Source organism: Telmatherina bonti, assembly GCF_933228915.1.
Source record: "Telmatherina bonti genome assembly, chromosome: 8".
NCBI lineage: Eukaryota > Metazoa > Chordata > Actinopteri > Atheriniformes > Telmatherinidae > Telmatherina > Telmatherina bonti.
In genome coordinates this window covers 8,202,120-8,274,208 of record NC_136626.1, presented here as the reverse complement: position 1 = coordinate 8,274,208, position 72,089 = coordinate 8,202,120, and the positions used below count along the sequence as shown (strand labels likewise).

At 39.1% G+C, this 72,089-nt stretch overlaps 1 protein-coding gene across 1 annotated transcript; it reads left to right on the top strand.

Annotated features, from left to right (window-relative positions):
• The first annotated feature begins 14,060 nt into the window (after positions 1 to 14,060).
• exoc2 (exocyst complex component 2) lies at positions 14,061 to 71,751 on the top strand. The gene is made up of 28 exons (XM_079244894.1): positions 14,061 to 14,098; positions 24,789 to 24,946; positions 27,263 to 27,439; positions 28,107 to 28,233; positions 30,866 to 30,979; positions 32,922 to 33,046; positions 39,140 to 39,220; positions 40,123 to 40,268; positions 41,922 to 42,003; positions 42,109 to 42,211; positions 44,358 to 44,476; positions 50,542 to 50,652; positions 50,937 to 51,061; positions 53,383 to 53,451; positions 53,552 to 53,709; positions 53,834 to 53,955; positions 55,421 to 55,482; positions 59,437 to 59,517; positions 60,128 to 60,187; positions 60,802 to 60,863; positions 60,954 to 61,023; positions 64,884 to 65,000; positions 66,813 to 66,954; positions 70,306 to 70,361; positions 70,458 to 70,580; positions 70,777 to 70,838; positions 71,170 to 71,229; positions 71,323 to 71,751. The coding sequence occupies exons 2-28, from the start codon at positions 24,829 to 24,831 to the stop codon at positions 71,414 to 71,416; spliced, it is 2,766 nt and encodes a 921-aa protein (XP_079101020.1). The 5' UTR covers positions 14,061 to 14,098; positions 24,789 to 24,828; the 3' UTR covers positions 71,417 to 71,751.
• Positions 71,752 to 72,089: the final 338 nt, after the last annotated feature.

The window sequence follows — 72,089 nt, the reverse complement described above, 5'->3', positions numbered from 1 at the left end:
CCACTTAAAGTCCTAGCAGACCTCCCAGATAGAGGAGACCATTCCAGAGTTTAGGAGCTGCTATAGAAAAGGTTCTGCCTCCACGAGTCACGAGTCGGTTCCTAGGGAGCATGAGAAGCATCTGGTCTTCAGATCTCAAAGCTCTAACAGGACGATGACGGTGCAGAAGCTCAGAAAGATGTGAAGGTGCCATCAAAACATTCAAAGGCTAAAAGTAAAAGTTGAAAAACTATTCTAAAAGAGACAAGCAGCCAGTGAAGAGAAGGCAGTACAGTGGTGATGTGCTCTCACCATCTTTTCCCCTCGTTAACAGGCGAGCAGCTGAGTTCTGGACAAGCTGTAGGCGGCGGAGGAGAGACTGGCCAATCCCAATATAAAGTTAGTTGCTGTGGTCCAATCTAGAAAAGATAAAGCATGAATTTGCAGCAGAATGTGAAGAAGTCAGAATCAGCATCTCCAAGTCAGATGCCAGAAGCAGAAGAATTCAGGTATCTTGGAGTTTTTCTCCGTCAGTGATAGCTTAAATAGCTCTTAGTTTAACTGGGATGTGTTTCAGAAAGGAATAACTAGAAGTTTGACAGGCAGATCGGAGCAGCACGGTTAAAGGAGAAAGTTAAGTGTAAATGAGATGATGACCATTTGTCAGGTTGCATCAATCCAGCTTCTTTCATGGTCACAAACTCCACCAGAAAAGTTTTTATCATAAGGGTGTCTATGCTGCCCTGCGATGGACTGGTGGCCTGTCCGGGGTGTACCCTGCCTTTCACCCAATGATTGCTGGGAGAAACTCCAGCTTCCCCACGATCCTTAATCATATTAAGTGGTTAAAAAAAGGATGGATGGATGGATGTCAGCTGCACACTGTGCTTTTATTCATCTTTATTGAAAACCTAATCGTTATATATTTTACATAAAAATACTTCTCAAAAAAAGTTAAAGCATTTGTACATTTTGGATCGAAATTAAATCAAATCAAACTGTGACCCGTGACCGGACCCCGGATAAGTGGTAGAAACTGGATGGATGGATGGATGGATGGATGGATGGATGGATGGATGGAGGGATGGAGGGATGGAGGGATGGATGGATGGATGGATGGATAGGTGGGTGGATGGATGGATGGATGGATGGATGGATGGATGGAGGGATGGAGGGATGGATGGATGGATGGATGGATAGGTGGGTGGATGGATGGATGGATGGATAGGTGGGTGGATGGATGGATGGATGGATGGATGGATGGATGGATGGATAGGTGGGTGGGTGGATGAATGGATGGATGGGTGGATGGATAGGTGGGTGGATGGATGAATGGATGGATGGAGGGATGGATGGATGGATGGAGGGATGGATGGATGGATGGATGGATGGATGGAGGGATGGATGGATGGAGGGATGGATGGATGGATGGATGGATTGACGGATGGACAGATGGACAGATGGATTGACGGATGGACAGATGGACAGATGGATGGACAGATAGAGGGATGGATGGACGGATAGAGAGATGGATGGATAGACAGATGGATGGACAGATGGACAGATAGACGGATGGATAGATAGATGGACAGATGGACAGATGGACGGATGGATGGATGGAGGGATGGATGGATGGATGGATGGACGGACGGATGGAAGGATGGAAGGATGGATGGAAGGATGGACAGATAGAGGGATGATGGAGGGATGGGTTTGTAGGCTCATTTTTTAGGAGGAGCTCGTTGTTGAGATGAGAAGCTGTTTCTCTGCACAGAAAGACGTCGTCCGAGGTGATTTTGCACCATAATCTAATGGAAACGTGATGGATGATGGATGGATGGATGGATGGATGGATTCAGTGAAAACTATGATATAATTTTAAACTGAACCAAAAAAGTGTCATCATTCAGAAATGTTATGCAATGATCGATCAGTGGATGTACGTGTATTTCTCTATCATGAATATTTTTAATCACTTGAATGAACAACTTTAATGCCTGACAGTTCTCTCATGCATCACCTACACCTGTTAGAACTAACTTACTCCTTTATTTCAGACACAGTGGAGTAATAATCCGTTATACAAAAGAACCTGTTGCTCGCTTCCATGAGTGTGTTGTTTATAAGTGGAGATGTTGTCAGCGAAGATTAGTTCACAAATCCACAGAGATCCTCAGCTGTTCTGACTTGTCTTATTATGCAATGCAACCAGTGATACCATTATAAAATGCAGGATGCCTGAAAGAAAAAAGGGGTCACTCGTCCACTGAGGTGGAGTTTGTATCTTTAGGGCGTTTGGGTGTGACGGTTCTACCTGCCTCTCAGTCAGGGTTAAGCTCCACATCTCAAACTTGCTCTAACCAATTCCACAATGTTTTAAAAGTATTTCAAAACTGAATTCCTTGCTTTCCCTCCTGTCTATGAGTCAGCATTACTTTGCAGTTTTGCTTTATTGTTTTCAGGTAATCAAACATCTGTTCAGGTATTTACTAAGTTCTCCCAGCAGTGCAGCGTCCGCTCGGATGCCCTGTTACTCACGCACTGTTTACAGACGTTCCCACACACTGTGTGAGAGGGTTCTGACTGAATGGCTGCCAGATCAGCTGAGCTATTCACTTATTCCCATAATGTCACATCAGGACAGATTATCTTTCAAGATTTGTTTGTAGCGCGGTTTTATTTCACAGACGTCATTTGCATCCTCCCACTCCTCGAACCGACCTCCAAGCTAGCACGCACATCTACCACAATGCCCTAAAACATTACCGCGCTTCTTATTCTTACTCCACCTGTGATGAATTGTCTTTGACTGTTTGATTTTTTTTCCCCAGATGACTGTTTTTCTTTTTTCCACATTTACTAACCATACTCTGTCCAGAAAAAATAAATGAAGAACATTCTGGGCACTTGTGTGACTGCCTGTCCTGTGTCAAACACAGGAAAATGGTCCTCTATTACCCCTCTTTGTTCCCGAGTTCTATTGTATTTGAACACTTAGTTCCATCCTGTCATATATGTTCTATATGGGTCTGGTTTTTCCATAGCTGAGAAACACTTTGAAGTATTTCAGCTCAGATCAGAAAGCTGGAGACAAAGAAAGAAGTCAAAATGAGGAATGACAACAATGACTAGACTGTAACTCAACTGGCCTCTTTGTTATGTTGGTTTGGCTGCTGCTTTTATTCACATTCATGATGACATTATGCTTTTCAGCTCATAGGATCCCTGTGGCATTTTCACAGCAAATATAGCAAAGGCTTCACTAGACACACTGCCTGGTTAAGAGTTAGTAAAAAAAAAAAATACAGCGGTTAACCTTTAAACCTGACAGACACGGCTAGGTTTGGGAAAACATGCAGGGCTTTATGTTTAAGTAGTGCTATGTAACTAAAACTCTGTTTCTAACTTATTTTGATAGTACACTGACACACACAGTGTACATTCCTGTGGCTGTCATTGCTCTGCAGGGTGGCCAGGCCTGAGAAACTATTCTTTTTTACCATCCTGATGAATCATTTTACATCAACATTTATACTTGTGGCAACTGGAAATCAACACACTGACTGCTTTAAAGGTGCACCTTGACTGATTCATCGAAGAAACATGGGGATTATAATTAGAAGGGGATGAGAGGTAAAAATAGGGAGAAGGGACAGAACAAAAGATCCAACAAGAATCAATATTGGACTGACTTTTACTCACTGGAGAGAGCTCAGAATACAGGTAGGAAACAAGAGGGATGCTGAGTTTGAAGTTGTTAGGGTTGGTTCATGGAAAAAAAATCTGCTCAACTTTAGTGGTGCTTCCTTACATAGCATCCTGGTCACATGAAAATAAGTAGAAACTTAGGTAGAAATGTAATGAATACTTACGGATCATTAAGTTTAGTGTGACGACTTGATATTTTCATCCAACAATAAAATTCTCCCAGTAGTTTTATGTTGTTCTGCTAGGTTGTGGTACAACTATAACAAGTTTTCAGCAGATTTTTCGAAACTTTAAAGATGAAGTGTGTAAGATTTACTGACATCTAGTGGTAAAGACGGGCTCAGAACATAGTTGTGAATGGACGGTGGTCATCAGTGGACAAAATTCCTCCATAAATAGAGATGTTTGGCCTCAGGTCACAACTTTTGGTGTTTTATTAAGCTGTTACTTATCCCAAACGGTGCTTTAGCATCCATCAAAGAAAGAAACATTACAGTTTTAGAGCTCAGACAGTTATTACTATACACACAGAGTTGTTTGTCTATTCAGAGACACTGGAGTAAAACTGGTGGCACAAATATAACCCACAGCAATATATGGATGTCTTTTATTCTAAAAGAATAAAAACAATTATTTTAGTAAAGTGATTAGACACCAATAGAAACACAGTTTCTAATAATATATAAAAGTATTCAATGAGCTTTGCTGCACTTTTAAGAATAATTTTAAGCACAATAGATTTTGGTCAATAAATATCAGTGTGAGTTTAGATTGTTTTTCCTTGCAAAGAACCCCAACAAGTACTTACTTTTACCAGACAGACACAAGCAGTCATGTGATCAGTCAGATTGTAAACACTGCTTGTTTATTTGGTGTGACCGAGGTTATGTAAGGCTCCACTTCTCTGTCTGAAAGCTTTTAGTTGATTGGTTTGACCTTTCTGTCATCTTGGGTCAAAGAATCAGGGCCTTTTCTAAGTTTTCTGGCTCAACTGCAGAATTAAAACAATTTCAAGTTCATCCAAAGCTCAAAACTTGCTAAATGTTTTTTGTCCCTTCACCTGACCGCCACCACTTTTTGTTCCTGGATTTTCTTCTAATGTTGAATCATCCAAAGTTGTGGAGCAGGAGTGTCCTCCATGTCCGGTCTACCATCCTGCAACTTTTAGATGCAACCATTGTCCAACACACCTGGATCATATAGCTGACTTCCTCTTCTGCATGTCATGCAGCTCTGCAGAGGCCTGGTAATGAGACATTCATTTGACTCCAGTCTGTTGGAGAAGGGTTGCACCTGAAAATGGCAGGATGATAGATCTGCCACTCGCCTTATCGAACATGTTTATCTAATACAACCATAATTTTAAAAAATGAAAGTTTTCCCACCAGTACTTCTCAGAGTGGCCATTTATTTTTGCTTTGGGGAGTTTTGGCTGCAGGGGCAAATTGACCCTTTTTTACATTTTCTAGAAGCTCAGTGGGGTCTTTAGGTGACCCTCGGGAATGTTGGTGCCACTCTGCAAACCTGCAGAAATTAATTTTATCAGAAAAGACTTGCCCTGAATCCTGCTGATCTGAAGAGGCTTCTTCTCCTGAGGAAAAACCATTAAAATGCTTTAATGGTTTTATTCCAGTATCACTCTGCTGGGCGACAAACACGACTTTCTGGATATAAGAAAAGCTTCATGGTCATGCAGCATAATTTTTCCTTTGATGTTTATAGAACAGCAAAACACCAGTGACTTAATTTAAGTAACATCCAGAGCTTTGTTTACCAATACATATAACCACACCCTCCCTCCTCCACCTCCTCATCCCCCTCACTGTCCGTCAGCATCAACATTACCTGACCTCCTCCTCTGGATGTAAACATATGATATTTGTAGGTAAAATTTGACTTAGGTAGACTAGTTTACCTTGTTTTCTGTTGGCTGATCTGAAATCATGCATCAGACTTCTGCTGTTCCTGTTGATATTTATTGTCTTATTAATTAATTCAATATTTGACCAATTAAAGCCTCCACTTTGTTCCAATCTTCTTTCTCCAGCTGGTTTATAATGACAAACCAAGTCTAAATACAATCTGAAAAGAGAATAATTTCCTTTAAATCTCTTCAGCAGGAATGTTGCTGCAGTTATCTCATGTTAAAACACACACACACATGCACACACACATGCAAACAGCAGATAGCTGCAGGCTTCGGGTCCAGTGTCTGACAGGTCGTGGGAGGATCAAAGTTCAAATTTTGAATGCAATGTAAAGGAAAGCAAAAGAATAAATGGAGTCAGGGAAGATAGAGAGACAAAGCACTGATAATGCCCATCAAGATTTATTCTAGCAGGAAAAAAAGGTGGTGGCGGCTTTTGGAGGGGGGGGTGATTTACAGAGCAGCGTGGGCGAGGACGTGGCAAGAGTTTAGCAGTTGGGAGACGAGGCAGATGAACATCAGAGATGATCCTTTTGTAATGGAGGAAGTAGCTTCTACTGCATCAAACTTTATTCATCAGGTACTGAAGTGTCCAACACACACACACACACACACACACACATGCACACACACCTCCCTGTTCAATTCTTCTTGGCGGGGGAAGCAGGATGTCTTTCATCCCGTTCAGATGAAGGATCAAAGCTAAAGGGCTCCTCTGCTGAAAGTGACCTCAGTTTGCACTGCTGCGTGTGCTGCACCTTGCCAGCGAGCACGATCCTGCAGCTCTCCTCACACACCTCCCGCCGAACTAAAAAACATGCTATTTCCCTTCCTGCACTACCTCATCCACTTAACACAGGAAATCTCTCACTGCCTCAATCCATTAATAGTACAATTTATAGCCTCCATATTAACCCCCAGACTTATGGTTTAAAATCTGTGCTATTTATCAGTGCGACCACAGATATACGTGCAGTAAACCTTTAGTATGTGTTCGTGTTGGTTTAATAACCTGTTCACAATAGCATCACCCTGCTCTTCACTTCAAAGAGCAGTCTGTGTTTGGCTTCCTCTCTGTGTCTTCTTTCTCCCTGTTTTCACTACAAACAGCCTCCCTGCTTCAGCTCGCCACCCACACACAAACTGTAATATATACACAAACTCTATTTGTGTACACACACTCAAAAGTATGAATTTGTGCTCCAGTGGAGTCTGCAAATTTGTTTCAGTTTTACATTTATTTTTTTTAATGATGCCTGATCGTTTGGGTCCTTGGTGTACACGTTTGCTTTCACTGCGCATTGATTCTGACAGGATCTGCTTCAATATTTTATATAAATTGTATGAAATATATTAATTAATCTTGTGTTAGAGCCGAAGATGGTAAAGTCTTTGTTTTCTTTCTTTAAAGTAACTTTTACCTGATACTTAGAGACGTGGGTTTTCATTTATTTGTTTGTTTTTAGTTTATTTCTTTTTCCTTCTGTATTGTTCACCATGCAAAATTATTAAAATCAGGAACTTTTTTACTTAAAAAGGTCACTTTAGATGTTTTTTGCTATTTAAAGTCTGAAATTTCTAATAACATTTTAGTTTTAGGGAATCATCTCATGGTTCATTGGAAAATCTTTGTGAAAAAGGTAATCAGTCTGATCTCCTGCTTGTCTTTGTCCCAGGTCACTGGTCTTAATGTGTTCTCTGCTGGAAGCTCTGAAACTTTAAAGGCTGCTTCCAAATCAGAGTATTTTCCCCATAAAAATGTGAATTTTTTCCAATTAGGCTTGATATATTTGTTTTCTGTGTGTCTTAATTTTCTCATCTCCTAAACTGAAATAGGTTTGTCTTAATAAGTTTGTTTTATTGTTGTGCAGAAAATGTTTTTACCAGATATAAACAATAACCTTTATTTATGACATTCATCATAGAGGATCAGAAGAATTTTACTGAAGTTAACTGCAAGAATCATTTACATATACTTTCAATGTTAATTATCATCCATTTGATTTTTTATCTTCGATCAAAAAGTTTAATATGAGGCTGGCTTCATTCAGTTTTCCACCATAGCAAAGATCTGTCATTTTTGTCTTCTTCCCTGACCAGAACACTTTTCATTTTCCATCCACCCATTTTCTAAACAGCTTAGTCCAACTAAAGGTCACAGGAAAGCTGGAGCCTATCCCAGTAATCACTGGACTGGTAACCAGTCACTTTTCATGTCCCTTTTGGCAAACAAGACCTCAGTAGAAAGGCGAAGTTGTGAATTTGCATTCTTGGGCGCCCCCTTCTGGACTTTTATGTTAGAAAAAGAAGAAAAATTTAAAAATTTAAAAAAACAAAACGTGTGTTGCCAAAAATCCTGAACACACAGCCAAGGAGGCCTGAACTCTTACTGTCACCAATTCAGCAACGGAAATGAAGACATATTATTAAATCATAGGTTTGGGAGACCATGTGCTTTACAGTAAGTCCACTTAATGTTCACTGACTTCAGTAAAGTGTGTTAAAACCTTTTCATGGGATGAAAAATCCATGTGTGGCAACAGAGGGTTCAAGAGAATTAAGACCATCTCTTCCTTTCACATGATTTTATTTTATTCTAAGTTTGCATTGAGAGGCACTTTTGTTCCATGACACATTTATTCATTTCCAAATCCCATAACTAGTTTATAGTACTTATTTTTTCCAGATACTGCATGGTATTACTTTAGGGTACTTTATTGTTTTAGGGGTTTTTTGTTTATTTGTTTTTTAGGGGAAATTATAGTATTTATGTTTTTATACTTTTTATTTCAACTGACACACACACGTGATAATAGGCTATATCAGATTAAGATAAATGAAGTTGCAGCAGAGCTGAAAACATTCAAACATTTACCCAGAAAACAGAGCGGCGGCACATGGCATCAAGTCAGCGACTGTATGATTTTATTATGATCTGTACTTGATTGCGATTGGCTCCAGCTCGTCCTGCACACAAATAACCCTCAGCTGTAACCAAGTCCACCTGTTTAGACATACAAACAGTTACAAACACACTCCGACCTGCCACGTCCCATCGAAGACAGAACACACACTGCAGTATGCTGCGATTGTTTCCATTTGCCCCTGTAGACAAAAGCTGTTTCCTCTCAAAGTTGTGACATTCATTCCGAGGGATGAACATGTGACGGTAAAAATCTGAGGTTCTGTGACACGTCAGGAAGTCATTCTGAAATTCCTTCACTTCTTCAGCACTATAAAGGTTTTTTTTATTTAGCTTTCCAGACTTTTCCCAGAGAGCGTTTCTGCACAGCTCAGAGCTGATCTGGACTGTGCCTCCTGAGACACAGTAGCCTGTTGTCTCGCCTGGGGGGCCTAGAGAGTGTTGTTATGAGAGGGCAAGGAACATGTTATGTTAACCTGGGTGGTAAAAGCCTGAACATATTTGGGAAAATGCCCCTTTATACCTTCCCTGACCCTCCCATTTAAAAGAAAAAAATCTCTTTCCTTGCTGTAGAAAGTCTCCCATATTCCTGAAATCATCAGGTTTAGTCCTGAAACTCATAACTTCTCACTTTCCTTCACTGTTATTTAATGATTATAATTCTTTAGGTTTTGTTGTTACATTAAATTTTGTTTATACTGCTCAATACTCAGTTAAATGACCCATAAGTTGCAGCTTTAATGAAAGTGTGAATACAACTGACTTGTTGAACTGAATGCAAATACAACCCCCGAGCCTTACAGGTAAATTCTCCACATATCAGAAACATCCTTTTAAACTTTCTTTTAACATTTTTTTATTGTATTTCATTTCATATGAGCAATGAAACAATTATGCAGGTGAAGCTTAGTTAAATTGCTTCAGCAGATAAAAGTTGAAACTCACAGAAAAAAATCACACCTTAAAACACAAGAGCAACAAAAAATAAATACAAATCAAACAAGAACAGTCTGAGACTGAAGACGAGATTACTGAGAGATAATCATCAGTAGGGGAGGCCTTGTCTCGTTGCTGGTAAACGTTCATGACAAGCAGTTTATTATTTTTGAGTAATCCCACAAATGGCCAAGCAAGCGCGAGCTCCCAGAGTGTGCATCATTTTCTGTGTACTGCAAAGATGATCCAGGTCTTCACCAACATTTAGTGGAGTCTTCTTACTCATGGTCATACATAAGGCAACAAACAGCATCTTAATGTCTCCTCAACTCTCACTGTGTTCACATGAAGCAGTTGTAAGAATGTACGTACACGTCAAGGAACGTTACATCAGGAGCCAAGCAGATCACCTCCGGGTTGTGTTATTCATCCACTTGGTCAGCGATGTGTCAGCACTCAGACTGAAAGGCTTTCTGTTCACCCTTGCCTCGTATTCCTGCATTGTGTTCATCTGGATGCTTTTCCAAGCTAAGCCTGGCACAGGCCTGGATTTCCTGAGCCCAAAATGTGAGCCCGGGGAACTGGGCTCCTCCAGGAAAGGAGAGCTATGTACTCCTTTATGTACTCAGAAACAAAACAAACCCAAATATCAGAGATTTATTTAAAAATCTTCTCGTCTTATATTAACAGCAGCGCTACAGGCTAGAGATTAGCCATACTTAGGTCACGGGTTTCTAAACCACATTCATTTCCCTTGGAATACACATTTAATGTTTTTATAAGATGCATAATACAAGCAGGGATTAAATTCATATATGTCCATGAAAAACACATCATCAGTCATTTAATAGCTGGAGAGACTGACTAAAAAGCAGCTGGATGGATAGAAGAAAGTATGATAGCAAGGGGTGCTGCTTGTACTGACATTGGTACATCTGATGTACCTTACCGAAGTCCTGAGACCTGCCCAGGTTAATGTCATGTCAGCACTAAACACATGATCTCACTGCAGCAAACTTTGACACTGAAGGATTCATGCTTGTTTCATGTCTTACAGTTGAAATGCCCTGTACAGGAAGGAAGTGCTCACCCACTGGTTGTCTGTTCCATCTTCAGGAGCTCTATGGGAGGGAGGGAGGATTTCAGTGCAGTATTTACAGTGACCTTTTCCTCTCACTGGCCAGGGGCCCATGGGAAAAAACTGGAGAAGACAAACAATGAACAATAGAGTTCAGAGATGAGCAATGGTGCCAGCGCAGCATGTGCCATTACGGGATGTAGATTACACAGGGTTAGAGGGATGGGGTGGGAAGGGTCACACATGGGATCAAGGGTCCTCTTGGGATATACCTGGACACCTGCTCTGAATTCCTGCGCTGTTTCAAAACACAAAATGAACATTAATTCACATGTTAACTTCCAAATGTGCCCTTTTTTTCCACAATATCTATGAATAAATATTAACATTATTCTTTAATATAAAGTTGCAATAACCCAGAAATACAATCAGATACTGCAAAGTTACTGCAAGGAACCTTGTAAATTCCAGTTTCTCATTACTCTTTTTTTTGGGGTTAGATTTTCGTTTTCTTTAAATACTTAAATGTTATTCTCAAATATCTTTCTGTGCATTGTCTTTAAACCATGTGACATACATGCAATGCGCCAACACTTGTAGATGGATCAGTCATTTATGACCATGAGTGCTGTGGCGCTGATGGTCTCATTCATTGGCAAAAAGCAGTACCACTGAGACTTAGATCAAAATCTTCTATGGTCATTGCTGTAAGTAGATGTTTATGTAGACAAACAGCCTCTGTGTCCTATCAGCATCTGTAAAAACTCCCAAGTCACAGTTTGATCCCTCAGTTATCAGATTTCCCTGTCTAATTGGGCAATATGGTTTCTCTGGGGATTGGGCCTTGCCTTATCACAGAAATTCTTTCTGTCCTGCACAATTTGGTGAGATAAATGTAATGGTATCAGTGTTATGGTGTGTGCCTGGGTGGGTGGTCTCTGTTGCATTTCTAATGATGCTGCGCCTTTCCCAGAACAAGTGGAAATACCTCAGTGATGCACCGTGAAAGAGAGATGAGGAAAACGCAAAGCTCCCTCTGGGCTCCAAACTTCTCACACAAAGGACACCCAACTCCAGCAAGTTGCTTTTCTCTGCATGGAGATCATCAACGCAGTGCAGGCAAATTAAATCATCAATCAACCCACCTGAAAAATATGTATAATTATTTTTACCTGCAAGGCAGATAACAAGCAATACCCTGCATGGTCAATGGCAAATTATTGCTAATTTACTCTTAAGTAAATACAAATAATGGACATGGCGACTAGGGCTGTGACGATAAAATTTTGTCCCAATTCGATTCGATTCTGATTTTTTTGGGTGCCAGTTATATTTAAATTTCGATTCTCACAACTCTTCGTTATTGCTGATTTTTCTTTAGACTAAAAACAACAAAAGAAATGTACAAAACAATTTTTGCTGGTTATTTTTCCTGATTTCAGTGACGAAAAATAAAACAGTACACTAGCCAGACCATCATTCTGCTGCTAGACTACTCAAGAAGACAAGTAAAAAGATCAAGAAAAACAATAAAAAGGACCAAATTTTACAGTTGATTATTTGCATTTATTTAAAAAAATAAAATTTTAACAAAAAATTTTCGAATATCCGATATTCAATTTTTTCTAATTTTCAATTTCCCACCCGTAATAGCTACTGTATTTGAAGTAACAGAAGCAGTGGTCCAGTATAAACTTGAAAAATGGAAAAGGCGTTGTACATGTAAATGATACCTTAGGAAAAAGTCAGGCTTTTAGAAAACAGTTAACTAATTATTAAAACTAAATCAGGAAATTTGAACAAAAGTTTTAAAAGCAATCAGCCAATGATGATTTTTTTTATCAAGAGTTGTTTACTTTAAATGATCCTGTATTTTACGGCATGAAGCACAGCTGCTACACAGACTAATGAGGAGGGAAAGCATGTTCTTATCCAAAGTAAGTTGTCCTTAGGCATGCTGCACTCGTCGCTCTGGGAAAATCTGAGGTTTACCATGTTAAGGTGACAACAAGCTGTCCTATAGAGAGGAGGTGAGCTTGCTGCTATACAAACAACCTGACCCTGAATGTTGAAAAGACCAAAGAAATTATCATCAACTTCAGGAGAAACCAGCCCAGCCATTCTCAAGTCATCATGGATGATGAAGCTTTGGAAGTGATCAGCAGCATCACATTTCTGGGGAAGCATAGCCAACAGTGTGGACTGGTCATCACACACTTCATCACTTGTTTAATAAGCTCCGCAGCCTGTTTGCACTTGTGCACCAGGTGAGTAGAGTGTAGGTGTTCCCTACCAACCTGACCACTTTTTATCAAAGATGGTGTCATGAATAGACACATTTCCATCAGGTTTGGCAATTCAGTGTTTCTAGACAGGAAAAGAGTGGGTGGGCCGAAGATTATAAGGACCTTTTTTTTCTTTTATTTCATCCAGGACATTGCTCACTCTCAAATGCACATAATTTCAGCAGAACCTGCAACATAATCAGTAATTCCACTCATTCAACTATGATCTATTCTCCCTGTTAATCTGGAGAGAGGTTCTGCAGCGTCAAAGACAGCTAGGTTATGCAATAGTTTGAAATATATTATTATTTTTATATTATATTATATTATATTATATTATATTATATTATATTATATTATATTACATTACATTACATTATATTATATTATATTATTTTTAAAAACTCCTGATAGAATCAATAATAATATATAACATCATATATAATCCTGTTAAGAATGTTGTCATGATTAATAGAACCAAGTAGGATCAGAAATTAAAATTCCCTTCATTTTATTTAGCAGATGAGGAGTTAAATGTGGTGAACAAAGTGAAATATTTAGGCCATGTAATCAGAAATGATTTATGTGATGATGATGATGTCCACCGGCAGTGCCGTAAACTGTATGCACAAGGAAATATTCTGGCCTGCAAGTTTAATATGTGTACAGATGATGTGAAAATAGCCCTTTTTTTTTAGAGCATATTGTACTCTATTTTATGCTGCTCATTTATAGGGCAATACTAGCAAAGCTGAAATGAAAAAGCTTCAGGTGGCATTTCATGATGCTTTTAGAATATTGTTGTTACTTCCAAGATGGACGAGTGCTAGTCTGATGCTTGTCTCAAATAATGTTCCAACCTTTCATGCTGTGCTGAGGAATTTCATGTATAGATTTATGAGTCGATTAAGGGAGTCAAAAAGTGTCATTGTAATGGTTATGACTGAGCCAAAATGAAGTGACAGAAGGTATTTCTCCTGTTTTTGGAAGCACTGGAATAAATGTCTGTCTTTATGGATGTTTTTTGCAATTATGTGTGTGTATATACAGGTTATGTGTCTAGACATTAATGTGTGTGGTTTTTTTTTCTTTTTTCTTTTTTTTTAATTAATTGCTGATATGGACCGATGTGTCTGGAATAAAGAATGAAGTAAATAATAATGACCGATTCAATTTAATGATTCAATTTAATTTGAAAGGCAGAAACCGGAAGTAGTTTTTAGACACAGGAAACAGCCGAAGCAGGAAACCCTCTGCGGTCTGTAAGTTACCCTTTCCTTTAAAATGTTTCTGCTAATTCTTTTTAAACATATAGATAATGTAAATCAAAACACCACCGGTATACATTTTAGCGTTTTGCACGGTTGTAAAAAAAAAAACTGAACTCGGTGTTTTTGTTGCCGTTATAATGAATAGAAATGCTAGGCTAGGTTAGCTGATGCTAAAGTTAGTTGTGTCAAATTTGTCAACAAAACATTTGTTCTTTTATTTCAAAACAGCAACTTCTTGTTGTTGTATGTTTTTAACGACTGTGTGTTATTTTCTGTGGTAGTCCACCTTATTTAGAAGGCTTGTGAGACTGGACCAACAGTGTTTGTTTGCAACAACATGATTAGCTGAACCAAACTGTTGTCATTTACTCACATGTTTTGTAAATGTTTTACTGTTTGTGTCACAAAACATACTTTCTTTACTTTGCACGTGTTGAAACGGATCATAATTAATTCGGCTTGGTCACTTGCATCTCTCCTGGTCTTGTTGTCGCTACAAGCCAATCATAGCATTTTGCTCTTGGAATTATTATGTTATTGAGGCTCAGAGCATCAAAATGATAGTTTTTTCATTATTACCTTTGTTCAGTTTTTAATCGGTGTGATGACCTACACAGAATTTGAAAATGTAGTAATTTAGTTTGAAGTTTATTTTATGGAATTCCCCTTGAGATGTACCATCTCGTTTTCGGGGAGGTCCAAAAATATGAAACATTACATGAGAAATCAGCAATTACACAAATTATACACAAAACAATCTCGCACAGAATAATGTAATAGAACTGGAAACTTTGACAAGGAGTTTTAAGATGAACAGATAACGATGACTTAGCATGACATTACCTACAAATATACAACATGTTGATCAAAACACCCTAAAAAATGTCTTTCCTCCACTCTTTCCTTCAACAAGAGCTTGAAAAATGTCTGAAATAAGCAGCTTTGTAGTGATACATGCTGGTAAAAGGGCAGTAGTCACTACTATATGGCTTTAATTCTCTCAACTACTTGACATTGTAATCATACTTGCAAATAAGTTTTTATATTCTTAAAGCAATGACCCTATAAGGAAATTCTCCCGGCTAATTTCCTCATGGCTCATAATAAACAATGAACTGAAAACAAAAAATAAACACAGGAAAATTCACATTAGATAACACATGCTGTCGTCATATCACACAGTGTGGTTCTGCAGTGGAAAAGACTTTTTATAAGCTGCTGTCAAACAAATTGTGTACTTCTCTTGAAACAGTATGTTTACAAGTCATTTTGACATTTTAATATGAAAAAATAAACAAATAGTATAGTTAGAAACTAGTATATTTAAAACGGTATGAATAAAAACTAAGGGAAAAAGTTATGGAGTTACAAAAAAATACAGCTGTTTTCTTGTTTTTACCCTTATATGAAGTTTTATTATTTGGATTGAGGTTTTATTTTACACGTTTTATTGTGAAATTCTTCCTGCTCTTCCGTGTTTTGTAAGTGAGCTGCAGCTGAATATTATTTAAATTACTGATAAATCCGATAAGAACTTATTTTGACTTTTTTATTCAGTTTTTTTTTTTTTATCATGCTGTTTTTCATTATTTTACTTTATTTGTTTAAACCAAAGTGGTTTGACCATTTCACTGAACAGCATTGTGAACACTCATTGATCTATCAGATTGTAGGATGAACTGAAGTCGATTAAACTTGTGCTGCAGAACATAAAACAACTTGATCTCGCCTACCTTAAGGTAGAGAAATTTGTAAATGTGATCATGCTGTCCGATCCAGTCGGGTCTACATCAAACTGTGATGAAACTAACTGAATGTTTTGTTGCTAAGCAGACTGCTTTAATTTTGGTGAAATACTTGTGTCAAGTGGAAAACATGACCTTACTATCTATGTTTGCTAAATTTATTGACTGTATGAGAAGGTGAATGGCAGCAGTTGATTGACAGGTCAATAACAAACTGGTGCCCTGCCCTATAAATACGTTTCACGCATGGCCACACTTGGTGCTCTGCGTATCTCTTTCTGCCCGGCTTCCCCAACGTCAATGCTGCCCTTCAAGGGGGAGGTGGAGCACGGGGGCAAAGCTACACTGATCCATTTCCTGTCCCCTCCTGTGGCTCTAATTGAAAAATTTGGGTGGCCTTGCTTGTTTGTTTTGGTTGAATGCGGTGGGCTGTGTTTTCTAAGGCTTTTCCTCAGCAACACTGCTCCATAGACCTCAGGGTGGATTGAGTGACGCGGGTCAGGCAAGGCCTTGTTTGTGAACCAGCAGTTTGCTCTTACCCGTGTTGCTATCTATGCAGCCTGCCCCACCTGGTAGCCTCCTCCCCGCTGACATGCTTGCAGGGCCACTGGTCTGCACAGCAAGGTTTCTGTGACCCGGTCAGGACTGGACAGACAAAACAGACAGGTTGCAACCTTGCAAAAAGAGCCAAGTATATCTGAAAGAAAAAAAAAAACAATCTGCAAATCTAGTAAAGATTATACAGATGTTAACATATTAAACAGTTGGGAGCAATTTAATACAACGTGATTAATCAGGTGCTTCCCTAATACAGTGGAGGAGGAAACACTGAACATTATTTGACATGTCTGACACATTCCCTGTCAGCTGTGGAGCAAAACAAAGGTTATTCAGTCTCTTAGCAAGTAAAACAGTATCTGGTATGTAATCGATATTGTGTAACAACCAACAACAATGAATTTCTCAAAGTTGGAGTTGTTTTAGATGGAGAAGCTGTTAGCTTAGCTTCCTATTCAGAATATCTGCCTGAATCCTCAAACTGACTGCAGGTAAAACATGAAGGTACAGGACACAACTCTCTCTTTAAACACAAGCTGAAATATCCCTTCAGAAACACATTATGATATTTACTAATCAGAAAACAACCAGGGCTGGTTATGGCTGGGCGATTAATCGGATTTTAACGACTTATTCTGTTGGTTTCCTTATATAGGCTGTTATGAATTGGCTTTAATTATGTTTTTTTTTATGTCTGTAAAGCGTCTTGAGATGGCATTGCCGTGATTCGATGCTATATAAATAAAGTTTAATTGAATTCAATTACGATCTGGGTCTTCAACGATCAAAAAAAATAAAGGGGTGTGATTTTTTTTTCTCTTTGCGGTTTCTTCTGCTGCTGTCTTCAGTTGCTAATCGAGCGTCTCTGGCATTCAGACACTGTTGCCAACTTGGCGACTTTTCAAACCCCCTTGGTCACTTTTTTTTTTTTTTTTTGTTAAAAGCGACTAGTGACAAATCTAGCAACTTTTACTGGAGTTATTAGAGACTTTTCTGGTGTTTTGGCGACTGACTTGAAGGCACATATTGTTCTGCAGTTACTGTAAGGAAGGAGCAGCGGGAGCCTCTCCCGTCCTAAAGCACTCCCAGGCGGCCAGTCTCAGTCGGCTCCGGCTGCAGGTCCATGTAGAATAACTGCAGTAGGTTGTGGAAGTTCACCTAAACATAGTTTATACCATTGTCAGTGAGAACTGCCTGCATTATTGTTGTATAAACGCACACGTAGTTCGGCGAGTTAAATCACTGTAATATCCCACCGTTACGGGGGTCACCGTAGCAACGTGTTAATCAGCTGGTTCAGATCAGCTGTCTTTTAACAGGTGAATCAGAGAAACGCGCTGTAGCCTGACAGCGGTTGTTTAGCATAAAACGTACAGCCAGGCCAACATGAAATAGTTCATATAATTTTGTATATTTAGCAAATGTTGTAAAAAAAATAAATACAAATTTGTTATAAAATATTTACTATGTGGGATCATGGCATAGGTGGATTAAACAACTCGAAAGCATGCATTAGACATACCTGACGCGGAGTCAAGAACACCAGGATGCGTAGCATTGTTTAATCCGTACTTATATTTATCTATTCAGTTTACATCGGTATTTGCACTTTGTCAAGACAAAGCTTCATGTTATTTGTTTGTTTTTCTCAAGTTTGTGAAATCCTAAAGACATTGCTCAAAAGCCACGGTTTAATGTTAACTATAATCATGTTGTTAAAGATAAAGGATAATCGTGTTAAATAATCAAGATCTAAATTTCATGCAAAATAATCGTGATTGGAATTTTTGCCATAATCGAGCAGCCCTACCGCTGGTTGGCTTTTATTCAAGGATAAAAATCCTTTAAGCAAAAGTTTTTTGTTGTTTGATAGTGAATTTTTTTTTTTTTTTTTGGGAATAATTTAATATATTCAGTCAAAAATGCAAAATGTATTTATTTATTTATTAAACGGCTGCATCTGTGTTTGTAAAAAAAAAAAAAAAAAAAGAAAAGAAAGAAATGCAGATAAATGCAGTTTATTCAGAGTCTGACAAACATTAAATCTTTCTGTCCATTTATTGATCAAATAATATGCAGCCTGTCAGATGAGTGACTAATCAGTTGCAGCCTCATAAACAAGAGAAAGTAATTAAAAAGGCTATTGACACTGAAAATAGTTTTTATATCGAGTATCTGTGCAAACCAAGGAAAAAGCCCAGATTTTTAGAGTAAACAGCAGTGTTTATAGAATGAATATTCTTATGTGGCTGGATGTTTCTCACGCTTGTGAACTGGTAAAGCAGCCGGGGCAGCAGTGTTACAGCACGGCTCACAGAGGTTCAGATGGCTCCGTTTCACCACGTCGCTGGGCAGAGCCGCCTGTCTCCAGCTTCTTAATCCTCTGAAAACATTTTCTTGCAGTTTTAGGCCTATTCTATCATATTTCTGTTTATTGGTAGAGGATTTTTATATGGGAAATTGGGGACTTCTCTTCATTAAGTAAAACTCTGCAAAGCATTTGAGACTGACAAACAAACAAACAGATAGCCCTAAACATAACAAAGCCTATGGGCAGACACCATGATGGTAGGATAGCGAGCCAGAGGCACACATCTGATCACTGTGTCCTGGTTTCTCTGTCACGGAAGGGTCTCTCTGAGCGCTGAGACTGGCTGGTTGCAGACAAGATGCTGACTCATTGTAGAGGAACTCAGTGGTCAGCGTATGTTTTCAAACAGAGCCTGCACAGTCCATGTAAACGTGATCCATTTATGTGGAACGTGATACCGTTCACACATATTATGGCTCATTTTTGGCTATCAGGTACATTACCTTCTCCACATCGTGGGGGCATGCGGTGGGTTGGGTGTAAGCGAACACTGAGGACTGTTAAAAGCTCCAACCGGCCCGTGTGATCAGTCCAGTCATCTCCAGCTCGGTGATGTTTGGCCGGCTCTGTGCATTCAGAGGAGTCGAGGGGGATCTTTGATGGAATCTGGTGTTTGTGTAATGTTGGCGAGCATAGAGTGAAATGGTATTAGTGTGTGTGTAGTTAGAGGGGGGTGGATTGAGGGTGATGAGCTGTCTAAATGGGTCCCTTTGTGCCCACTAAACCCATCACACTCTGTCTTGCACACACACACACACGCACACACACACACATTTATGCCAATCATTGCCATATGTGAGTCACCTCTTACCTTCGTGCTTCAAGTGATCCAAAGTATGAACGCCTCATTCATGACATAGTCATGGGGATAGTGTGTGTGTGTGTGTGTGTGTGTGTGTGTGTGTGTGTGTGTGTGTGTGTGTGTGTGTGTGTGTGTGTGTGTGTGTGTGTGCGTGTGTGCGTGCGTGCGTGCGTGCGTGCGTGCGTGTGTGTGCGCTTGTTGGTGGCTCATTCGGATTTGATCAGTTGCCATGTCTGTAACAATAAAGCTGCCACATTTGGAAGGTGTTAAAATAAAAGGTTAACCACAAGTAAGAAAGTGGTGTTTAAACCTGAGATTACCCTGTTTTACGACCTTTTTCTCCCTATAATTTACATTATAAGGTGTGCACAGAGTAGATGTGCAAGTTATAGGGAGCCACTGAGAGGAGCATGTCAGAAAATATCCTCAGATTGTCCATTTATGAATTGATTATTTGTTTACAAATTTTTTATTTTATTTCAACAACTTTAATTTATACCATTCAAAATCTTATTTAGTAAGTATTTCCATATACGCAGTCATAATTAAAACATTTGCAGTAAATAACTTGGATTTTCTGCGTAACGTGAGCAGGTTTAAGAGCCTCCTCTCTCTCTCTCTCTCTCTCTCTCTCTCTCTCTCTCTCTCTCTCTCTCTCTCTCTGTCATTTAAAATATAAAGTGCATGAGGTTAGCTGAATATAAATTAAAACAATTCAGAGTAAAAATTACAGTAAATCAGCCTTTATGAACCAAAGTGTAGAAATTTGAATGAAATGACATCAAGTCCACCAGGTAATAAAAATAAAGAAGTGATTAATCATTTTCATGACAGTAATTAAAGTGTAATCATAAAGCTGCATCATCCTTCACACTGTAGCACAGTTACATTCACCTTATTGTAAACAAAAAGTCCACATTTCTGTGAAGCTCAGTTTGATAAATATACATTTTTATTTAAGTAAGTATACAGTTTAGTTAAACTAAATAATGATGATTTAAGTATTTTTCCCTCATATGATTCATGGTTCGTTCATTTATTTAATCTATTTAACTTTTTCTTTTACAGAAAAACAATTGCAGAAATCAGCTATTAGAATTTTTCTTTTTTCTAAATTATCCAAAATAATTAAAAATATAATATTTAAACTTTAAGCTAAATGAGAAAGATTTGTTCTCTAGACTTTCTATAAAGTCATTCATTTATTCCAGCATGGAGGTAAAGAGGGATGTAACTTGTGAGGATTGTAAAAGGATCCAAAGCCTCAGAGTTCCTCAGCAACCATACACGTTACAGCCAACCCTAGTGTTTGTTACTCAGCTTCCAAGGAAAACAAACCTGCCTTTTTAGCCCTTTCACCGCAGAGAGAAGAGTTGGAGGCTGACAGCGTTGTGATTTGGAGCGAATCGAGCAACAGAAGAGGCTAAATCTGGTTTCTGTGTTGTCGGTGATTAAATTTAGCCTGCTTAGAAGGACAGGGCTCGACACATGTTGGACATAAGTGGCGTGTAGTCTTATGAGGAGCGTTTAATGCCCCCTAGAGGCTTGTACTTCTATCCATCTTGTGGGAAACGCTGCCTACCCCCATAAGTTTCCAGCTGGAGAATCGGAAAGCTTTTCTTTTATTTTCCTTGTCGTGGAAATTTTCAGGAGAAAAAAGGGAAAAAAAACTAATTTTCTATTACCTTCTTTGCAGGGTATTTGAGTTGATGCATGACATGAGACTTGTGCAAGAGCCCCCCTTACTTTCTGTGTGATGTCGTGCATCATGTGAGCGTGCATGCATGGGTGTCTTGCACGTCAGTGTTATAGAGAAGGGTCTGGGCAGTGTTCCCGTGTCCATGCACAGCCCCCAGAGTAAAGTAAACACAGCGGCTCTTTTCTCATCCCAGCCGTCAGCAGGCTCTCCCCAGGCCTGCGCCAGGGACCACACACCCAGACCACACACACGCACACACACACACACACACACACACACACACACACACACACACACACACACACACACACACACACACACACACGTACACATACACTGGCCAGACCTTTTTGTAGATCCTTCCACATACTCGCATACACACAGACCACACAACAGCAGCTCGGGCCTCTCGCACGCAACCTCGCTGAGCTGTCATTCTGCCCAGAGTGTGTGTGTGTGTGTGTGTGTGTGTGTGTGTGTGTGTGTGTGTGTGTGTGTGTGTGTTTGTTTGTTCACGTGTATTTCCAAGATTAGGGGGGGGGATAACGTAGAAACACTCCTAGAAGCAGAATCAGAATTATACAGAATAAAGCGCCCCGTCCTCTGGCCCTCGCCACTCCCTCTCCAAACATGTGGGATTGATGAAGGATATACCAGGCTCTTGTTTTAGGCCTGTTAACCTCTTATCTTCATCATGTCAGACCCGTAGCCCCTCCATTTCCTCTGACAAGCACAGAGCAGCAGCAACAACACCAGGTAAATCCCGTTGGAGGGATCTGGTTAACTGGTGGAAGTCAGGGTGGCTGGAGATAGACGGAACTGCTCCGGAACATTTCCACATCAGTATATATGCTGTTGTCCCCGCCGTTTTAGCTGCGGTTTTTTTTTGTTTTTTTTTTTTTTTTAAAAGGCACTCTGTATTTTGAGGAAATAAAAATTTTTGGTGGTCTTAATTTTGTAATTTAGCAAAATGACAAATATTTACAAACTGGTAAACTTAAATGTTTTTTTCTCAGTAATAGTTTTCAGTGAGGTTCCCAAACTTTTGCATGGAGGTTTAGAAGCAACGTCAAGATATGCTGACACAAACGTTTATATATGAAGTATTAGTATGTCTAAAGCTACACAGCACAGGGCTTTAATACGTTAACAGCTGTGATGAATGACGGGTCCAAGTATGTATATAGCAGATCCGAAACTAATAATACATTTCCTTATTTTTATTTATTTATTTTATTCATTTGAAATTATTGAAAAATATTTACATTAAAAATTTTTTAAATAGTATTGGTCCATAAAAGTTTTGTTAAAACTGAAAAAGGGACATCTGCAACTTGAATTGTTAAAGGTGTTTATTTTTTTCTCGAAAGTTTTACATTTTAAATTACAACTACCTTTTTTATTTTATTTTGCATACCCTAAAGGGGTTATGAACTTTGTCTGTCTCTGAGCAGAGTTTTTCAAAATATATAAAAGAATTTTCCAGATTAAATATGACTAAATTGAATATGGCTAACTTTGGATTTTGCACCCAGATTTTTTTTTTTTATTATTGTTTTTTTATTCCATTTTGGTGGCAGTATGGAGTTCATGTTTTTTTTTTTTTTTTTTTTTTTTATGTACGAAGTTCGTATTAAACAGATTGCTCATAGCTTTAACCAAATTTTAGTAAATTTATCCTTTCCAATGTCAATCCCTAATCTAAAAGAATTAAAAAAACAAAAAAAACAACAAAAAAAAAAAACAACCATGACTGCCAACCTGCAGAGGAACAATTTATGAATAAACAGTTCTTTGTTTGTGTATCTCAGAAGTCACAATTGAGCATTATGTCCTGAATTATTTTAGCCTAGTAGGGAGTTTGCTTCCCTGGTTTTGGAAATTTTGCTGCTTTTAGGTATTCCAGAATATAATTACATTAATTAGATAATAACAAGCAGTATTCCGAAACAGCAGGATAGATGAAGGGGTTAAAAGTTCAGTTTCTTACAAAAAACTGACCTCAGCAATCAGACTAATCAGTCTTGCACTCGCATCTTCGCATTTAGAGGCGTTATTCAGAAGACGTCTACCTGCGCAGCTTGCTGCAGGTCCAGTCTGTATGAACTCCTGCATTGTCTGCAGTGAACGTGTTTTGGCTGCAGAGCTAAAAGGGCGGAAGCCTCTCAAGCTGCTTCACAGAGTCGAGATTGGTCAGCCTTTTTTGAGACCTGGCAGTAATTTATTAGCAAACATCTGTGCTGCTGAAATACATCCTTTCATTTTCATTTTTTTCTTTTTGGAACCTTTCTCTCCATCTCGTCTCTTCCCCAGCCCCAGCGTGACCTGATTAGCATTGCTGCTCCTTCTTTGGTGCCATGATGTGTAGAGTATTGTGTGGGTTTATGAGGAATGATTGGGAGAGCAGGTTTATTTATCTTGTGCCGTGAAGTTTACATTCTTCCTTCCCTCCCTGCTCTCTGTACTCCTTCATTCTTGGCTGCCTTCTCTATTTTTCCTATTATCTACAAGATAACTGCTGCAGTGCGTACATTGTTTTGGAGACCTACAGGGTAGGAAGTGATCGTATTTAGCTGTTTCCCATTTCTTACAAGGTAAATATCAGGCTGTCAGGGAATTCACTGAAATTTGTGATGAATTTCGAGACCAGTTTATAGTATTTATTAGGGCGTTAAAGATACGCTTGTCCCAATTTGATTCCGATTTTTAGGATGCCAATATTATTTAAATTGCGATTCTCACAATTCTTTGATTTTCCTGATTTTTGTAGATTAGAAACCAAAAAAATGTATAAAACCTGTTTTTGCTCGTCATTAATCTTGGTTTCAATGCTGTAATGCCCAAGAAGACAAATAAAAAGATAAATAAAAACAATAAAAAAAATGACAAAAATTTTATAATGTATGCTTTTTTTTTTTTTTTTTTTTTTTTTTTTTTTTTTTTTTTGGGAAAAAAATCCCAATTTACTATTTTTCGATTTGATTTTCCCACCTTTAGTTTTTTATTTTTTTTATTTACCAGGATCAAGTTGAGGGTTCCCCAGTGGTTCTTTTTAGTGAACAAAAAAATATGTAATATCTTAAACATACTAATTAGATATGTACCTGCTCAGAAATACAGGTCTATATTATGCTTATGGTTTTGTTTTTTATTATTCTACTAAAGCATTATGAACTATTATTGGATTACTTTTACCAGATGAATTAAACTTTTTTTTAAATAAAAAATAATAAAGAAAAAATAGATGAACAGCTTTAATTACCTGGTTATGAAAATTGTAATTATTTTATATTATATCAGCAATAACAGAGAAGTCTTGAGGTGTTTTTTTTTTTTAAGGAATATTTTTTTAAACAAACAAAAACTAAAAAAGTGATTGAATAAATTTCTAGCAGAACTTTTGTCTGTAATTTGCTTCAGAATTTAGTTCATTTTGCTTCGCTGTTAAGGTGAGATCTTTGTGGCTGACTGTGCCTTTTGTATGACTCTCTGTTTTCCATGTTCAGGTGCTGATTGAGCCAGAGTTCCTGTTTGCCTTAGGCCACCATGTCACGCCCACGTCTACCTCCGCTGGTTACAGGCATCTCGCCCAAAGAAGGTGCAGCCTGGACCAAAGTCACCATACGTGGAGAAAACCTGGGCACGGGCCCAGCTGACCTCGTCGGTAAACACATTTATAACCACCCATCTGACCACACAAGTGGTTCCTACTACTACTAAAATGTTGCTGTTTCTACTTTTTGTTAAATTTTTTTTAACGCAATTTTCTCTTGCACTTTGTTGATTTTCATGGCAGAAGACATCCAGACTTCTTCTAGCCTTTGTAAAATTCTCCTTCAAGAGAATTATTCTTCTATGTTTTCAGTAAAATATGCATATATGTTAGTATATAACTTAATAAGTCCAGAAATGTCTGTATGTACAACATATCAGCACATTGTGTAATTAACATATATTTGTCTTAGTTTAATTGTGAAGTCTTAATCTTATTTAACCGTGTTTAACTCTGTGGTGCTTACTGATTTTAAAGACACAATGAAGCTTATTTAGTTATTGAACTAATTGTATAAACCTGCCCATCAGCAAACGCTGTCTGTTTAAACATGCATTTGTTAAAGTTTATTTTTGCTTATACAAACCATAAGTGGACAGAACGCATCATTTTATTCTCCACTGTAATGGCGACATCACGACTTAGAACCACGTTGGTGTCGTGGGAAACTGCTTAGTTCGTTCATTTCGCCACATATCGCAATTATTTGTCTGTGTTGTTGACAAAGTTTAAAGAAGTTTCCTCAGTTTTTAAAAAAAAAAAACTCAAAAAAAGAGACATCTGGCGATCTTCCTAGCAGATTTACTTGTAAACCAACGTTGGCTGTCAACAAAGCCTGAAAGTCAAACAACAGTACTTGTTGCACATTTTAAAATGAATGAAATAAATATGTGTTTACAAAATCTCTAATTATTTTAGATAATTTCTCAGTAATTTAAGCTTTTCTGCTGAAAGCATTTAACTCTGTATTCTTTCCATTATTCATGGAAATTGAAGATACTGATAAATTTCTTTTTGGAACAGTTGGATGCTGGTTTTAATATCTCTAAAGGGGAAATCAGTCAAATAAATACATAAATAAATAGAAATCACCTGTTGAATTTTTATATCTTTAATAATTCCATCAGATACTTTATAAACAAACTAATTAAGCTTCTGTCACAACTTACGCAACACATGTGACACATTTTTCCATCTTATCATCACCTGAAGTGCAGTTACACTTTGCTTTGCTTCTAAGAAAGAAGTAAAACATTAGTTTAATAAAATAAAGCTTGTTCCAAAGCTGATGTCACAGGAAAATGTTGCTGCACAGTTTTTTCTTCAACCTTTATTTAACTTGTTTTAACATATATTTGCATTGTGTGGCATTAAAACAGGAAATATTTATCTGCTTCCAGGATAAACTGCTCAGGCATTGCCGTTTCAGCTTTTCTTCATCCACTCAGTCCAGATCCACAAACTAGCAACCATATAGATAAAACCTTTACCTTGTTATGAATAATTTGTGTAGTTTAAAAACTTCAGTGACCTTATCACACCCACTAAAGTGAAAATACAGTTTTCATTTGTGTGTGGGTTTTTTTTTTTTAATAAGATAATTTTCAAGAGCACACCGATGAACTGCCAACATCTTGTTCTCATTATGCGTTCGAGCGTCACCTCTTCTTTGCCCATATTTTCCTTCGTACTTTCCAATTCCTCTTCCACACTACCTCTGTTGAAAGGCGGGTGGCGGTCCGGAGGACTCACGCTGCTCTGCTTTAGGATAGCAGCACACTGGCCAGTGGTACAAGTCTATTTCTGCACATGAATGTCCCTGGGGCTGGATTTAGACAATTAGATATGCACAAATGTGTGTGAGTGCTTATGTATTCAAACAAAGTGGCCAGTAGAGAACAGAGGCAGGAAATGGGGCTCTAATGGGCATATTATTTACGGTTTTATGGGCTATTTGTTGATCAGCTCCTGCAAGCTTTTATAATGTTTGATGAGACGTGCGTGAAGCGTTCTGAACCTCCGCAGCTGGAAATGTCCAAGTGATCCCCGTCCCACTCTTCTTGTGCCCAAACACTACACAAGAGGGTTTCAAGAGAGGCTGACAGACATGGGGGCAGAGTGCACATTGTCCCAATAATGAGCCACTTAGCACTGAAGAGAGACGCATTAACCTAAAGGAGTTGAGTGAGACGGAGGAAGATCAAGGCCACCCACACCAGTCATGACCCCAGCTTGAACTTTGACCTCTAGTGACAGTTTGACTAAACTTGCTGATAGACGTCACAGCTGTCTGAGGAAGCTCCTCTTTTTATAGACCCTATGTGTGTGTATGTGTGTGTGTGTGTCAGTGCTATAGTATGTTTATTTGTTCTGTCAGTGTGTGTCCATATCTTTCACCCTTTTCGCCCTTTCTCCTCTCCCGTCCAGGTCTGTCGATCTGCGGCCATAACTGCATGTTGACAGCCGAGTGGATGTCGGCAAGCAAAATAGTGTGCCGCGTGGGTCCCGCCAAAGATGACAAAGGAGAGATTATCGTCACCACCAAGTCCGGAGGCCTCGGCACCTCCACGGTCTCATTCAAGCTGCTCAAGCCGGAGAGGATCGGTGAGACTCTGGCGACGAGAAGTCAACACGATGACATCTTGTTTTATGTGTTTGCCTGAACAAAAAGAGCTGAGGGATTCAGATGTTCATTATTTTCTTTTTATCTCAGCTATTTGGTTGCTCATTTAATCAATTGCTTGACTTTTTATTCATAAAACCTTGGAGATATTTCTGGATTTAAATGGAGACAATATGAGCAAAACAAAAGAGAAGAGAATGAAAATAGAAATATATGTAACTGGCCGAAGTCAGGCGCACATCACTGTTGTTTATAAAAGAAACTAGAAGTGTTTACTTTCATTTTGATGAACAATTGATGAAAAATCATCAACTCGTGTGATTTGCTGAACATCAGTAAAATCTGAGATTGATGCTTGATTACAAGAAATCTGTAAATCATCTGTGATCTTGTAGCAAATCCCAATTTTTTTCATTGACTAAAATTAGTTATATAAAACACACTTTCTGTGTTTTATGAAGCTTCAAAGTGTTGAGTGACTGTTTCGCCCTGCAGACCTACAGTATGTTTAAGAATTTTCTCGAATAAAAGGGTTCTAGCATGAAGGTTGAGAAACAAATTCAGCGACTCGCGGTGAATGTTCCTGTAGGTTTGTGTGTGTGTTTGTGAAAGTGCTGTTGGTCTGACTGTGTCATGTCTGTCCTGCAGGTATCCTGGACCAGTCTGCTGTGTGGGTGGATGAGATGAACTACTACGACATGAGGACGGACCGCAACAAAGGAATCTCTCCCCTCTCCTTACGTCCCAGCAATCCACTGGGCATCGACATAGACAAGTATGAAACAAGAATATACAACCACACACATGCATGCAACTCAATCACACTGCCATAAACACATGTACCGGTCACTGAGTCATGGTTTGCAACCCTAAACAGAGACAAACTCTTCCCATATGCCGGCATTTGAAATATTATGCCGACATGGCATTGGTTAGGTAGCCTCTAACCGCTTCACACAGCGAGTGGGAATAACATATCTGTGTATAGAGCAGTGAGAAGGACGATATAAGACCAATTTAAGAAGAGCCGTGGGAGCATACGTACCCCACTTCAGAGCAGGCAGCAAAGTGATGCTTCCCACGTGCCGAGCTGGGAGTGCAGAGGTTGTAATGTATAGTTTGTGTTGTCAAGTTCTGGCATTTCTGGCTTGGTATTTGTTTGGTTTAGAGGGGCCGGGGGCAAGTGACCGCTCGTGGCCAGAGACAAGACCCCCGTAAATACGCTGTACATTCACCCGCTCCTAGTGATGCACAGATAATCTGCAGAATGCTGTAATATTTGGAGTTGGAAATGTTGATTCACCAGCTGCTCATTTTTAGCATATTAAATCCAATCAGTCTAATTAAATATATTTAGTAAGGTGTTTATTACAAAACCCTTCCAGTTGTTCTTCAGTATTTATACACAGAACTTCCAGCTGGATTTTTTTTTTTTTTTTAACCAAGCTAGACTATTAAAGATGTGGCATCTTGTGTAACTGTGTCAAAAGCAGACCATTGAAAACATTAAATTACAACACATTCCTGTAATTACATATATCCATAACCATGTTTCTCACGGACAGATTACATTCTTACTTTTCAGAATTAAAAAGAACCACATTGTTGAAACTTTGTGGATATCAGGATAGTTTTATTTTTTAGTTATACTCTATTTAAGAGTCCTAATGGTTTATACAGTTGTGCTCATATGTATCCATCCCCTTTCATTAAAGAAGAGGCTGAATTTACAAGTCACTCAAATAACTGGAGACTTAAAAAAGGAACAATAACTAAAAATTTGCAAAAATATAATTTTGTAATATAAGACACTGTTTTTTCATTTCATTGAGTTGAAGAAAAAAAACAAACAAACAAATTGGTTCTGGACAAATCGGAGCACTTTTCTGTTGAACAGTGGGACAAAATACCTGTCAACAGGTGCAGAAGTCTGACTGAGAGGAACAGAAAACACCTGACTGGAGCGGAAACATTAAAGGATTGTTCAACAAAATATTAGTTTATGAGTGATGGAATATGTAATAAATAATCTTATTTGTTTGCTTTAAAAAAAAAATGCTTTTATTGAACCAGAATTAGAAAATAATGTTACGATCTTCATAAAATTTTTTATTTATTATTACTTCAGTCAATTTCAGCTTATTTTACAGGCAGCTGTTTTTTTTTTCCTTCTTTAATGAAAGGGTATGAATAAATATGAGCACAACTGTAATTAATAGCTAAACTGAAATATGCATTTCACAAATCTGGAATTTAAGTCTTCGCAGCAAAATATACACAAGGAGGTGATTTCTGTGTGCAATATTTAAAACAATGTTTTTATCTCTTGAATGATCATCCTGATCACGTGGAGCAGGAATTCTCAGAAATCTGCAATACTTTTATTATTCACCATTCATGATTTAGAAATGTAAACTGAAAGAACATTGTAGAAATCTGTGATGTGAAACTGTTTGTAGCTAAAACATGCAGTCTTCATCAGCAGAATGTAACCATGAATGTCTGAAATGTTCTACATATCCACCACGTTTCGGCTTAGCTAGAGGTCAAAGCAGTTTACCACAAGAGGTCAGACATTTGTCAGTGATGGAAGAGTGAGCTGCATCAGGAAAACTCCTCTTTTTATTTATTTTCATTTTAACACAGATACAGAAAACCATCACAAAGTTGTGTCCTCTAAATGTTTGTCATATATGTTTAAACAGATTTATGTTTAATTTATTGCTACTAATGCCTTTATCAGCTAAAATCTTTCACTTTTCACATCCCAATCGCTGAAACGGATTAACATTGATCTGAACAGTGATGACATTCTCATCTGTGTGTATTTATGATCAGGATGTCGGTGTTTGTCCTTTATAAGGCCTGAAAGATTTCTGTGCATCTGAGTGTGTTTTCACACATCATCAGGATCGATCTGGAACGTGGATTTTCGGTTTTCTCGACCGTTCGGTTTGTGCGACGTTGTTCTCTGCATATGTGTGTGTAGCTGCAGAGTGGGTGGTGGTTTAGGGGCAGCAGGGTTGGTTTGTGTAGACCACAGGTCATTAGTAGAGATCAAGCTTCCCTAATGAGTACTGGGTCCTCCAGGGGCATCCAGGCGTCACACACTGCACTTCCCACGCCAGGCTTCCCCAGCCTCCATACTTCCTGACTGTACACCGCCCCCTGCTGGAAAAACGTGACCCTCATACCTCATTAAAAATCTCATCTATGACACAATTCTCCTGCTTTCTCACTGTTTACTGTATACAGTTATTCATCACTGACCCTGGGTCAGCAGTTTGTACCTGCTGTTTTTCTCCTTGCTGTATTTCTTTATTTTATATCACGTACATCTGTTTCTGCATTGTAATTCTAATCAACTTTTTTTCTGTGTTCATGTCTTTTCATTCGTTTTCTTCCAGAGGCAAAATCCCACAGAAAGACATTGAGTTGATATTTCCAGGAATGAGTGGAGACTTCACCAGTGAGAACTTTTCTGCCACTTGGTACCTCATAGAAAACCACGCAGGCTCCAGGTACACGCATCTCTGATATTAAGCTGCCGTCTCTCTTGACAACTGTAAAGAAAATGAGGAGAAAAATAGAAAAAGGAGGGGAAATGGTTGTTTATTTGCCCACTTTTACAGGAAATCAGCAGAAATGGGCTTGCATAGGGTTTTCCCTCTCAACCACACAGGGGTGACGCTGGAGTTTCATTACCATTGACACGTCCAAGTCACTTCTAGAAGCTGTGTCTGGTTGGCGGGTCTGTCTTCTCTGAAGGGTCTGCCCTATTGGAGTGTCAGCAAGACCAAGTTTAGATTGATCCTAATGAAAATGCAACATGTAATTACAATACATTCCTGCTGCAAACAGGAATCTTTCTTTAACTACAGACACTAAATCTGGCAGTGCAGCACCTTCTTGCAGGATTGTGCTGAAGTGTGAGTATTTTTATTGGTATTTTAAGTTGTAACCACTGTGAAACTATCAGAAATGAAAGTCTTATTTGTGCACTCTTTCATTATCAGGTGTATTATGATCTCCACAGTTCACTCTGCACGCCATCCCTCTGTGCGGGCGTTAGAAGGCCTTTGAAAGGATGCAAATGGTTAAGATAAAGTGTTGTGTTTACAAACAGGAACAACTTTCCTTGCAACAGAGCTGATAGTAAACACATTTTACCAGCTATGGTGCAGATTAAATGAGATAATCAGATAGAAAAGCATAAAGAAGAGATATTTAGAAGAACTCCCAAATGTTACTCTCCAAACGGTGCTCTAAAATCACTTTTAATGCCCACAAATGGTCCTGGTGGTTTTATCGTGAGAAGTAACCATTTTGTAACTTCGTGTTGTTAAACGCGGGGTTCCTGTGGTGGAAGTGAATGGGCCACAACTACAACCCTCCAAATGTTTCCTGGATAAAGTTCTCACAGGTCTATATACTTTTGGGTCAGTGCTCTGGGATGTCTGACGTTATCATTTACACGCTTTCCAGATCAACCAGAAATAAACTACTTAGTCTTTGTGTTTGGTTGATTTGAAATAATAATGATACTAATAATAATCATTATTATTATTTTATAATTACTTATTGTGTAAAAGCCCAAGTAGAGATGGCATTGAAAATTAGCCTTGGCTAAAATGCTGCAGTATGTGGCATCATTCATGGAGTATACTTGTCCCTATCCTATCAACAAAAAAATCTTTATATAATAATAACAATGACAATAATATCTATTTTTATTGTAGTATTGAAGTACTTTTTCTTTTACAGTTTGATAAGTAAGTGGTCTTTGGACTGCCGATCAGAGTATGAATAAACAGTTTTGACTATTTGCTGATATTTTACAAAACAATCAATCAGTTTGCGGAGAAGACATGGAAACACTGGAGAAAATAACTGGGACTTTGTTGCAGATTGAATCATAGGAATAATTAAATACATTCAGAAAATAAAAGTGAGTAAAACAAAAACATTTAGCTGCTTTGTGACATTTCAGCTTATTTATTCTTGGACAAGTCTCCACATCATTTCTTAGCGCAGTGAGGTGTGTAGACAAGGTCGGCGCTGGCCTGAAGGACTGTCATATCAGGTCAGAGGGGAGTTATTTTGGACACTCCTGGCTTCCTTCACCCCCCACCCCCCACTTAGCCTTCCAGTAACCAAGACCCCCAGGAACCAGCATGACCAGGGGCCTCTGTTTGGACCTCACTGGGTGACTGTTTCTTCCTGCAGAGGAAACCTCACTCAGGACACCGACACACAGACACGTAGTCACACTGGCCCCAGATGTGTGTCCAAGGATGTGTGAAATGCACCAAATTCCAGAGCTTTTGTTTATTTTCAGCATTTCTCAAAACAAGCAGTTCAAATACCTTTACAACTCCATCAGATTATTTTAGATAATCATTTTAAAAAAAAGACTATTAAATCTGCCTTTAATTGCATTATTTTCACGTTGTTTTTGCACAGTTTTGAGCAGCTGAAGATTGCAGCCAATAACCTGAAGAAGCAGGCCACGAAGAAGAACGAGGGCAGCCTGGCCTATGTTAAAGGCGGTCTGAGTACGTTCTTTGAGGCTCAGGACGCTCTGGCAGGTAAGACGGATTAACGGATTCGCATGCTCAGTGCACTCGCACCAAATGGTGGACAATGAACACAGAAACTCTCAAATCATCACTCCACGTCGTTGCTCAAGAAATGGCTCTTGATTTTTTGGATGGTGTGCAAGAGCACACATTTGGACTACTTTTCCCCACATGTGGTTTCGCAGCGGTTGATTAAAGAGGCTCATTTGGCCGCTGTGTGAAAAGCCTCCACTTTGTGCTCGAGTTACAGCAGCCAACCACAACATGGTTAATTCACCTTCATCAAAATGAGATCAGCTCTCACCTGTCACACACAGGCACACTTGACTCTGAAAAGTGGTTATAAACACACACATGCACACACTCGCTGGCTTTCAGATGCCAAGAAAGATTTCAAGGTAGCAGAGACTGACTGCTGTCGCTCTGCCAGGTACCTCAAATCAATTGTTCGCTTCATCATTCATACTTTTGTCTGTTTACTCTCCGCTCTCGCCATAGCCGCTCAGTTACTTCCCTTTACTATTTATACGTGCACTTTTTCTGCCTCCATCTTTATTATTATTGCTTTCCGTATGTTTGTGCCCCGGTTGGAAGAGAGGCAATGTTTTCATTGTTAGTGACTGAATCTAAATAAACGGAGCAGCCCAACACAATGCAAGCCAGAATATTAGTACTGATAATGCTGATAACAGACCCAATATGACCAATGGGAACAATGCACAGTCATTCTCACGTTCAGACTGAGCGTGCCTACTGTGTGCCCACTGCCCCAATGGGAAATGTACAGTCTCCAAGAATGCAGGAAGCAGTGCACCATGGTTGGACTCCAGTGACCTGTGTCACAAGACGGCCGATGCTGTGTGACTTGCAAGTTTTCTAGACCTAAATGTAAGATGATTGATTGGTGGGCAGGACCCAGGTCTCTGTCTTGTTCCTTCAGTTTGTGAACAAACACGTTAGGAAACCATGCAGCAGACTTTACAGTCGGTTTAGTGACCATGATGGTGCCCCTGATACTGTGGTCTCCATCTGTGCTAAGTAGTATACAGTATAAAACTAGGTAGGTGTATGCGTGGTGTTTGTTGGAAATTGATGTTGGTTGGGTGTGTGTATGAGTGTGTGAGAGGGGAGGAGCTGATGAATTTTCTTTGTTGTGTTTTTATATCATGTAAAGCACTTTGTGTTGCATTTTACCGTAGGAAAAGTGCTTTACAAATAAAGTTTGATTTAAGTTTCCTGTAATTAAGTTAGCTAAATCCTTAGTTTTGACTGTTTAAAACTTAAAGGCATCAGGGAATTTCCAAAGAATTAGAAAGAAAAATTTAATTTCCATGCACCCAAAGCAACCACAAAAAAAGAATTTCAAACCATTTTTAAGCTTTAACTTTTAGATTTTATTGAAACTTCTTGCCTTTGCCCGTAAGTTCATCATTTTAAAACAAAAAAAAGAGACATCTGTAGCAGTTTTCTGAACAAAACATATGACATTCATGCACATCCTTTTTAAACATGTTGACAGTTTCATGCAACAATACACATCAGCTAATACACAGGCTTATCAGATAAAAGAAACCAGTGGGCTTTCCTTAAGTTACTGTACGAGTCCCTCTTTTCACATGTGCTTTTCTTTTTTTTTTCCTTCAAAAACTAAAACATTGTCTCATATTTGGAACAGCAAAGTGACTTGAAAGTTAATTATTAAACTTCCTGACCCTTGTCTTCTCACCATGACTCATTACAGCCCAACAGCATCCTTTTGGGCCAAGACTTGACTCTCGGTCATGAAAAATGAAGCGGCGGCACAGAATGGAGAGCTGAAGTGGATATATTCTTTACACTGCGCATGGACAGCCAAACCAACATACCAGCTGGCACGCAGTTAGCGAGCCAGCCAGCTCGACACAGCCTGCAATAGTTCACTGCCGTGGCTGGTTAGCACAGCTGTCTGCGCACATGTGAATCCTTTCTTTGTGTCTCTGCGGAGTTTGGCAAGTTTCTGTTGTTCTGAGTCAGTCCAGATGAGCCTCACCTTAGAAATTAACAGGCTGCTTGTGTTTTCTTGTAGTTCAGAATGTGCTGTGTTAGAAAGAGCTGCCGTGCCTGCAGACCTCTCAGTCACCATCACGACGTTGCGTGTTTATTCTCCGCTCTGTTTGCATGGGACATTTTATTAATGACTTTAATTGATGTCTGGAGGGTTTTTTTTTCTCTCCGTGCAAGTGCAGGAGTGTATGTAAGGTGGAAAGAAGGAACAGAGGCCAAATTTGAGAAAATAAATGAAATGGATAGAAAATGTTCAGTCCGACAGCAGGACGCTTCAGTATCTGGGAAGTTTGTACATCTCCTTTTCTGTCACTTCCCACCAACTTCCTCCTAATTGCCTTCCAGCAGGGTATAAACGATAATCATCTGCAACTAAATAAAATAACCATAGACAGTTTAGATTTTGCATCTGCAAGCCAGAAATCTTGTTAATTATTCTGTTGTTTGACTCTGTGAGCTAATTTTGGCAAATTGATTGTAATGTTAGAGCTTCCACAGTGCAGACCAGCGTGCAGAGCCTCAGTAGGTTTGCAAGGTTTAAGATGAGCTGGATCAGTGTTTATTCTCTGACATTTTGGCTGAACAGTTTCTCCCGTGGGCATCGCGGCGCATTGTTAGGCCGCTGTGAGCTCAGCATTTACTGCCAGAATAATCTTTCATCCTACCTATAATATGAAAACGATCCCATTTAACTCTACAGAGTCCTCAAAAAGCAAGAGTCCTCAGAAGCAAGCACAGGCTTTGTAAATTAGAAAGAAAAACTGAAATATCCTGATTAAATAAGTATCCAGACCCCTTTACTATTTCTTGGTTTAAGCATTTTGCACAGGCTCCAGTCTTATTGCAAGACTTTGTTACTCCTAGTCCCATCCTTCTTGGCAAGAAACCTTTAAGCTCAGCCAGGTTGTGTGGACAGCATCAGTGCTCTGACATTTCAGCTTTCCTCGGAGATGCTCTGTTGCTGCTTTAGGACTGTCATCGTCTGCTGAAGCATGCTGCTTTGGGACATTGTGCGGCTGTAATTCAAGCCTTCAACCACTTGAAACCAGTGTTGTGACACCACTTTGTGATCTTGTTTGTTATGGTTTAGTGCAGCCAGATAATAGAGAGATGCTGTGGTTCAGTTGAATTCATTTTGTAGTACAGGCCCAAACGTTTCCGCTTTTATTATCATTATAGAACCTGAATACCTCCCAGGTTTGGACCATAAATCAGTCTTAAAGGTCTGTGGCCATTTTCTCAGCCTCGTTGCTTTATTTGATTCACAGATGTCATTGTTTATGTGATAGGTCATTTCTTCGTAGATTGTCTGGCTGTTTCAGACTTCAGTTAAATTTGGAAAAGGAGCTAAATATTAATGCAGAGATCTTTTGGTCTTTAATTAAAAAAAAAAAGAAAGAAAAAGGGAGGGTTCTTTGTCAACACTTAATGAAAAAAAAAGAAAGAAATGAAGTCAAAATTATCTGTGTTAGTATCTTTAATGTGTCTATTTTATTAGCAAACTACTGTTTTGGTCCAAAGCTGTGATATGATTGTTTGAGGCAACCAAGATTTCATTTCTAAAAACATTCTCTAAAATAAAGTTCCTTTTGAACATTTACAGAAAGGACATTGGCAGAGTGTTGGAGGTAATTTAGGTAGAACAGTCCTGCAAATATATTAATTAGGACAATAAGGGGAACTTTAATTTTTAATTCCTTATATTTGGTGACTTAAAGCATCCTCAAAATGCAGAGCTGGAAAACTATCAGAATCTTTCTTAGTAAAGGAGATTCAGTGGTTTTTTTGGTAGATTCGGCTAAAGAATCCGTTGTCATTCAGTTTTACAATGTCTGTATATTATTCAATCAATATTTACATATTATATTAAATTATATATATTATACTATAATAAACTAAAAAATCTGATCATATTTCATAAATCAGCTTTTCTTTCTGTAATAATGCCAGATTAGAATTTTTAATATGGTACGAGTAATAACTTTGTAGTTTATGCTTTAATGTGTTAATTGTGTGTTAATATATGATAATTTCATATGTTAATCTTTCATTAATTTTGACAGTCCCAAAAAAATATCTCTAAATTATCTGATAAATAAAGGCTGTGCTTTTTGTTTTATTTTATTTTATTTTACGATGATCTGAAGACCACCTAAAATTATTCTGGGACCTCCAGTTTTGGAAACACGTGTAATTTTCAGTACTTTTAAGGGTATATTTTCTCCTTTAATGGTTCCCTTTAATCATCATATAAAGAAAACTTTTTCATCATTTTTATTTTATTTTGTTAGCTTGATACAGTACTATAGAATTTTTCCTAGATAACAAAATATTTTGCTTCTGTTTTTAATTTTTTCTCTTTTTGGTAAGAATAATAGTTGTAAAAATACAAACTGGTGAAAGAGATGGGGTGGGGGTTTGGCCCCGTCGACTGTTTGGTCACAGAGCTTTAATGACAAATTGAGCCATGCCTCGGAGACATATGCACACTGGCTGATTGAATGAGTGACAGCATGTCGGGCAGCAGAGAGTTGTTGCTGCTAAAATGTTGAAATTTGAGGTTTTTCATTGTTGTGTGAAAAGGAAGTCTCCCAGTGATGCAGGAAACGGAACAGCTACCGTGTTCCAAAAATGAAAGATTCCCAGGGCCTATTCCCTGAGTCCCCAGCCCCAGCAGGAGTCAAAACATCTCCAGCTTTAGAAAGCAGGGACACTGTATTTTTATTCTTATCTTTTTTCTTTTTTTTTTCCCCTCAACGGTTCCAGGAAGTCAAGCGGGAGCTGCAGCTCTTCCTCAGCTCCTGGCTTGGAGTGTTATCCGGACTCCGATGTTTAGCTTAACCGTGACGTCATGGGCCCCTCGGTGTGTGACAGACGTAGAGGACACACAGCTGGCAACAGGGCAGGGGGGATGATGTGGAGACAGAAAGCAGACCGTGTGTGTGTGTCTTCCTTTGTGTATCAGTCCTATGCTCTCTCATACACTCTGAAGTGCTAACCTGCATTTGGCCACATGTTGGGAGAACCAGTGACGTCCGTACTGATTAGGCAGACACATGTTTGAACAGTGTGTTTTAGGAATACCTCAGTCTGCCTTGAGGCTTCTGTCTGACAGAATGGACCCACATATTTATTTGCAGAGCTCTCCCCCCTTCATTTAGCCTCCCGCTCCCTCTGCTGTCAAACTCCGCTAAGCCACTTTTAATAAAAGGAAGACTGTTTGACGAATAAGTGGAGAGAAAGAAGCTGAAAGCTGTGCTCTGCCTTTTCGTCATCTTTTCTCTTTTCTCCTGCCTTCATCCTTTTAAATGAAGAGTTTTCTTGTTGCATGTTTGCGTCACTTTGCAAGTATGCATGAGAGGGTCTTCTAAACCCTCTCCACCTCTCTTCCACTCTGTCAATAAACCCTTACAGCAGCTCTCAGCACCCAGCTGCCCACTACTGCACACCATTTATTTATTCACTGGGGTAGCCCCACCACTCACTCTCCCTTTTTTTCTGGTTTTTTCCCTCTTTTCAAATTCCCTCTCCCGCGTAAAGCTCTTCATGCTTAGTGATGGATACAAGCCATCAGAGAGTTCCTGTTCCCCTTTCCTCCTTTACAGCAGTCATTTTTGGCAACCAAGCCTCCAGCTTTGTTGTTTTTCAGACAATCGAAACATTCTTGATTCATATTACCTCCAGGTCAAAGGGCTTTAAATGTCCCAAGACCAGCAAACTGCGCCTCTAATGGCTTTGGTTAGGTGCATTGATCCGGTACGGTTGCGTCTGGGACGAGGTCGTGTCCTTGTTGTGTGGGAACAGGCGCTAGAGGGAGTAGGTTGAACAGCAGCATCTGTGGCTAAAGAGCCAATGTGGTTATCTCCCATCTACCACTGGAGTAGAGCCTGTTTATTGTTTTACCTTCAGTTCCTGAGACAAAAACGTTCCCATCTTTGGTGACCGGTTACTCCTCACTGTCGAGAACCAGGAAGCTTTTTCACCTCTGCTTTTATGTTTTTATTTATCTAATTTTATTTGGGAATATCATTTGAATTTATCCTGACTTTTATGTTGCAGCTATTCACCAGAGGCTGGAATCTGATGGCACAGAGAAGGTGGAAGGCTCAATGACCCAGCGACTGGAAAACATCCTCAACCGTAAGCATCTCGCATAAACTATGATATAATGATCAATGAAGTCTTTCCCCAAAACATATCCTCTCCGTCTAAATAAAAATTAAACATTTAAATAGTAGAAGCTTGAGAAGAGACGCGCCAGTGACCACTCATGTCAGCAGTCATCCCAGACTCTGAAACACAGTCCATGCAGGCCAGACATGTCTGCACTGTGTATGTTTAGTCACATCTGTAGGTCTTCCTCTCTTTAACAAGCAGATCCCTCAGTAGAAACCGTGTGGCCGCCCTCGTATGTCATACTTGATAATGGGACCACTCTAATGGAGGGTCAATAAGCTGGCCCTTTCCCCGAAGTGTAGAGTAAATAAACCTCCTAGCCGGATATAGCTTTCATCCCTACCAAGCCAGACTGGAAGGTCCATGGCCCAGCGGGCCCCCTATTCACCCCCCAAACCCATGCAGCAAACACACTGAACCAGCCAGCCAATCACAGACTGCTCTACAACAACGCAGATTGGTGAGTGAAAAATGTTAAATATTCTTCTGTTCGGTCTTGCGCTGTTTTTCCTTCAGGGATTTTGTTATTGGGGCGGGGTTTTGTTTTGATTATGAGAAGTTTGGGGGTTTTTTTCCCCCTCTCTATCTGACGGCACATCCGAGGCCACCCACGAAGTCAGTTAGTTGAGCAAAAGTCCCACCAAGCAGGCAAACTTAGAGATGGATGTCACTTTCTCCTTAGCAACTCGGTTGCTCCTCCTGCTCTTCTCTTTGTGTCAGATAACCTCCAAAGCTGGAAGAAAACCAGAGACCGGCAATAAGAGGGAAATGTGGTGTCAACATTTATTTATATAGTATCCCAGTTTCTCATTTTCTGCCTCTTTCTCTCTCATTCCAACTTTTTCTCACTCTTGTCTTCCTGGCAGGAGCGAGTGATACCGCAGATACTCTCTTCCAGGAGGTCTTGGGACGGAAAGACAAAGCTGACTCCACACGCAATGCACTCAACGTCCTGCAACGTTTCAAGTTTCTCTTCAACCTGCCGCTCAACATTGAGCGGAATATCCAGAAGGTAATGTGCTCCAACACATGTTTCAGAACAGCAGAAACATATAAATAGTACATGTCTGATGCGAAATCTGTAAAGTTAGTTCTTTCACACCAGTCTACTAATAAATAACTCCTTAGCTGTGTGTAGAGTGATGCTAAAAGACAAAAAAAACCCGAATTTTATTTCTTTAATTAATGAAGGATGATCACAGCACATGTTATTCTCATTTTAGTTTCCGCTCCTACTATTGATTGAAACATGTTATAATGAATTCAATAATGAGTTAAAATAGTATTTATGGGTTGAAAATGTCAGCAAAGAGGAAACTAAAAGTCCTTAAGTGACCACATCACATTTACAGGCTGGTAAATGGAAATATGAGAATAAGCCCCTCCTCCCAAAAGCCTGGTCTGCTGTGATTGGTCGGTTGGTTTATTAGAAATGAAGGTGTCTGAGACTCTGAACCACTCGGCAGGAGTTATATACATTTGTTTTATGGCGTTGATGATGAGATGTTCCGGAAAACTGAAGGCGAGTTTGCATACTTTCTCTTCTCTGAGCTCTCCTCAACTGGTAAAAGTCACTATTTTTGACTCTTGTCCCATCCTCTACCCCCGCTTCTCTTTGTTTGATAAAAACCTCATGCGTATCTATGAGCATGATCCCCGTTCAGTGTGTTGATATCCAGTTGCTGGCATGTGACATGGTGCTATGAAGAAATGCAGCTGTTTCTGTTTTCCACCTCAAAGCTGGAAAACAAAGTTGTGAAGAAGTTTTTTTCCCCCTCTTTTCATCCCCAACACTCTGCAGGGCAACAACAGCTCCAGGGTTGTCAAACTGAATCTCAGTGAACCATCAAAACGAGTCAAAAGCACCGAGTTTTAAACTGTTTGGGAGCAGTTTGTCCTTTTTTAGTGAAAAAATCAGATTTACAGATAAATACGCCGACTTTCCGTTTACAGCTAATTGACACCAATAAAATGATCATTACTTTTTAATAATCCTATTTTTAATTTTTCTTATTATTATCAATATTCTTCTTATTAAACATTTTTTCAGATATTTTTATGGATTAGTTTAGGAAACAATGGAATATAAGTCCTGTTTGATTTCGTCGTTATTTGACATTAAAAACCTTTTTATATGAATTTTTTTTTTTTTTTACACATAACGATTCATTTGTATAAAACAGGCTTTTTTTCTTTTTAAAACCAGCATTTGAATAAAGCATGTAGTTATAGTTTCAGCCATCAGCTTACATGTTTGTAAACTTCAGCTCGTAAATATTTTTCTGACTTCTTGACTTGATGATTATAAATATCTTTTTCACAGCGCAGCTTGGAAAATGGATAAAAAGCAACCGACTTTTTCCAATCTTCAGGGAATGTTTATTGTTCTCAGCCTGCTTTGTAAGGTTTAAGACCCAGTGCCTTATAAATGTTAATGTAAATGTAAATGTTAACATTAACGTAAAGTTGAGACTTTTTCACAAGCAGCTGCTCGGCGTCTTCTCTATCAATCAGTTTGTTTTGTGTGTTTGTTTTGAGGTACAGCTTGGCTGACTGTCAGCCAGCGGGTGGAGCTAGAGAGGCTTAAATAAAGACTGTTTATTGATGAATCATTAACAAAGTGGGGCTGGGGCACACTATTAACAACAATGATGTGTATGTGCAGGGAGATTATGATGTGGTGATCAATGACTACGAGAAAGCCAAATCCCTTTTTGGGAATACTGAAGTTCCAGTTTTCAAAAAAGGTAAATAATCTTTTCTTTTGATATTTAACCTTAAAAATGCATTGAAATGAAATATGAAAGCAGTCCTCGCTGATCTTTAAAACCTTTTATGTGTCCGTGCTGCAGTTTACGCTGAGGTCGAGACGAGGATCAGCGCTCTGAGGAGTCTCTTGTTGGAGAAACTGCTGCAGACACCGTCAACGCTTCATGACCAGAAAAGATACATCAGGTCTTAGACTTTACTTTTCCTCACTGACTGCTTTGCATCACCAGTGTGTTTGTCATTTTCTGTCTCCTAAGTTTGATTTTGTTTGCTCACAAAGTCTTTGTCTTCACGCTTGATGCAACCTCCATTTTGAACACAGGCTGGAAAAGTCTAAAAGAAAGTCATGAGAAATCTCTTGGACTCTTTCATTGCACTCCTTTTGGTTTGTTTTATGTCTGTTTATGTCATCATTTACCAAAACTTCAACCCCCGTCCACAGTTTTTCTGTTTCCCTCTGACTTTCCTTTGTTCGCAGATCCTCTCATCTTTCTGTTTTGTGGCTCACATCTATTTTTTCTTTCTCTCTCCTTTTTCCCTTCATCCATCTGTCCGTTCATACTTGTGGTCTCCACCGATTTATTATTGTAAAGACCAACCTGTCAGGATCACAGAGACCAGCTCTCGACCACATGGCAACATCTTTCATCCTGGTGCATTAGGCACAGCTCTGAACGCCCACTCAGCTCCTGTTTACCCTTCACATGGAGGGTGGGATCTTTGTGTGTGTGTGTGTGTGTGTGTGTGTGTGTGTGTGTGTGTGTGTGTGTGTGTGTGTGTGTGTGTGTGTGTGTGTGTGTGTGTGTGTGTGTGTGTGTGTGTGTGTGTGTGTGTGTGTGTGTGTGTGTGTGTGTGAGTGAGTGAGTGAGTGAGGGAGGGAGGTTGTTTTGCTGCATGCATCCTGCTAAGATGCCACTTAGCGTCAAACTAATGAGCAGCTGCCTTATTGGTTGACCAAGCAGCTGAGATTGACACCTGAGAGATGTCTCCTTGCATGTTAATGATTCATTTATTTATGCAGATGATAAATAATACAAGCTGATGTTTTAATACTTTGCTTTCTCCAACATTTTTGTTGTTCTGACAGATATGTTATACAGCTGTGTCAATTAGTCTTACTAGCTTAATTCTTTAGGGCCTTTTACAATCTTTTTCAATAACTATTTGGTTTTTTTTAAATTATATTAGATTATATCTTACAAAAGATAGAAATAAGCATTAGTTAAACAGGTCAGAATAAACTAAATGGGGAATTTTAATAGTTAAATAAATCAAATCTCAAGCTAACAAAACTTGACTTTAGACATTAATCATTCATTTTTACATATGATCTGCCTGTGGCGAGAGAAATTCAGACTACATCTCAGTTATTACCAGCTGCTGTGATCAGTTTAAATTTGTTTTTAATTGTTAATTATGCAATTGTATTTCTTCTTTTTAAGATCTCTTATAGTTGTTCATAGTAAATCCATGAAACACAACACTATCTCATTCACTGCTGATCTAAAAACAAAGCTAAAAGCAAAGATTAGTTATTATTTTAAGAAAATAATTTAAATAAAAAAAATAAGGTTTTACCTCAGGAAAAAATCATGTAGAAGTTACTTCTTCTGTCTGTTAACATGTCCATGTAGTTTCCAGGGAACTGTGCATGTCATGTGTCACTACAGCAGCCAGGTCTGTAACTCATCACTGCACTGTTTAGGATTTTGTGAGTTGGACGTCCCAATAAAAAAGTTGTATCGTTGATAGTTATGACACAGCCTTACTCATTCCCAGCCTCCTGTTTTTTTTTAACCCGTGTAGATGCAAACTTCCATAGGATGGAAATCTGTAAATCTTTATTTCAATGAGATGGAATAATCAGCAGAAAAATCAGAAATTAATCTTTGTTGAAGGTTGATTGTCTTAAACTGTAGCAGTGCAAGATTTCTTTTTGTGGTGTCATCAGTCTTTATGAATTTTTGTGAGTATTTCTATTAACCTAAACTAAGACGCTCCATAAACAACAGTTTGTATGTATGCTGCATCATTAGCAGGTTTATTTGGTTCAAATAAAACTTGTCTTGTTGTGTCCTCACCACTAGGGGGCTCCGAACTTCAACAACTTTTCATATTTCCACATTGTGGCTTAAAAGGGGGATTTTGTATAAGTGTGTTTCTGTTTTGTAGTTTTAGTCCCCTTTGTCTCACACAAAGACTTAGTTAGATATTGATTATTTGGACTGATTTGGATCACACACTGTAAAAGTCTTGCTATCCCCAACAGGTTTCCTATTAGGTATTCTTGTAGTTTTATTTTGTGGTATCCTTGTTTGTTTGTTTTTTTTAGGTATCTGTCTGACCTGCACGCTCCAGGTGACCCGGCGTGGCAGTGCATCGACGCCCAGCACAAATGGATCCTGCAGCTGATGCAGAACTGCAGAGATGAGTTCATTAGCGGTCAAAGAGGTGACTAACCAGAGCACACCGGTCAGAGTGAAACGCCGTGTTTAGCAGTTTCCATTCAGGCAGGAGGTCGATGTCATGCAAGCCTGGAGGTATCGGAGGGAAGAGAAAATTCAGCTGCCTCTCCGTCACACCAGCCCTCTGCCCACATTCCCCGCTCAGTCACCGCCCTCCACTGCCTGTTCTGTTTGAGGCCTGCATGTTTATTTTTTCATGAATGTATGAATAAGATGAAAGCGAGGGAGCATGGGCTTTGGATTTGGGTTTCAGGACTTGACATGTTACCGCACACACACACGTACACACTATCTTTCCCACTCACACACAGCTTCACAGATGGATTGGAACAATTAACCCCAATTAAGCTGTTCCTCTGTAAATCAGCCAGCAGAAAAATGTGGATGTGAAACCGTCCACCCAGGAACACTTGCTATTCGCACAACCACACGTTAGACACATACATGTACGATTTCACTGTGAGGAAGGGAGCTGCTTCACATGGTACAGCTGGAACGTAAACATGTCTAATTCGAAGGGTAACAGTGATTTCCAGGACTCATTCTTGATGGGTGTGGGGTTTGGTTTGCTCCCTGCTTCCTAACTTTAAATATCATGATTATCATGTCAGTGATGGTCTCTTTTCAGTTTGCACATGCATTCCTCTGCAGAGCCATTTATAACCAAGTGAATCTGATATCACATATGGCCTGGCTGCCATGTGCAAAACAGAAATTCTAGCCTTTTTTTTTTTTTTTTTAGATTATTATTTTTGCAAAACTGTACAGAAACACACATTTAAAGTTACTTTATTTACTTTGAAAACATAAAATACAGTTTGAAGTGGATCAACATAAACATGAAATCCAAACAGTAATCCATATAGGTTACAGTTTTGACACCATATGTATAAACACCTCACAGATTCCTCAGACTCACAATGAATAACATTTCTAAGTCATTTGTCAGCTTCTAAAGTGAAGCAACGTGAAAGCAAAACCTGAGAGATTAGTCGCAGAACTGAACTAGTTCACTGACGGATTGTTGGAGCGCATCAAACTAAAACCATCTGGTCAAGTTGTGAGGATACTTCTTTGAACGGAGCCAAACAGGATTTTCCAGCAGGTGCAGCCGGACTTTACTGTCGAGATAACGTGTTTTTGTGACTTTGCCAGAAACTGTAAGATGACTTTTAGGGGAAATAAGATTAGCTTTAAAAATGCATTTTCACTTAGTTTCCACGGAGCATTTCTTATCAATGTTCATAAAACTTATCATAAAACACCAAAATGTTTTTTCCCTTTTTGCTATAAGCTTTGTGAAAGCTGCATTGTTTACAGTCCAGCATATTTCCATGTGTGAAAACTGGGAAATCTGGAATTTTAGGTTTGGGTTTTGGTTTTTTAGTGAAGTGTTTCTTCATACTGAATTTCTCTTTTATAAGTAACATTCAAGCTGATACTGCAGCTGATATCAGTGATATCGATCTGATACTGAGACTCTGTACAAAACTTTAGAGTGTTTCAAAGCAGCCTTCTTCTGTCCTGCTCTGGTCAGTCAGAAACCACGTAGATGTAACAGACTTCTTGTTGTTGTCTTGGCATTACTACCACCCAACTGGTAAGAAGTGTGGGACAGAATATCAGACTCGACGGGGTTAACGGTGTGATATATCTAATGCTTCATCCTGCAGCCTTCCCCATGATGATAAAAAAACTATCAGAAGCTTCATAAATAAGGAGGATATGAGGGAGTGGATTTGGCTTACACCTGTGACAAAATTCCTACTTGGATCAGCTTCTTTCTCTGAAATTATTCCAAAATCAGATTTTTAATGTGATGTAATTTTATGTTGTATTCCAGTTAATAATTAAATACATATTTACCCAAAATAACTAAGACATTGAAATTTTACCATCAAAATAAATTCTAGATCATAAATGGCTGGTTTTTAGAGTTATCAGTATTGCATCACTAACACATGCCTCTTGGGGTCCTGGTGACACAACTCTGACAGTTATGTCAGAAAATAAGCAATTATAGCAAAAAAAAATAAATAAATAATGTACAAGTAAAGATGTTAAAATTTAGTCCGTTTTTGGTGAATGTGTTTTATCTTCAATCCATCCAACACATCCAAGAAATATCGACTCTTATGTGAGTATAAAACTAGCAAGCAGCAGAAGCCAGCGGCATCTTACAACAAACTGCATATGTCGTGCTGGTAATCCACTTCCATTTTTGTTGTTGTTTGTTTGTTTTGATACGTTTTACATGAGGAAATTTGCATGTATATACATACATATATATATATCCATAAACAGATATCAAGTAGCTTGATGTGAAGCTCTGCACAAACCTGTTAATTACCCTTTGAGTGGATTCAGGGCATGGCGGGATGGCCGTACCTGTTTACGGAAAGAAGTTTGCAAAACACTGCTGGAGATCATGCTGTGTACCCAAATAGTCCAAATAAATTACTTTAAGTTATTAATAATCCACAAAGCTTATTAAGAACTTAGTCATATCTTTTAGAAGTGAGTGTTGCAGAGCTAAACTCCAGTCAGCAGACAACTTAGTGTGTGCATTCAGTCTTTCTCAGTGTTTACAGAAACAATGTGCAGGCGCACAGAAAGATGCTGTCTTTTGCCCTTGTTGCAACTGTCTCCTATCTTCTCTTTTGTCTCACTTCACACATTTTCCCTCTCACACACACCTGGTAGCTTTTTACCATCCGCTTGCTGCGCTGTTCGCCTCTGGTCCAAGTGTGAAACCTGTCCCTCTTGACACATCTCTCCATACAGGTGGTAGTTGAGCAGCCCTCACACATTCCCAGGATTCCCTGCACCTCCGTCATCCTCTTCCCCTCCTCTCTTACCTCTTCTTCTTTTATGCCATCCCCTCTGGTGGCAGCTTCCTCTTCCTCCTAGAATCACAATGAACAAACTCACTGTAGTCGTAAGCCATCCTTTATGCTGCTGTCAACATGACACGAGGCAGGGATTATTCATATGTGGTGGGTCGACCATATCTGCAAGAACTGGACTCATTTTCTCTGACTTGTGCTTCCGTGTCACGAATATGAGGCCACAGGCTGTTCTGGTGGAACTATGACTGCAGTAATTACTCGGTGAATAGTCCTAAATGTGAAATAAAATCATTCATCTCTGTTTCACCAAATGCCTGAAGGCTGTGTTTTCTGTGAAGAAGCACAGCAGGGAAAGTTGCTTCCGTATGTCCAAACACCCCCGTCGTGCCCCGGTGTTGCAATCCCACATAATTACAAACCGCGATACTCCTATTTCCTGAGCAGCGCTTCTTCTGCCAATGTCAATACAATTAACAAGACTTGTTTTGTATGAAAATTGGTTTGTTAGAAAACATTTGGAGGGGTTTTAGAGTTCAGAGATTTAAATTTCAGACATGGAGTTGGGACTTTTAGGCTTAGTCTGTACAGCTTCAGGAGAAATGCAGCAAATAACTTAACTTACTTATTATGATTCTGATGTTTTTTTCAGACAATATTCCAAATAAGAGAAAGATGTGAAAATGATCATTTAGTGTGGCAGTTTGTGCAAACAGTTCACTTCATTTCTGGTTGCTTTGTAATCTGCAGCATTGGAACTACACAGTTAGTCAGTACCTTTAGACTGCAAGCAAACTTGTTTGTCCTTTCCAAGCTGCAGGTATTTCTGAAGCTCCTTCATGTCTTCTGCCTTCTTTTTTCTGTTCTCTGCCCAAAAGATTCTTCGCTGCTTCAATAACATTGGGGCTCTAAGGGGAATCCATCCCTCCAGTAGACCAGTTCCCTCTGAGCTTTAGTCCACTTCTTGTGTCATGTGGCATATCTGTTTCCTTTCATTAAAAATGCTCCTTTACAGTCACCACTCCCTACAGACCAGTGATGATGAGACTTTGACCAACAGTTGTGGGATCAACTGAAGGTCTAGATGCATCTTAAGGCAAGTTTAAACTCGCACAGCGTCTGTGTCAGGTTGGTTATGGCGTTATAGTGTTTCCAGATGCTTGGGTCTTGTAGCTGAATGCGTAGCATATGCATGTATGTATATAAGTCTATGGCTGAATGAATGCCATTAGCTGGAACTGAAGCAAACCATTAAAAACACTGCAGTTTACTGGGAGATACCAGTCCTAAGCACACACTCCATCTGCATCAGCTACACTCAGGCCCGACCTGATGCAGACACCGTGCAAGGATAAACAGGACTTTAGGTTCCGTGTCAGGTCTGTGCTAGATTTATTTGGGTTTGTTTTTTTTTTTGTTTATGTGTACTTAAAGCTACACAACATACTTTAAACTCAGTAGCTTACTTCTGTCCCATTTTGATGCATGAAATTCCAATTTTCCAGCCCAGGACATCACATTTCAGCTGTCTGGTGCTTTATGGCACCACATGACACTCCAGCAGCTGGTTATTAACACTTTCTGAATGAGCACCATGACTGATTTCTATAAAGAACCATATGAGGACATTACCAGGGCAAGTGAGAGAAAGAAAGCAAGAAAGTGACAGTGCAACATCCGTCTGACTTTTACTGACTGGAGAGACCTCAGAGAAGAGAAAAGATGCAAAATGGGATACTGATAAGATTCCATTGGTGGGGATCAAAGTAAGAAAGTCTGTTTAGCAGTGTGATTCTTCAGGACATCCCTTTCAGATCTTGTTCATCTGCTGTAGATAGTGTTTGTCCACTTGTCCAGTGTTCTCAAGTGTTTTAAGGACACGCTGCACAGCATGCTGAAACATCTGTTTTCAGCTAACAGCTTTTTGTTGCTGCAAAAATTCTTATTTATGTCTGTCAAACTATGCTGGGTTGCTAGTCGTCCAATTCATAACTGGCTCTTTGCTAAGTTGTTCTGTGTTGATGCAACCCTGGCTCATCCCTTTAGTTTAATGGGTCAAAGTTAACACAAACACATTCAAGGACGGGGCTGAAAATGAGAGAAAAAGCAGAAAATGTCTAAAAAATAAACCTTGAAAGACCTTTAGAAGGCTGGAAAAGGATTTATTATACCCACTTTAAAAGATTCTAAGATAGTCTGACTGCCAGGAAGAAAGACTTGAAAGAAATAAGTGATGGCTCAAGACTTCTGCACAGTACCGGACACTTTTAAATGTCTTATGCACATGGACTTGTGGGGCTTCAGCCAACACCTGGATCAACAGCAGCTTTCATCCCTGTAAGAAGACAGCGAAACATCACATAGAGTGAGACTACGTGTGCGTGAGCGAGTATGTGACAGAAGAAAAGGATGTCTGTTTACAGATAACCTGACTCAATTGAGAATTTCCTTACATTTTCTAGGTTGGCCATCTTAACCACGTTTGCTCCCCTGCAGGGGGATTTCTCAATCCTTGCTGACACAGTACATTCAGGCTGTGACTCACCAGTACGCTTTTCTCTGTGTGTGTGTGTGTGTGTCAGACACATGTTTTGGAAATGTGGCCATTCGTCTCTAGAGCCTACAGACTCTATGTAGGCGTTCTGCAGCATTGCACGAACTTGTCTTGCTAAGTTTCATTTTCATTGTAGAAATTTTGGCCCCCTGTCGGCTCTGGGGTGTTTCGCTTTCATTCCTGCTTGTCACCTTTCACCTCGCTGATCCTACTCTTAAATTTTCTTACATATTAACTGAAGTTATGTCACTTGCTGAGATAAGCGTGTGCAGCTGCAGGGCTTGGCTTTGCCTTTTTGCTGCGTAGAGGCCTGGTGCCATCTAGTGGAGCCCCAGAGCCAGAGGGTCAGGTCTGCATTAGCGCTGTGGTCTTTGTAAACCCACTTCACCCTTTACACCCTGTTTCCTCACAGTGGAAACAACTGGACGTTCTCTCAGCTGTGGGTCTGGGCAGAGAGAGATCAGAACACAAATAAAGAAAGTCGAAGAAAGCCGAGGGAGGATTGTTTGGTGTGAAAGCCTGCTGAGCTTATTCAGGAATGTGGAATTATGAAAATGGCTTATTTGATTATTTTGATATATGAAGTATGTGTTTCTTTGCCCACCGAGTTCATATCTCCTCCCCTCCTCCCCCTTCTTTCATGTCCATCAGTGGGTGTTGGAGCTGTAGACCTGGAGGAAACCCGTCCATCAGCCCTCGGCAGGCTCAGCCAGGCTGCATCTATGAAGCGAGGGGGCAGTCTCCGATCACAGCGACCCAGCAGTGAGTTTACAGTCATAAATTCACCTACACACGCCGCACCGCGAAGGGGCTTCCCTGTCTCAGCTCCTCTCTGAGTACACAGTTGTTTGTGTTTGCAGTGCTAAGGGGAACCTCCTCCTCTCAGCCAGTATGCTAACAGTTTCCAAGCCATGCATGCCAGGAAGTAAAATAGTTATTACTAAAGTACACCATCACTTCTTTTTAGCTGCATGTGTAATCAACGCAGGTGGGTCTGTGTTCATTTGTGTGTGTGTTTTGTTCTGTTTTTTTTTTTTTTATTCCAGCTAGCCGCTTTGAAACCCCACAGCAGGTTCAGTTTGTGGAGAAGCTTTCTGACGTGGTGATTGGTCAGCTGCCCAACTTCTGGAAGCTTTGGATCTCCTATGTCAATGGAAGTCTTTTTAGTGAGGTAAATGTTTCACAAGCATTCAGAGTGAGAGCACAGACCTGCTGCTTACAGCCTCATTACTGATCGCTTCTATTTTCCTGGTTTAATATAAGTTTCAACTACAACAGCAGGTTGTACTGTTCTTTCTGTTTGAATGGGAAACAAAGTAGTTTTTCCTAAAGTAAAGTAGCCTTTCTTCTTAAAGTAGCCTTTACTACCAGAGTAGTTTGACTCTTTAAATAGGCTACTGGAGTGAAAAAAAAAAATGTAGTTAAAGCTCTATTTTAAGACAATGTCTTTTGTCTATCTCAGAAGTGTAACATCTGTAAAAATGTTCCATCCATGTCATGTTACATACATGTTACACCTGGAAAATGTAACGTCCATAACAGCACATTTTTGTAATTCTTTCCTAAACACAAAAAACAGGGTTTTCTTAAATGTGTTTCTTGGGTACCTCAAACCATTCCCTTCAAAATTATATTAAACATGTCAGTCTTCAAAAGAAAAATTCACAGTTTTCATCATTTGTTTAGTGAGTCTGAAAAGCTTGTCTATTTTTGTAACATCCATAACGCTGGATAATTTGTCATGTCTCTTTGTCAAAATCCAAGGGGTTAAAACATTTTAAATTGCAGGCTTATATTTATCCCAATAAGTGTAACTAAAATAATATAATTTTCTAATTCAAATCAATGGCTTGTCAATGTTTAGTTTATTTTCTAATTTTCTGTCTGAACGTAACCTGAACACCCTTTTCTTGATATTCTGAATAAACTATAAAATAAGTCATGCACACTGAATTATTCCCCAATGGAAAACAATGAAAATAAAGTTTTGGAAAAATAGGTTTTAGCTGTTTGTGCACGAAGAGACCAAAAACAGTTTGTGTGGAAACAAAAAAAAAACTTTTTCAGATTTGTGTGATAGACCTGTCATTTGAGGTTTCTAATACAGGGACTGTATTCCATCAAAGTTTTTGAGTTTTTTGTGTTTTACCTGCAGGAGACAGCAGCTCAGTTTGAAGAATAAGCTCCAAATTTTTTTATCTGAAACATCTCAAACCTAAAAAACATATCAGCTTAAACAAATGTTGACTTTTAAGCTCCATCTGGGATTGCTGCTTTTAACCCAATCAGGACATCCGAATCGCTTTGCATCATGCTGGATATGCCGTTATTCCTGCTACTTATTTGCTTTAACTGTTTAAAGATATGAGACCGTAAAAATGAGGGAAAAGCCTAGAAAAGCACAGGCACACAACATATTTCAAGGCTTACAGAAAGCAAAAGGAAATGCCGATCGATAAGGCATGGAACGAATCTGACACGACTCCTGATTGATTTACATGATCAGCAGCAACTTTATGAGTTATATTGTTGCTGATCTTTGCTCTGCATCTTCAACTCCTCCTCTTCATCTTCTCTAGATCAGGGGTCGCCAACTCCGGTCCTGGAGGGCTGCCATCCTGCAGTGTTTACCTGCCATAACACTTCTTCACCTGTCTGTTAATGAGCCACTGATTTGGGTCAGATGTGTTGTACCAGGGAAACACTAAACCCTGCAGGATGGGAGCCCTGGAGGACTGGAGTTTGTGACCCCTGCTCCAGATTTAGCGTCTTATTCTCAACCAGCTGTTTCCACATGGCAATAACTTGTGCATAAGCATGGTTGTGTATCACATTTTAAAGCGCCACAACAGAACAAATTTTCACAGTTTGGCTTGAACAGAATATGATCAACTTCCATCCCTGTCTTTTATCAGTTCCCAGAGTCAGAGCGAGACATGGAGAAGCTGCATTCAGCCTCTCGGCTCCAGATGTCTCCCAGAAACCCTGAGATCAGCTGATCCACCTGTTCTCAGCTGCATTTAATTAGTTTTTATTGGAAGTTATTTAAGTCCAAATCTGCATGTTTTCCCTTAAACTGGAATTGATCATAACTTTAATCATTTTAATGTTATTTCCTTTTCCTTCCTTTCTTGTTTTAAATTATGCTTCTTATTTTCTAATGTTTGAATGTCTGCTTACTGCTGCATCTTCCTGGAAGAAAGGTGTAGGTTTAGCTCTAGTTGTGAAATAGCCATTCTTTGTCTGAACTCCTCCCTCTGCTGCAGCTGAGACACTAACAATTCATTAATACTTCACATAAAACAACTTTAAAGAAAAATGTAAATGCACATTGTTTTGTTTTAAGATTTTATGAACTTAAAAATGTTTAGAAACTTAAATTATTATGATGGTCCCAGTCTGAAATGACTGTATGAACTTCTCCTTTTCTCTTATTGTCCTATTTAATTAATTATCTGTAATTGTCTTTTTTTTTTTGTTTTGTTTTTGCAGACTGGAGAGAAATCTGGCCAGGTGGAAAAATCCAAGAAGAATGCTCGACAGAGACAGAATGACTTTAAAGTACAGAGTTTTATTTCCTCTCTTATGTCACAGAAAATGCTGCTTTTTAGTTTTACTCTGAGATTTGTTGTTTGTTAAAAATGTGCTGCATGTTTGGCAGAAAATGATTGAGGAGCTGACCAGTCGACTTGTGAAGTTGGTTCGGGGCGCTCTCCTCCCCGCCACAATGTCGCAAGGGGACCGGAGGGTTTATGGAGGCTGGGAAAACAAGACGGAGCTGACAGGAGCCTGGCTTACACAAATCATACACACCGTCAGGTTCTCTAACTCAGTCTGCTAATATAGTTCTTAATGAGCTGAACTTTGATTAAATGAGATATCTGAATACCTGTTTACTATATCTTTAGTAACTTACCCATTGCTAATGATGTCTCTCATGCAGGGGTTGTCACGAGGCGCTGTCTGCTCTTGAGATCCCAAATGATTTGCTGCAGGTGATCCAGGATCTGCTGCTGGATTTGAGAGTGCACTGCCTGATGGTGACTCTGATGCACACGACAGAAGGTGAGATGGGATTACCTGAGCAGGAACCATTGGTAATGTGTGTAGGAGTGAGCGCTGCTTTCCATAAATCTAGCTAAAACTGTACAAGTGGGTGTCATGTTTGCAAAAGCACCCCTCAGGCTTTTCTGTTAGTGTGTCGTCTCATTCGTTCAGAAATGTAGCTTCCTCATAATCAGCTAAAATTTCTTGGTGCATTTCTGCAGTTTAGTCCTCTCAGATGCACACCCCTGCTGCAGATACATTCACACAGCTGGAAGTATTAGAGCACAGATGATGCAGTTATTTTGCAGCACAACAAGAATGTCAGACAAGACTCTTTGATGAGCATTTTTGTGATATAAGAGCTCATTTGGATATTTTTGCCGTTTCAGAGTTTGTGCTTTTGCATCCTCACATCGTCTCGTTTGTTAATATTTCAGACAAGTTTCTACTTAGGTGGCTAAAAATTGATCAAAAAAGTATGGATGTTGAATTTGCATGGTCTTAAACAAACTTTCAAAAGCATCTCTGGAGTGTTTCCATGTGCAATGTGCACTCTCTCAGCAGAGGACAAGTCTGAACATCACGTAGTGAAGTCAAGAATAGACAGAAGTGGACAATAAGGCAGTAAATATTCACATTGCATGGATTTTCTCAGCTGTTATTTGTTTCATCACTGCTGTTTAAACAAATTTAAACAAGCACAACTCCACACATTCAGTCCTTTTTACATTAGTTTTGCATCATTTCTGCATCTGTACATTAGTTTATTTCATCACATCTCATATTTTATATTATGGACTTCCTTTAAGGAGCTTTTGGACTTGGGAAGTCAGTGAATAACAAGCTTAACTGCTAAATATGCTTGTAATAAAAGACAAAACTGATTGGATATTTGCACATGCTTGTGATGTGTAAATGTTACAAAATGCATAAATCCTTTTGTAGTAGCAGGAATATCTTAAGTAAATCATTCATTGTTTTGTTATGTCCATTTTCCCCCCTTTTAAATGTCATAAAACACTGATTTCTGTCATTGTTGCTCCAACCAGGGATGATTTTACCTGCCGCAGATAAACATGTGAAAAAGGTTTAACTAATCTGTTGTTTCTAATAACATTCCTGCATAGATTGTTTGATGGTCAGGTTCTTTTAACACCTACAATTCCCGGGGTTGTGATGAAGAAAGTGTTATGAGATCAAAACCAGACATGTTCAGTTTCACTTCTGGTTAAGCATGGTCATTTTGAGAAGAGTGACTGGTTTTCACTTAATCTACCCCCCAACTCCAACACACACACACACACACACACACACACACCAAAATGTGGTTTGAGAAGAAAGTTTAATTTTATGTCTTGCGGTTTTATTTCTTAGAAAATTTTCATTCAGTGTTTTCAGTTGGAATGACAACGTGTGAAAACTATCACATCATAATGTACAGGAAAAACTGTTTGCATCATGTTTATGCTTCTTCTACATTTAGATGTGAAGAGTCTGGCTGAGAAGGAAGACTGGGTGGTGGATAATGAAGGAATCACCAGCCTGGTAAGGATGTGTTGCCATACCAAGCAGGACTCTATTTATTAAGACATTACAGACATATTCCAGCAAACTAACACACTGATAATAGTTTGACACAGATTTGTTTGTCCTCTTCATCGTGAGAGCCTCCTGCACAAAGGGCAGCATGGCATGCATGCAGTACAAAAGACCTTTGCACACACTATCATTCATCAGGTAGATTTTTTTTATCAGTAAATAGAGGACATCCTTTGTACAAAAACAAAACAAAACACATTAAAATAAAAAATGTACACAGATAGCAGATGGAGCTTCAACAGAAATTGTCCTGTACCACCAGTCCAGTAAAAAAGTTGGTCCACAAACTGTTTTTATCTATAAAAACACGTTTTAGGTGAAAGTAGCAGAACCGTAAGGCGTAACAAGTAGGGGTGGGACTTTAACACGTTAATCGCAATGAATTAATTACAGAAAAAGTAACTTGTTAAAAAAATAACCTTTATAAGCGCAGAACGTTTGTCAGAGTGCATTTTCCTGGTTCGCCGATGACGCCGATGGACACGGTAGATATATACAGTGGGGCTCCAAAGTTTGGGCACCCCTGGTAAAAATTTATTTTAATGTGCCAAAAAGAAGCTAACAAAAGATGGAACATCTCCAAAAGGCGTCCAATTACAGATTAGACATTCTTATAACATGTCAAAAGAAGTTCGATCTTATTTCCATCATTTTAACTTTTAAAATATCAGAAAACAAAAAATGGCCTCTGCAAAAGTTTGGGCACCCTGCATAGTTAGTACCTTCTATTCCCCCGTTTGGCAAGTATGTCAGCTTGTAAACATTTTTTATAGCCAGCCAATAGTCTTTCGAATCTTGTTTGAGGTATCTTCACCCATTCTTCCCTGCAAAAGTCTTCCAGATCTTTGAGATTTCTGGGCCGTCTGTGACGCACGGCTCTTTTAAGGTCTATCCATAGACTTTCAATTATGTTGAGGTCAGGAGATTGTGAAGGCCATGGCAAAACCTTCAGTTTACGCCTCTTGATGTAATCCATCCTGGATTTTGAGGTGTTTTTAGGATCATTATCCATTTGTAGAAGCCATCCTCTCTTTAACTGCAGCTTTTTCACAAATGGCATTAGGTTAGCACCCAAAGTTTGCTCAAATCCCATTGAATCTATTTTTCCTTCTTCTCGTGACATGTTCCCTGTGCCACTGGTTGCAATACAACCCCAAAGCATGATTGATCCACCCCCATGCTTAACAGTTAGATAGAGGTTCTTTTCATTAAATTGTGTGCCCTTTCTTCTTCAAACGTACCTGTGCTCATTCCGGCCAAAAAGTTCAATCTTAACCTCATCAATCCACAGAACTTGTTTCCAAAATACATCCGGCTTGTCTATATGTTCATTTGCAAACTTCAAATGCAGATTTTTGTGGTAAGGACGTAAAAGAAGTTTCCTTCTGATGACTCTTCCATGAAGGCCATGTTTGTACATGTACCTCTTTATAGTGGAAAAGTGCACCATGACTGCAGTATCAGCCAGATCTTCCTGGAGGGATCGTGCAGTCAAACTCGGGTTTTGACTTGCTTTTCTTACAATCTTGCGAGCTGTTCTGTCTGATATTTTTCTTGGTCTTCCAGATCTTGCTTTAACTTCCACTGTTCCCAATGACCGCCATTTCTTGATTACATTCCAAACAGAGGATGTTAGCATCTGAAAACGCTTTGCTATTTTCTTACACCCTTCTTCTGCTTTGTGAGCATCAACTATTTTCAGTTTCAGTGTTCTTGACAGCTGCTTATAGGAACCCATGGTGCCGATTGTTGAGGCGAGGTCAGATGAGTCTGAGCATTTAAAACCTTTGAGATTGACATCACCTGGTCTTTCCAGACACTAACTGTAAACAATCTGTCAGGTCTCTGTTGTCAAATTGGGGGTGTACAAGGTACTAACTCTGCAGGGTGCCCAAACTTTTACAGACGCCATATTTTGTTTTCTGTTATTTTGAAGGTTTAAATGATGGAAATAGGATGTAACTTTTTTTGACGTGTTATAAGAATGTCTAAACTGTACTTTGATGCCTTTTCGAGATTTTCCATCTTTTTAAAGCTCCTTATTTGCACATTAAAATAAATTTTTACCAGGGGTGCCCAAACTTTGGAGCCCCACTGTATATATATATTTTTTTACCTCTATAGTGACTCAAAAAGACAAAGCCACAAACAACAACAGACATTTTCTGGTGATGTTGGAGATCTTGGTGTGTAACCTAAGAGCACACACAGTACTAAAAGTTTTTTTTCTAAAAAAAAAAAAAAAACACAAAAAAAAAAACTTTCTTTCTAAAAGTATTTTTCCAATTGGATTTAATGGTAAAGTGTGTCCAAACGTTTGACTGGCAGTGTATAGTTAACTCCTCTCCGTTAGCCGCAGTGTGTAAGCCCCTCCACCATCCAGTAGAAAACACCAGAAGATTAGTCCTGATGCCGCGTCCAGCTTCAAGCTGCAGTCGGAGCAGGAGGTGGTCACCTCTGCTGCATGACCACACGTCATTTCACACACAGAGTTTTCCCACTGATTGATCCCACTCTGGTCTACGGTCAGATGTTAATGTCTGTTAATGAAGAGTGTGGATATAAAACACTTCTAAAGCTAAAAGTACAATAGGATGTAGTAGACTGGAGCTGTTATTGTACTTTAAATGACACTTTACTTTAATGTCTATCCAGTTCTGGGATATTTTTCACTTATTATTTAGTGGTTTTAAATAAAATGCATCTTTTATGAGATTAATAAAGCCTCTAAACATCTTTATTGATGTATTATTTGATTCAATCACCCACTAAAATCATTTATATTAAAAAAAAATCTTGCTTTTGAGGCAAATATTATTTAATTAAAATGCGATTAATCAAGATTATTTAGTTACAAAGCCTGGAATTAATTAGATTAACTTTGGTAATCGAGTCCCACCCCAAGTAAAAACATCTGTAAATCGACTCAAGTTCAGGTTTATAGCCTCTACTTTTCACAGTTCCTCGTCAGACATCACTTTACTGATTCCTAGATGTACTGGGCTGATAACTTCTGGCTTTTACTGAAAGCAATGTGGTTTTGTTTTCAGAGGACTTGGTGCTGCGTTCCAGGTGAATTTCCTCTAACACAGTCACACATGTCTTCTTTCTGCCTTGTCTGGAATAATGTCACATGTTTCTGTTGAGAGATTACACACACAGCCCTTGTACTTTTGTACATTTATACGTAATTTACGGTGGGAATGTCATTTCACACAAGAGGCAGAAAAATTGGCCTTGTCATGAAAAGTTGAATGATTAATTAATTGTTTAGTGAAAGCAGCTGCTTGCAAAACAAAGCAGCTGGCAGGTGTGATGCTAACATCTAATGAGGATGGAGAAAAGTCAGCGAAGGAAACCACAAATAAGGTCAAACAGGTGTGATTTCGGTTCTGTGGCTGTGCAGACTGTTGACCAGCGCCGCCACAAGGGATCATTTTCATAATCAACTAGTCGCCAATTATTTTGGCGATTAGCCAACGAATGAGATCATCTAAATTTTAGCTTTTCTCACCAGCATGCAGCTAGAGAGGTTTTATCTCTAAGTTATCTATATTCAACTAAAGACAAATACAATAAGATCTCATTTAACAATTTTTAATGAACTTTGCAGCTTGTACGCTGCAGCTACAGTGCATGTCTGCTATCCGACCTTCACAACAACAGCAAAACACAGTAGCTTCTCCACCTGGCTTGTTCTAACTTCTTCCTGTAGTTTGCCAGCTTCTCACTGAATCGGTTTGCCAAAGTACCCAGGAAGTAGTCAGGATCAGTTCCTAACCCTAACCCTGCTCTGCAGTGGAAAGATTTGATGTAATTTGCTCTTAATTTGTCATATGATGCATAACATGAATGTCTGTATTTAACTTCATCTTGTTGTTCTGTCTGATGATCTTCCAGCCTTCCCATTTTGAACAGTGCATCGTCCAGATGTTGCAGTCACTCAAAGAACCCCTGGAAATCAAACCTGGAGAAATCAACGTAAGATGCTCGCTGTCAACGTCTATACTGTTAATGTAACCAGAGTTTTTAAACGCCGTTCAGATGAAGAGGAAAAAAGTCATAACTTTAGTCTTCTTGGTCGACTTTTTAGCTGCCACTGACATTTAACATGCATGAGTTTGTGGTTTGCAGCTCTTTAAGCTGTACATGCCTTGCACCGGTGTCCACAGAGATACCACACCAGTGTTACAAGAGATGTTCCAGACAGCGTGTCTTTGATAATAGCGGAGATTGACAAAGCTATAAGCTAATTTAGGAGGTTAGTGGTTGCACAACTCTCTCTTTCTGTTCAAACACCATTAAAACTATCAGATGTGAATCTGTGTTCAGCTCAGACTGAACAAACAGTCCAACACCTTGAAGTTTCGCCGTTGTTACTTTGGAAGGTAAATTAAGTAAATATAAAAAGTTTGTTACTGATTTGAGCTAAACCAAGTTTTAATGAGCTCAGCTTCTGTTTGCTAAGTAGCTTCACCTTTCTTTGTGTGTTTTTTTATCAGTATATGAACTGTAGGAATGAACCTGAGATGCAGTGAAACTGCTGCAGTATTGAAGTAGGACTTCTGTGATACTGTGACTTATGATGCAGGTGCTGCAGTTAGACCAGGTCCAGGACCAAGCTGCAGAGCTCAGTGTCAGCATCATGAAGGTAAGACCACACTCTCTCCCTGGATGTTGTTGTTCTAATTTTGTCTTTCTAGATTTTTTAGGATTCTTGCATACAAATGCAGCAGACTGGTGTCACAAAGTTTAAGCCATTTAAGAGTTGTTGCTTTGATTTTAAAACAAATCTTTGACATGAATAATCGTAGAGCTACAGGAAGGATTTCACGCATCCTCTCGAAAGTCATCGCCTATCTAGATTTTCCAGTACACACATCATTTAAGCCTTTTAAATCCTGAGTCACAGGAAGCCAAACGAAAAACGCAAATCTTTTGAAGACTCTAATGACACAGTTTACATCATACAGAGACTATCAGTACTACAAAACTTCCCTCCTTCTTTGGTCTACATCTCCAGACCAAGTGAAAACCGCTGTACTCTTTTACCTCTCTGTTTTTCTTCCAGTGTTTCCACCAAGAAGCATAAACTCATGACGTCTTCCTGTTTTCTTATTTAATTTTCCCGTGTATGTCTTTTAGGGCTGTATAATATTGTGTTTAATGGAAAATACCACAAAATGTCATCTTAGATTTCCTTGTCTCACACTGTAGCTTCTAAAAACTGTTGTTGTTTTAATTGTATTCCTGTTTTTAACTCAGGTTTTCATAAACTGTTTGGATCGGCTGAGCGTTAAGACAGATGGAGATATTAATGCATCCCAGTGAGTATTTTTACAGCTTCTTTCTAATCATAGTGAAAATATTATAGTTGGGAATCACTCAGATTTTAAAACCTTTTCTTCTGATTGCAGCAACACTTCAATGGAGCTGTCCTCCCTCCACCGGTTTGCATGCATCCAGGAGGGCTTCAGCCCAACATCTGTAAGCACGGTGTTGTTTACATTATTTCCATAAGCAGTTTGGGGTTAATACCTGTGAAATCCCACAGCTGGTGACTGCTGGCGTCTCCAAAGCGTGGGCCCTCTGTGTGACATAACAAGGCAAACACGTCTCACTCACTCGAACCAAAAATGCTATCAGTCTGTTTCCTGGTTGTGGACAAGCAGCAGATACGTCCTCATTTCCTGTAACTTGTTTGAGATGTTGGTGAAGGGGGTTAAGTGCAGGGGAGGAGGTGGATGAGGAGGAAGAGAAGGGTATAGAGTGCTTCTGGTAAAGGGAAATGGAGCAAGGTGCAGATGGGGTTTCCCCAGCCCAAATGTGTGTAGCCGGAGTTCGTCAACTGAGAGCGGATGACCAGAGTTTAGACTGGTGTGAAATGATATCAGAGTTAAAACCGCCTCATGCAGTAAACAAACAAGCACAATACATGAAATTAATTAACGAGATTTGACTGGAGTTTGTCTGCAGGCCTGAAGTTATGACAGGTGAGAAGTGATGTGAGTGATTACTTCATGTGTGGTCGCCATAATTTAAGTTAAAACAAACTGGCATCCTCTCATCTCGGTGTTTCTGAGCTTCTGTTTGTCAGTCAGTATGCATTAATGTGCCGCTGAGCGAAGACAAAAAGAACTTTTACAGCTTGCATTAACTCATTGAGCCAGTCATCTGCTGAGAAACAATTTGTCAAGTCCAGTTAGAAAACATCTGGGAATAAATTATCCCAGAAAGCGAAACTTCTGCGTAACATAACCACCATCCAAAAACAAAGAAAGAGATAGTATACATGAACTGTACCGTGCATATTGTGCAACCTGATCCTTTCTTTACATCGAGGAAATCTTCTTCTTCTGTCCTACAAAACTTAGTAGGTTAATCACCCTGGATCAAAGAGTAATAGTATTTTTATTACAAACCGCTGCCTTACACCTGATTTATTTTTTTACATCTTTGTTTAACCAGGTCGCTTGTTTGAGAACCAGTTTGCATCTTGAACAAGGCCAAGCGGCAAACAGCTGTTCATACAACCAAGTACAACATCTACAATACGTTCAGCTCATATGTCCACAAACAATTACAAGCAGAAATCATCGTAGTGAATCATTGAAAGTAAAAAGTGAGATGTAGGTACGAAGGTTTAGTGTTTTTATGAAAGACTCCACTTAAATGAAGAACAACAAAAAGAGGGTCAGACAATTAGAATGATTCAAATCAGTTCAACTTTATTTGTATAGCGCCACTTCACAACAATGTTATCACAGGACACTTTACATACACGGATCAACATACACATCATTTCAAGCCAAGTCATACATATTCCATAATAGAAACCAACTGATTGCATCGAGTCATGACTTCGATCCAATCCCCCATCCTGAGCTGCACGCAGAAGGATGGGGGAAGGATGATGGTATTAAAGTTCTGGTTGTTGTTGGAAATGTTAAATCAGGAGCAAAATAAGGAGGGGTTTTTTTTGTTTTGTTTTTTTTGTTTTGGGTTTTTTTTTTTTTTTTTTTGGTACCGATGATGATTTTGTAAATGAGTTTGTACCAAAGCAGCAACCTGTGGGATTGAAGTGATGGTCAATGTTGAGTATGATCAATGCTGAAAGAGGAACCGGTAACAAAATGTACTTCAGTCTGACTCATAATATACAGTTCTAGGAAAATTGAGGACGGTCCTGCTAACTAAAAATCTAAAGAGGATTTTTTACAAATAAAGTCTAACTTAAGTTGGCAGTAAACTCGTAAAATTTGGATTGAGAGGTAAGACGTGATCAACCGTGGATATATATAAAAGTGGATACATCCCTGTTAAAGTGATGGATGATAAAAATAATAAAAAAATATATAAAAATTAGACCACCATATATCATCTCAAAACTTTTCCCACTTTCCTGCCTTCTAATTTGTACAATTCAGTTGGCAAACAAATAGATCTCTTTTCAGAAAAACAAAAAATACAAAACTGTACAATAAACTGGTTGCATTAGAGTAAGTCTGTGTTGGATGTTTCGGCCATTAAGTTTACAAAAGCAGTCAAATGGATCTCACTGTTGAAAGGTTTTGGTCAATAGAAGGGTACAAAACTTCCTGCAGCATAATACCATGAAGCAGTGAGGACAACTGCCAAAACAGTAGAGAAAATATGGAGCCACAGTGACATATAACTAGATGTCCCTTAAAAACAAACTTACTGAAAAGAAAAAATGAAAACAGACAGGAAAATTTCTGACGCGTACTGGTTATGCACTGTACTACAGTCTTTGTTTTTCATGTCCAGACTATGAGGTCGGGATACAAGTTGTGGAAACCTTTAATGACCAAGAAAAACATACAAACCAAGCTATGATTTAAATAAAAACAAAAAAAAGATCACATTTTTTATGTTTGGTACATAAAAAAGTCAAATAAAACGCACCACATCACTAAAAAACATCATATCAATAGTGAAGCACGGTGGTGACAGTATCATGTTTTTCTTCTGCTGGACCAGAGGCTTTGGTTGAGGTCAAGGAAATTATTAAATACTAGACAAAGCTGAAGAGGAATTTTCACTTTTAACACAATAACTCCCAATCTTTCAAAACAGTGGTTTAATCATAACAATAAAATAAAATAAACAGCTGGAGTCCAGGTCTAATCCTACAGAAAATCTCATTACCTGCCTAAAGAAGGCTGATTGTAGCATGTTTGCAAACTGGCTCTTTGCACATCCCCTTTAAAAGTATTAACCAGGCCAGTTATTTTACTTTTCCTGTAGAAAACATGAAGGTTTGACATCGAACGATGAATATAGGACAAGAGATGAACATTTCAGCTCTTGGCTACAAATCTGAATCTGACACACCGCTTGGGAGAAAGCATTATTTGTAACACCACATGTTTATTGTTGTTCTATTATATCATTCACCCAAACAATAGATTAACGCTTAATGTCTGCTCTCAGTTGGGGTTAGCATGTGCAAAATGCATTTATAGTTACAGTTGTAACTCATATGAAGATGGAAAATCAATCAGAATCACAAACCCTGCCAGTACAACCATTTGGGATTTTCTGAAGAAGAAGGAATGTGCTGGTGTGCTAAGTGACAGAGATTAAACAGGTAAAACAGGGAAAACATCATTAACTGGTTACAGAAACATTGTTGGAGCTTGAAAGAACAAATCTGAAACGTTTAGTGAGATCAGTTGCAGGTTTTACTGCACAGGCTACAACAGAAGACGGTAACTATTATTAGCAAGAAGAATAGGATTAGCAGACTGGACTTTGCCAAAAAGTACAAAGACAAGCAAAAAGGCTGAAGGTTTCCAGAAAGGATCATCTTGTGATCTCAAATAGAAGCACATGAGTGAAACCCAGGAGGTAATGCCATATCTTCCTCTAGGACAGCCTTACTGATCTACATGATGATGTCAGACATGCAAGGTTTAAGGCTGGTGTAAAGGAGGAAAGCAAACATCTGGTGATTTCATCAAGCTTACGCAGTTATTGCAACCGAATTTTAAGTATTATTTACCTGAATCTGTTCTGTTTAGTCAGTTTCAGTACTTTTACACTCTATTTATAATACTATAATATATACTATACTATAATACTATATATACTATACTATAATACTATTTATAATAACACTACCTCCTGAGTTCTTTATGAGACACAGATGAAAATACCTGGAAATAAAAGCTGAAGTTTCATGTGTCATATTCATATTTTCATGTCAAGTCTAATTATTTACTGGCCTCGATATGCTTGGAAGGGAGTTTACAGATGTGTGTTAGTTTATTTATTGAGTGATAATTCACATTAGCTTTTTCTTAAATAACGTCTTCTGTGTGCAGGAGCAGCGTCTGCTGATCATCCTCAGTAACTGCCACTACCTGGAGAAACACACCTTCCTGAACCTGGCTGATCATTTTGAGAAGCACAGCTTTACGGGGACGGAGAAGATCACTCGGGTCAGTGTTAAAAGTCTTCTCCACACTGAAGATGAAGGAAGCAGAGCTGCTGATGAGAAGTGTGTTTAGGTGTCAGTAACAACAAAGCTGATCAGAGAGACTTTTTCTCAGCAGAGAGATGACTCTTCATCTAAAGAACAGAAAAACATAAACATAAGTAAATGTCATTATCTTCTCAGCTCTGTGTCACATTTCTCCTCTGTAGACACACAGCTGCACACAATGACTAATGGGTGAATCACAAAGCAAAGAAAGGTTCAGTTGGTTTTCCAGTAAAAACTGTTGAACCTTATTTTCTTTGAAAGCTCAATTTAGAGTCTAATGAAGATATAAAATGTGTCTTTATGTGACTTTAAACTTTGAAAGTTAGAATAGCAATGAAAGTGAATGCAACAATAACTAAAAAGAAATCCCCTTAATATGCAGCTGCACAGAGCAAGCACAAAAAAATCAAAACTACTAATAAGATTAACAAAGAGGCTGCAACAGATAAAGGTTTTAGAGGTGAACAGTAAAGTTATGTATTTTTATTAATTAAAAGGATTAAACATTTCTTATGTGCTTTCAAATCTTGTCAGTAAATCAGTTTTATGTATTGATTGTGTCATTTTTACATGAAAACATTAATATGATGTAACGTTGGTGGTAAAAGCGATAACAGCATCACAACTGTGGTTATATGGTTGGACTATTGGTCAGACTTAGAAAAAACACAAAGGTTAAACATGCATACCTTATCACCTATTCCTTTATAAGTTCTGTTTGTCAGCTTTTATTAAGTTTATACTGGAATAGTCAAAATAATAAAGAATACAAATAGTTGATTTTTTATATATGTCAGAGAACCACTTTTTAAATTCTGATAGTTGTGACAGTCTAAAAAGGGATTAATGTTGTTATAAACAGTTTATTTAGACAGTTACCTCAGCATTAGTTCAGTTATATTTAACATCCTGTAAACTCAGTAACTAACTCACTGAAATTCAGATCTGTTCAGTCTGATTCACACTTAAAGCGGCTCTATGATGCTATTTATAGTTTTCTGAACTTTCTAAAGTCTTGTAGTGTTGAATGCTCATCTTCCAGCACTCTATACATTTGGTTTCCATGGCGACGGAAACAATTGGTTTTAGAGCGTTTCTTCTACTTCGAAATTTTAGTGATTTTCAGTGATTGGCCGTCTTCTTTTCGTGATTGGTCGACAAGAAGAAAGCCACGCCCACCTTTACTGCTCAGTATAACTACTCCCAGCAGTGGACCAATCAGACGCAGCCTGCAGGACGTAGGGCGGAGCTTTCTCTGGCAGCTTGTTTCTGGCAGAGGCTGATCTGAGAGGATCAATAAAAAATGAAAGAAGGGGTTTGTGGAAAATGCTTGTTTATTTCTTGCTCTTCTGGACTTGCATATTAAAATAAATCAGACTGAAATGGGCATCAAAGAGACGCTTTAAATATTCAAATGTGACCATTTCATAAGAAGTAGCTGAAACTCTCAGTGGATCTTTGGTTTGATTACACAGTTATGAACACAAACGAGGTGACAGGTAAAGGTAAGGACAAAAGCCTCCACGTTCAGGAAGGGCAGCCAGCCAGGATCTCTGCTCTGTCTGGCCTGATGGATGTTCGACTCTCTTACAACACAAATCACACATGCAAATAAACAAAGACAGCATTTACCAGACAGCTAACTGATCTGATCTGTGTAAAAGATATATAAACATCTCTATTTGTAGAGCAAGAAAGGAGCACCATGATGATCTGTAACGCGTCTAAAGATCTTTCCATGTTTCACCTTCTCCCCTTGACCTGGCAGGTGAGTGTGGACGCTGTACGTGAGCTGGACAGGAAACTCTTTGAAGCCTACATCGAGAGACGAGCCGACCCTATCGCAGGCTCCCTGGAACCCGGCATCTACGCTGGATATTTCGACTGGAGAGACTGCCAGACACCTACAGGTATTACGCAGCAGAGCCACAAACGCCACATCAGTTCATGCTGATAAAAACCTGGGATTCACGTCTGAGGCGATGGGGGAAAACACCCTTAGAAACCACTAACTGACCCTGGTAACAAAATGCACCGGCCACCGACGGTCCTGTTTGAGGAGAATTAGCTGTTTCTGATCTGATCTGCACAGTTGTGGTTCACATGTGTCATGTGAAAAGTACAGCCCTTTGAAGGCTTACTGTAAACTCTGCTGAGATCATTCTGTTGTTCTTCTCTAAATCTCGCATGGCCTTTATGCTGAGCTGTGGGTGTGCAGCGATATGGGTGTACATGAGTCTACTTTGACATTTCTCTCAACAGACGCACCAAAAAACACAGGTGAAACTTTAATGTGAATGTGTGGTTTACCTTCACAAGGGATGTGAAGCGATAAGAGTTTGACTGAGTTTTCAGGTGGGCATTCTGCAGCTTTAACGCTCATCTCAGCCCAAGTTTGAGTCTTGGGCTTGTTTGCTGCAGAGCTTGTGCTTGAGCTACATGTGAAAGGGGAACATTTTGGACACCAAACCACAGTTCTAGGATATGATACTTTCACTTGTTGCATTCTTTGTGTGGGATTCGAGTTAGCGTGCGGGCTGCTGCAAGGCATTGAAAACCTGGTTTCAGTACTTTCTTTCTGTTGCTGCATTTAGCTGTTTCACTGTCAGATTTCACTGTTTGTTATATTTAAAATTCTAGGCAGGAATTTAAGTCAAGAACATGTCTTTCATAGCCTGGCTGTACTTCTTTGTACTTTAGAACAAAATAAATGAAAAATTAAATGCATTTATAATAAAACCCTCCTCTTGGTATACTTTAGAAAATAACTATTTGGACTTGTAGCCATTCTAATAGAAGATTGTTTGGTACAAGTTCTTATATTTGCCTTTAAACATTTTATATACAAACTAAAACAAGGCAGAACCATCATCCTATTTGTTACGAGTAAAAGAGATCATTCTATTTAGTTAAGATTTTTATTCTTTTCGGTGGTTCTCATGGCGATCGAAACCTTTCTCTCATCTTGCTTGCGGGTCACAATGGCTTGTAAGGTTTTGATTGCACTAACAAAAATGGTTATCTCTATTATCTTTTTCCTTTTTCTCCAAACAAAACGGCCTGAAATGATGGAAATACTGCAGAGCTCTGGAGGACAAGCAAACTGCGTGATATTTGCAAACATGGCGTTGCTGGGGTCACAGAACAAATCAGTAAAAAAAACTAAAGCATCTTTTTTTTTTTTTTTTTTTTTTTAACAGTTGCTTTTTACATACCTCTGCACAACCCGTTGGGGTATTCACATCCCCTAATGACGACCAATTCAGCGTCCATCTTGCATCCGGTTTCTTCTCGAAACTCTCTCCAGTCAGTAAAATTCAGTCTAATGTTGACTCTTCTGTTATCTGCAGCTCTTTCCCTTTCTGTCTGTGTTTTTCCTCACTTTCTTCTGATAATATCCTCTTGGGTTTCTCTACTGAATCATCTGTAGAGCACGTTCAAAACGTTCAATGTGTTGCTGTGCAGTTGCTGGTGTGATGCGCTGCCGTAAAGTGATGAACTGGAACAGAAAAAAAAACTCATGAAGTTCCATTTGTAAAGATGCTGCTGGTCAATGACGGCTTCGAGAACTTACATAATCAATGTCACCTCCGTCAAAATGTGTCAACAACCGTAATGAAGTTGGGAAGTTACGTAGTGCTACTTTAAGTCTGTTCAGCAGCACCAAAATGTTTGTGCAACACAGATATGAGTTCAAAGAAGAGATGGGAAACAGCCGTTTAAGCTTCTTTCTTTGCTTTTTGGTCCTCGAACATGTGAGCTATTGGGTTTTTTGTTTTTTTGGGTCACTTCAGCACATCCTGTACTCAGAGGTCGCTGCCCAAATGCAGACTTCACAAATGCAAAGTAGCAAGAAAACCCCCAACCAAACACAGTGTCCCCCCCCCGATCATAAACACTGATATGAGGATTTTTAGTTAGTATAAGAGTATTTTAATAAAATCATTTCCTTGTCCGTTTCTTCTTTCTATATTACGCATACCGTCTACTTTAAGTTCCCAAATATTAGCTGTATATAGACTGTATATGAAAGATATATGCAGTTCCAGGTCTGAAAAGGGAAGCATTTTAGGGCGGTGACTACGCTTGTTGCAAAAGAATTCTTAAACTCATAATTATCAAAATAGATTTATAATCTCACCTGCTGGTTTTAAAGGTCGTTGCAGGATTATCGTCGCAGTAAAAGAAAATTAAAATAAATTCCAAGATTTTAGCATATGCCATGCAATCTTAAAAAAAAAAACAGCGCAGAAATCTACAAAACCAGTGTCCTGACATGATGAGATTCATAAGTGGCGATGAGCTGGTTGACACCATGACTGATGGAAGATCAGACCACATATCTCTCTGCCAAGCCCTATCTCCTGTTTATTGTACATTTAAAACAAGCTTGATCATTTTGTTACTTGTGTGTAGGTCTGGCTTTTGAACAACTGAGCAACTTGCCATTTCAGCTCTGAATAAATAAAGTGCTGCTGCTTCACACACAGACCTCTGATGTGAAAGTGTTTCTTCACATGAGGATGTCTGATAGAAGTCTGACCTTGTTGAAGAGGCTGTCCCCTTCTCATTTAAAAGTGTGACAAAGGTAATGATGCTAAAGTTAACCCTTTAAGGTCTGACCCTTAAAAAAATGGGTAAGAAAACACTTTTTTAAATTAAGTCTTTATTTGGCCCTTCAACAATTTTTTGGTTATGTTTACCATTTAATACCATTTCTCACCATTTCTCCACCTCAACCAGTCCACGCCGCCCTCCCTGAGCCGGGTTCTGCTGGAGGGCTTTGTCCTCCTGTTAAAAGGGAGTTTTCCTTCCCACTGTTGCCTCATGCAGCTCAGGATGGAGAATTAGTTCCAAGTCAAGTTTTGGTTCAATCTGTTGGTTTCTCTCTTACCTAGGCTATTTATTATAAACTGGCATGAATTGATGTGTCTGTAAAGTCCCATGAGACAACATTGTTGTGAAGTGGCTCTATATCAATAAAGCTGGATTGAATGTAAAAATTATGATAGTATAATCTTCTGCTTTCTGGTGTCTATTAGGGACACCAGGGATTAGATGACAAGTATCAGACTGTGCTGAGCAGGGTTTTGAGCAATGTTTTTACCATAAAGTGATGCAAAATGTCTTAAAAACTGTATCAAACTTGTCACGTTATGGACGATGTGTGGGAGGTTGCACCTGTGTTATGTAAACAGTCTAAATCACACTGTCTGATTTCTCCTGTAATTCACCACCCGGTTATTCCTCGTCCTCCACAGGTGTGAGGAACTACCTGAAGGAAGCGCTTGTGAACATCATAACAGTTCACGCTGAGGTACAAGCTAGCTGCACACTGCTTACACACCATCAACACTCATAGTTTTGGCTTCTTTTTTCACACCTCCTCATATCAAACTTGTTTCCCTGTCAGGTCTTCACGGTCTCAAAGGATCTGGTTCCTCGGGTTTTGTCTAGAATTGTCGAATCGGTTGCGGACGAGATGTGTCGCCTTATGCAATGTGTGTCCTCCTTCAGCAAAAACGGAGCCCTGCAGGTACACAGTGACACCCAACACACACACAAAGCCAAGGCGAACAGTTTCTCACTCATAGTAAGACCCTGACTCATAAGTAGACCCCACATTTGTTGGGGGATCCACCTGTCGTTTCTGATAATACCACATTTCAGTACTAACTGCTGTCAGTGGATGATCCTTTGTTTTTCTGCACCCCACCCCCCACCCTCCCCAGGCTCGGCTTGAACTGTGCGCTCTCAGAGACGCTGTAGCCGCATACCTAAACCCCAACAGCAAGTAAGTGCAGCACACATGGGAACCTGCACATGTGTTCCTGGTGATTTATGGCAGTAAATGCCACAAACATAAATCTTAGCAGTCGCACATCCCTCACTACAGTCCCTATTTATGTTAGTTGGTGGCTTATGGAAAAGGAAGTGAAAGTAATCTGGTTCTCTTGTGTGCCTGCACGGAGGTGCTTGTGTCCACATGTGTGTGTTCATGTGGGCAGGTCAGTGTGCATGTCAGGATACACGCATAGACTCATCCTGAACTGTATTTTCTGGTTTTGGAGTGTTAATAAACGCGTCTGTTGATAAAACACTTAAACTGAGCGTCTCCTTTTCAGTGCCAGCTTTAAACTGGCTTTGGACTCTCTGCCTCAGTTGCACAGCGGAGGCGACAAGAAGTGAGTCCGCTCCTGGCACAGTTGATATCATTTTGCAGCATTTCCATGTTTTGTTTTGTTTTTTTGACAATTTTGTTTTGTCTCCACTTCCAGGTTACTTGAGGAGCTGCTGAATAAGTTTAAGAGCAGCATGCAGCTGCAGCTCACCTGCTTCCAGCCTTCCAACATCCAGCCTGTCAAAAGATAATCGAAATGCACTTTTTCCACCACTAAACTGCAATGTCTTGCTTCTGATCTGCGTGCAATCAGCTAATGAGCTCTAACCATATCGTTTTAGCTCTCACTTTATTATTTACTCATCTTTGTTCTTTGTTACTTTCAATCTCTGCTTCACTAGATGCACACATATCTGGATATCTAATCTTGAAGGCATTAAATGAGTCGATTTCATTGTTACTGTGCAGGACAGTCCCAGTTGTATTGGTTATTCTAATGATGTGCCAGTCAAGCAGCTTAAAGGCAGAGTGCAAGTGAGGATCTTCCTTGTACTGAGAGTTCTGGATCAGTATTGGGACATAGACTGAAACCAACTTGGAGCCTCCTCTCAAGCGGAGCTGTTCAGCTTACTGTGGAGAAGTTGCTGTTCATGCTTTGTTCTGTCCCATTATGATATTCCCAATAAAATGAGCCGATTTACGACAGAAGTGTTTTGTTTTCACTCTGATGTGAACGATCAAAACCGAGTTGATGTTTGAAAAACCTGCCAATCCGTTCATTATCTTAGTTTGCAGTCCTGAAAATGTTTGAAATTTTCCATTATTCCCTGTAAGAATTTCCTGTCTGCTTTGCATTCAGCGTTTTGGTTAATTTGATTGTTTGTCCTCTACAATGCTCTGCAACCTGAAAGAAGAAGTGTGTTT

Coding starts and splice junctions, on each gene's coding strand:
- exoc2 (XM_079244894.1), top strand. CDS start 24,829: ATGTCACGCCCACGTCTACCTCCGCTGGTTACAGGCATCTCGCCCAAA. Junction 44,477..50,541: donor GTTCATTAGCGGTCAAAGAG/GTGACTAACCAG, acceptor CATGTCCATCAG/TGGGTGTTGGAGCTGTAGAC. Junction 50,653..50,936: donor CCGATCACAGCGACCCAGCA/GTGAGTTTACAG, acceptor TTTTTATTCCAG/CTAGCCGCTTTGAAACCCCA.